The 70,397-nt window shown below is 51.0% G+C and overlaps 3 protein-coding genes and 1 non-coding gene across 5 annotated transcripts; 1 reads left to right on the forward strand and 3 right to left on the reverse strand.

The window, feature by feature from the left end:
* The first annotated feature begins 3,774 nt into the window (after positions 1-3,774).
* TRNAK-CUU (transfer RNA lysine (anticodon CUU)) lies at positions 3,775-3,851 on the forward strand. The gene has a single exon. It is a non-coding gene; the product is annotated as a tRNA-Lys (tRNA).
* Positions 3,852-15,016: 11,165 nt separating this feature from the next.
* CNGA2 (cyclic nucleotide gated channel subunit alpha 2) lies at positions 15,017-20,782 on the reverse strand. The gene is given in 8 exon segments (XM_060138383.1): positions 15,017-15,561; positions 15,564-15,968; positions 15,971-16,411; positions 16,710-16,810; positions 18,591-18,698; positions 19,692-19,862; positions 20,400-20,471; positions 20,673-20,782. Coding segments are annotated over 8 exon segments (1,953 nt in total).
* Positions 20,783-31,063: 10,281 nt separating this feature from the next.
* Positions 31,064-53,284, reverse strand: FATE1 (fetal and adult testis expressed 1). The gene is made up of 3 exons (XM_060138660.1): positions 53,221-53,284; positions 32,143-32,221; positions 31,064-31,369 (listed from the first exon to the last, which is right to left on the reverse strand). The coding sequence occupies exons 2-3, from the start codon at positions 32,203-32,205 to the stop codon at positions 31,064-31,066; spliced, it is 369 nt and encodes a 122-aa protein (XP_059994643.1). The 5' UTR covers positions 32,206-32,221; positions 53,221-53,284.
* Positions 47,877-57,468, reverse strand: PRRG3 (proline rich and Gla domain 3). 2 transcript variants are annotated; one of them, XM_060138384.1, is made up of 4 exons: positions 57,381-57,468; positions 55,060-55,097; positions 53,804-53,964; positions 47,877-53,408 (listed from the first exon to the last, which is right to left on the reverse strand). In XM_060138384.1, exons 2-4 carry the CDS (start codon positions 55,064-55,066, stop codon positions 52,881-52,883), a joined length of 696 nt encoding a protein of 231 aa, XP_059994367.1. In that variant the 5' UTR covers positions 55,067-55,097; positions 57,381-57,468; the 3' UTR covers positions 47,877-52,880. The 2 variants fall into 2 exon arrangements, with proteins under 2 accessions (XP_059994367.1, XP_059994368.1); XM_060138385.1 differs by lacking the exon at positions 57,381-57,468 and adding an exon at positions 55,253-55,733.
* Between the last annotated feature and the right edge of the window lie 12,929 nt (positions 57,469-70,397).

Below are 70,397 nucleotides of genomic sequence, written 5' to 3' on the forward strand. Positions count from 1 at the left end.
TGACCTCTACCCTTTTTTTTTTAATTGGGATATAAAAGATTTACAATGTTGTGTTGGTTTCCATTGTAGAGCAAAGTGAATCAGTTATACATATACATATATCCCCTCTTTTTTAGATTCTTTTCCCATATAGGCCATTACAGAGTATTGAGTAGAGTTCCCTGTGCTATGTAGTAGGTACTTGTTAGTTATCTATTTTATATATAGTAGTATATATATAGTAGTATATATAGTATATCTATATATATATAGTAGTATATATATAGTATATATATAGTAGTATATATAGTATAGTATATATATATATAGTATATAGTATAGTGTATATATATATAGTATATATATATATAGTATATATATACTATATATATATATACTATATATATATAGTATATATATATAGTAGTAGCATATATATAGTAGTATATATATAGTAGTATATATAGTATATCTATTTTTAGATATAGTATATCTATTTTTATATCTATTTTATATATAGTAGTATATATATATATATATATATATATATATATATATATAGTAGTATCTGCTAATCCCAAACTCCTAATTTATCCCTCCCCCTCTGACTCCCCACCCTGGTAACCATAAATTTATTTTCTACATCTATAACTCTATTTCAGTTTTGTCGATAAGTTCATCTGTAGCCTTTTATTAGATTCCACATATAAGTGATATCATATGATATTTGTCTTTCTCTGTCTGACTTATTTCACTCACTATGAGAATCTCTAGGTCCACCCATGTTGCTGTAGATGGCATTACTTTGTTCTTTTTAAACCTACCCTTATAGAGAGCAAACCAACAGGGCTTAGTAGCGTTAAGTACACGTGTACTCTGTGATCCACTGAGCCCGTATCTGGGGGCCTATCTCAATGCAGGTACTGTCGGGACATGTCCAAGGAGGGCCACTGGGGCACGGCATGGAACTGGGGACAGGCCATTTTTCCATCCCCAGGAGAATGGACAGTCCAAATAGAACTCTAAGCAGCAGTTTGAAGTAACCAGATGTATGTGCAACATGGACTGATCTCAAAATTATAGTACTGATTTTTTTCAAGTAAGAAACAGAACAAGATTTATAGCACAATAATATTTACTCAAATTAAGAACACATACACAAAAAAACACTATATTTTACAAGAACACATACATATTCAGAGACTTATCTCAAATGCATTAGAGTGGGTGCCCATGGAAGGGGGGAAAGGAGGTGAGGATCTGGAATAAAGGAGAAAAAACATAAAAGGAGAACGGGGCCTTGCATACCCCGTAGGTGATGCTAGTAGCCAGCCCTGAAATGAGATGTGGATTTAATTCAACTCTCTGTACCTCAATTCCACAAATAAGTCTTAATAATAAGGTTTTTTTGTTTTGTTTTGTTTGCGGTACGCGGGCCTCTCACTGCTGTGGCCTCTCTCTCTGCGGAGCACAGGCTCCGGACGCGCAGGCTCAGCGGCCATGGCTCACGGGCCCAGCCGCTCCGCCGCATGTGGGATCTTCTCGGACCGGGGCACAAACCCGTGTCCCCTGCATCGGCAGGCGGACTCACAACCACTGCACCACCAGGGAAGCCCAAGGTTTTTTTTTTTAAGGGAAAAGAAGGGAGAGGAGAATTAGAGTTGGATGCTTCATGAATATGAAGTTTACTTTTGGGGTGATCAGAATGCTCTAGAACTAGACAGGGGTAGAGGTTGTATAACATCGTGAATGTACTAAATGCTAATGAGTTGTACACTTTAAAATGGTTAAAATTGTGAATTTCATGTTATGTGAATTTTACAACAATACAAACAAAAAGAGAGGGGAAAAAGGTAAGAGAAGAAAGAAAGAGGAGCCAGCCATTCAGGGCTCCTTAGAATGCAGTCCACTCCCCTCACCTCTCCTCACCACAACCCTGTCTCCAGTCTACTGGCCCTCGAAGCCAGGTGCCCCACTGCAGCGCAAGGACCTCTCGGGCCTGGGCCTGGGCCTATGCAAAATTGGCATAGACGGCAGTGCCCTGGACTGGGGGCTTGAGGCCTGGCTTCCAGTCCCAGTTCAGCCCATACCTCCTTGGGTAGTTAGTCCTGGCCCTGTTTACCTTGCAAGCCATTGAGAAGATCTGGCAGGCTGATGTACAGGAAAGATCTCAGCACCCGACGGAGAGCCGCGCTGCTGTGAAGGATTATAGGGGATATTCACGACCAAGCCAAATTGCTCACAAGGCAATTTTCTCTCCCTTATTCCTTCCTGACATGGCAGTCAATTTCCATTTCAGTGACTTGGGACTCTGAGGATGCAGTATCACAATTCTTACCCTCTTCACCAGGGCATGTGATGCAGGGGGGTGGCCAGGGGCCAAAGCTCAGAGCCCATCCCTCAGACACAGGATGGCTCCTCCAACAAAGGTTGCTGCGTCCCAGAGCCCCAGGCCTATAGCGTGTGTGTGCAGGTTCAGGTCCATGCACCAGGCTGCATGCTTAGGGCCTCCATCCTGACCCTGCATGGAGATGACCTCAAAGGGGCTGGCTCTGGTAGAGTGGGACACTTCTAGGCTGTGGGACAAGCTGGTGAGAGGCATTAGGACATTTCCTTTCTTTAGACGGGCTGCTGGCAGCTCTATATTTGTTTGGAGGCCCCTGCAGTTCCCTCATTGGTACCTCTGGGTCTCAGGGTGCTTAAGAAGGCAGCCCTCCTCCAAGGTCTTGGTGTTCAAGTCCAGCACCTTTGGTTAAGGAAGGTCAAGGCTGGAGCTGGTAATGCTAACATTCTAATGCATGTTTCCCTTTATTAGAAAATTCCTGTCCTGCTTCTCTGCCTGGAAAACTCCTAATCATCCTTCAATACCTTCCCTAATGCTCCCAGACAAGGTTAGTCACTGCCTCCCTGGGCTTCACAGCAAATACTCATTGAGCCCCTGCTGGGTGCCAAGCACAGTGCCAGGACTTGGGAATAAAGGGATCAAGACGGATGTGGTCTCATACTCACAGAGCTGGCAGTCTAGTTAGGAGAGAGAGAGACTGAACAAAGGAAGAAATAAAGGAGGACAATATAAGCAAGTAGTGCTGGCCAGAAAATTAAGATGGGATGATGTAACAGAGTGGCCGAGCAGCCACTTCAGAACAGGTGGCCAAACATGGTGACATTTAAGCTGAGTACTGAATGTCAAGAAGGAGCCAGTAGAGATTGGGGGACAGAGGATGCAGACAACAGGAACAGCAAGTGATTAACCAAACATTATGAGCCTCTACCATCATGAAACAATGATAAAACACACAATGCCTTGGGCAAAGTGCCCAACTGCTCAGCTTGTAGTGGGGATGAAAGGAAAACTATGAGCAAAAGGCAATCACCTCCCTTGAGCGCTTTGGGGGTTTGCCCCCTCCAGTTTGCCTTTTTACCCATCAACCTGCTTCTGCTGGACAAGAGCTCAGAGTACACCAAGCTTAGCATCAATATTTTGTATTATGAAAACATTTCCTCTCTCTTTGATTACTTTGTCATAGTACCTGGACAAACATTTGAAAATTAGTAGGCATATTACAATGAGGATAATAGTCAAAATGTATCTCTGAACGTATTGGTTCTTAATGGTTAAAGCAGATGTATAATGTATGTTTAATAGGCCACAAACAGGCTGTTTTGGTTAGCCTAAAGTTCAAATTAAATCATGTATAAGCCAGAATGATTTCCCCATATTTCAATATGTGAACATTTCTTCCATCATTTTCCCCTTTTAATTGCAAACCTTTTCATAGAAAGCATTGATAATCAGTATATTTTTCTAGCTCAGTTGGTAGAGCATGAGACTCTTAATCTCAGGGTCATGGGTTCAAGCCCCACATTGGACGCCAAAAACTGTAACCAAAACTGGGGTCTAGCTGCTCGCCGCTCAAAAGCCATTAAAGAGGCAAGGTTGGTGGAAAGGAAAGTTTGCTTTATTTTGGACGCTGGCAAATGAGGGTGGGAATGAAGGTAAGGTTGGACGTCTGTCCAAAGGCCGACACCCCCTCTGACAATCAGTGGGCAAGAGCTTTTATAGGCAGAGGGAGGGGGCTACATGCAGATACAGCACAGTCAGCTCTGCAGTCATCTTGAAATTGGTCACCGATGGTCTGACCAGCATCATCTTGATTGCTTTAGGTACAGTTAATCTTCAGTTCCAGGGTAGGTTTGTTTCCATTTCTTGATGCTAGTTGTAGGAACTGTGGCAGCTCATGTCATGGCTATAGTCTGGTCATCATGCAGTTAACTTCTTCCACCTGGCGAGGGTTTCAGTATCTGTAAGACAGCTCACAGGCTGTGGCTCAGAATACGACCTATAGCCCTTGAGAAGGAACTAAAGTCCTTGACTATGCTTAATGACTATATTATTATGTTGTCTCCTTTGACTATTTCCTTTGTTTCTGCATTTTCTCACTTCTCTGATTAAACTTATTCTTTGGCTAAAGGTTTTCCACAGACAAAAGGCAGGCGGAGGACCTGGGGGGCAAGAATCACAGGGGTAAGAGTAAGGAGGGGAGAGCAGCCTTGCAGGAGGCCAGGAAGAGGGGCAAGGGAGGCAAAGGGGGAAAGAGGAAGGGAAGGAGAAAGAAGGAGCAGAGGAAAGGCAGAGAAAGGGTCAGAAAGTGCAAAGACAGCAAGAGAGCTATTGAGGCAGAAAGACGGGGGGGGGGGCAGGAGGAAGAGGGTGAGTGATGGGGAAAAAGAGAGGGAACTGGCAGAAGAAGGAAGGAGGGAGACAGGAGAGAGGAGAGCTAAGAAAGAAAGATCCAGGTAAAGGAAGCCAAAGGGGGTAAAAGGCAGCGGAGGACCACTTCAGGTGGCACCTGGGACCTGCGTGTGAGGGATGACGGGCCAAGCCTGTGAAGACCCATTTCAAAGAGGACATGACCGTGGCCGGCTGGCCAGGCTCCCAGGAGACAATGCGGCATTTCCCCAAGAGTAAAGCCAGCACGCCGGCAGGCATGCTGCCAAGATTCTCTCCACTGCATGAGTGACACTTGTGCCACCCTTCGGAGTGAGCCCTGCCACCCCGCAGAGCTGTACACTAAGCACTGGGTATTGGGTGCTGCCTGCCGTAAGCCACCAGGATAGGGGCCCTGAAGTCTCCCTGCCCCTCCCCCTCTCTCCCTCTCTCCTTCCTTCCTTCCTCCCTCCCTCCCTTTATCCTTCCTCCCTCCCTCCTTCCTCCCTTCTTTCTTTCTCCACTCAGGACTGGTCACAGCCTTACCTCCCCTGCAAGTCCCTCTACACCCCAGTGAGACCCACAGTGGAAGCCAGGCAGAACCCAGGTGTGTGAGGCAACACCTCACAGCTGGCCGCTCCCTATACAGCCCTCGCTCCTCTCCAAGTTGTGGCTTTGCAGGGCCACTAGTCCAAAGGACTAGGTCTCCCCAAATGTAAGGGGGGACATGACACAGATCTAGTTACGGTCACTGGCTATGAAAACTATCCTCTTAAAATGACAGGCAAATACGAACTAGCGGATGAGATTTTCATGCCATTCAGAAATGATTCAATACACGGCAACATTTGAAAATATAAAACAAAAAGTTTAAAAAAAAGAAGAAAGAAAATAGGAAAAAAACAAGTTCCAGCCAGATCCAACTCAGAATCTTCAAATGTCACCAATCAGCGCTTACTCCATCTGGCTGTGATGTTATCTCTGCATTTGGGTAAGCAACCCACCAGAAACCCGGGTTTGGGGGCCGCTGTCACTGGAGGATGAACTCAGGGGTAGCTTCCAGGTCGCTTGCCCTCGGCAACCAGCACGCTGACCTGCCCACACCACGGGGATCTCCTGAGAGGAGTGTCGAAGCTGTCCTGCAGTGGGCACAATTAACTCTCAGCACGTTTGGATACCACGGTCATAGCCTCACCTGCCTTGTCTCTGGGCCAAGGAAAACTGTTTTCTGTTCCACAGGGTCAGAACTGAAAAGGAAGAGCAGGACGGTGCATGTGAAAGGAGCTAGGTTCCCGGGACTCTTTTCAGGCGTATTTCCTCTTTTCCAGACTCTGTTTGCCACACATCCCCCGCCCCCGGCCCACATCTGCACAGAACTGGTTTATTTCCTGAAACCACTGCTGTGCTATGTATACACTGGACACATACTTGTTTCCTAAAGGGCTGTCCTTTTATTTCCTAGGTTTAGTAGGAAACACAGACAAAGCCAAGCACGTTTAAAAATAGAGAAATACACTGGTTTCCTCATTCTTACAACAAATATTTATTGGCATCTGCTCTGCACCGAGCACTGAACGGGGAGGAGATGGAGCCACAAGAGGTGACTCGATTCAGCAGGGCTGGGGGATCTCTGGAGCCCCCCAAATCAGGGTAGCTTTAGGAAAGGTCAATTTCAACTGGAAAACTGGGGAACTGGTCCCAGCCCTTGCAAAAGAGGGCCCAAGGAGGGGAAAGGACAAGGGCCATGGCTTCAGGGTCCAGTGTGAGGAGGCAATGTTCCCAGGCCACTGTGGTGCACCCCAAATACTTCCACTGTCTGGAGACAGGGCTCCAACTTGGCCTCTCTTTCTAAGCACATTGCATATCCAAGTGCTCCGCGATGAATCGACCGGCAGAGGTGACTCACAGGCAGACAGCCAGCGTGGTCACGGAGCCCTGTCTGCATTCCCAATTTGCCTGCTCGGGTTGTCACTTTGATAGTGTTATTTACCAAGCCAGATGCCCCGAATGCCTGTCCCCAGCCCCTACTCGAGCCCTCCAGCCATTGTCTCTGTGCGCCTGTCACATCTTGTCACTGCCTCCCTGAATTCAACAGGTCTGGGCAGCCTGTCTACAGACTTGCCTGCTCACTTTTTCGGCCTCAGGAGCCAGAAAGGCGGCTCTGTAGCGTGGCACTGTGCCGCTGGCAGATGTGCTCAGGGACCTGGGCAGTGAGAGGAGGGGGCGAGGGGCGAGGCTCCGCTGGGGGGATGGGGATGGAGAGACCTAGGGCAGGTGTCCAAGAGCTTCCTCCTGTCATGCCCTGTGCCCACGGCTGCGCTTCTCTCCGCGCCCAAACCTCTTCTCGCCCGGAGACCTTGGGGTGCCCCCGCTCCCTGGAGTCCAGGTGGAGCAAAAGCGTTCCCGCGATGTGGAGGGTTGGCAAGGGCTTGGAAAGCGCCGCGGCCCGCTCCACTGGCGGCGCGAGAGCGCCCCCGCTCTGCTTTGTGGCCGGAGGCGGAACAGCAGCTGGGCGAGCGGTCTTGAGCCCAAAGCAGCCTGGCCAGCGGGCACCTCTAAGATGCTGGCCCAAGCAGAGGCTGCTGTTCACCCGACCCCGGCCGCCTGCCCACCCCACTCCGCTGGGCCTCCAAGACCTGGGCCCCAAAGGCTGTCCCCTTCAGCACTGGACGGACCAGCTGTACCCTGGTGGGGCTGGGGCAGTTCCCACCTCCCCAGAAGTAGAGTGCCCCAAAAAGCCAGAACAGAAGGGTCTCCAGAGACCTTACCTGTCATACAGATAGGAAAACAGAGGCTGCAAATTCAAGGCAGGGCTTTGTTCGTGGGCAACGCTAAGAACTTCTGATTATTACCGTGTCACCACTGCTCCCATCCAACACTAGTCCCAAAGCCCCTCTAACCCAGCTTGACCTCTTAAACCAACAAAGAGAGTCGGGCTATGCCCTTGGGACTCAGACCCTCAAGAGTACTACAGATCCCAGGGATACCCACTCCTCCAGCTGGCTTCTGATTCTTCCACTCCGGGAAGAAGTTGGAAGGACTTGGATGTGGCACAAGCCCAGGTTACAAAACTGAGTTGGCATTTAAATGACCTAACAACAAATTGCCCAATTTAATTTGCTTACTCAATTCAATAAAAGAGAAAAAAGAAAACCCATCTAATTAAATACATTGATCCATAGAAACTGGCAACTCTGAAGTTCTGGCTGGATGTTAGCGATTGGACAAACTTGAGTGATGCAAGGGTGTAAGTGGAAATAAGACAAATCAATTCTCCTCCCAACCCCAGAAGGGCTGCAAGGGGCCCTGAGAAAATCGTTCCTTACAATAAGTGGGAAACCAAGCCCAAAAGGGGAAGAAACTTGTCCAAGTTCCACCAGGGAGGCAAAGTTAATTCTAGGGTCTGCGGAGCCCAAGAGAGCACTGGGTTCATGCTCCACTCCAACCACAGACTGGGACCCTTGGCCTTACTCTTCAGTATCCTTCCCCTATTGGCACCTTGAACCTGGACCTGGCATGCCACCTTGCTTGTCCAGACAGCTCTTCTGCATCCTTCAAGACCTTAGGCAACTATCAGTTTCTCCAGGACAAATCTGTCCATGGAGGACAAAACTGCAGCTTGCTCAGACCCCCCTTAGAGCACTGCCCAGTTTGAGTAATGTGAGTACAGCTAGGCGGAAGTTTCTGGAAACGAGCAGAGCCTCTCCAAGCCTGGAGGATCCAAGAAAGGATGATTTGATTGGAAATAACAATAATGTCTTCTTCCTCAACTTCCTCACTGTGCTGTACTGCAGGTCTCCAAAGGTAGAAATTTCCAAGTCCCCAGCAAGCTCCTGGGCTCCCAGGCCAGTGCCCATATCAGGACCTCCACATGACCCTAGTCCCAGCCACAGCACTGAGCCCCTTTGGACCTGTGCTTAGCAAACCTTTTAGCTCTAAATGCACCTTCATCACCGTTCTGATTGGGGTTAGCTGTAGCAGGCTTGGTGTCGGGCCCTAACTCAGGACTGGCTTGTCCTTCTAGGGAAATGTCTGCCTTGGAAAGAAGCAAAATCACTTAGTCCTTGGCAGCTGTGTCTCTGCCGGGCGGAGGTGACCTGCAGCTGAACTCACAGCCAGTATGGCAAGCCGTTCCTCCCACTGGGACCAGATAGCACCCCATGCCTGCCTACGAGCACTCCCTGTTCAGCTGTGGAGCTCTGCCTTCAGCGGGGCCCTATGGGGCCAAGTCCCCACCCACACCCCCGGGCCCAAGTAGCCTCAGCTATGGGGAGGGCATTATGAATTCCACACAGACCTCTCCCCAAGGAGCAAGGAGGAGAAAAGACACAAATACAGATAAGCAATGGGGACAGGGGCATTACAACTGCTTGTAAGGGATCAGAGAAAGCTTTGGGGGGAAGTGGCATTAGGACTGACTTTGAAGGATGAGAAGGATGTTGCAGCAGAAATTTGAGGGAGGAAGTGGGTGTAAGCTGAATTCCCTCTGGGGCAGCTTCAGGTGGGTTATGAGTCCTATGTGGCCGCAGCATGCCCAGGGAGAGAAAGGCTGAGGATATGTGATCTAATCCATGAGAGAGAGAGAGAGAGAGAGAGAGAGAGAGAGAGAGAGAGAGAGAGAGAGAGGAGGGAGCCAGCCCCGCAGAGAGTTCCAGGCATTCAGCATGTAAATAGCACTGTGATGGCTAATGGCTGCTAGAGGTACTGGCGACAGGAGGGGGACCAGCAATAATGTCTGCCTCGGGGTGTGGACAGTCAAATGGGTTTTGAAACAGACAGTAAACAGGGAAACAAATATACGGAATGATGAGAGAGTGATGAATGCCCTGAAGAAAATCAAACAGGGTGATCAAACGGAACGTGACAGAGCAAGTGGGAGCTGTTTTCAATGTGGATCTCAGCAAGGGCCCCTTCAGAGCCCTGAAGACAAGGTCCCAGCCACAGCAAGGTCCAAAGGCAGAGGAATCAAGGCAGAGGAAAAGCAAGGGGCACAAAAACAGAAAGAAGCTGGGCATGAGTGTGCAAGGAATTAAAAGGAGACTGGAGGGCCTGGGGTAGAGCGAAGCGGGGGGAGAGAGGAGTCGGCAAGGCCACAACACACGGGAACTGGAGACCATGTCTTGAGTTTGGATTTTATTATAAGAATACTAGAAAACCACTGGCAGGTTTTAAGCAGAGGAGTGATGTGATAGGATTTTCATTTTTTAAAAACCTCGATGGCAGGGAGGCAAGGTGGAAACAAGGATACCAGTCTGGAGATGACTGCAGCCATCCAGGAGAGAGCTGGTGGCAGCCTGGACCAGGGTGAGGCCAGTGGAGGCGGGAGAAGTGCATGGATTCTGATTTTATTTTGAAAATTAAGTAGAGAGTGTTTCCTGGATGGTTGGATATGGTGGATGAAGCAAAGAGAGGAGTCCAGGATAACTCCAAGAGTTTGGCCTGAGCGACTGGAAAGGTGTACGTGCCATGGCTGACACGGGGAAGGTGGGAGGGAGCCGGTGTTCATGGTGAAACGCCATGGTGGTGTCAGTTAGGTATTTGGGTATTTCGCCATCATCCGTGCTCTACCTTCATGGGCCATTGGAATAGTTATTTACAGAATTCTTTTCTTTAAATCAACCTTAAATCGGCTCTCATTTTTCTTTAGCTCCATGCTGAGGAATAATAACCATAACATCAAGTGTTTTGTGGGTTAGTAGCATTTTTTCTGAATACAGATTAAAATAATAACCACCAGGTCCCCTTGCAGTTCAACCCTGACATTTCCTCCATACCCAGCCAAGTCTGGGCATCTAGCATACACAGACTTGAACTGAGCCATTTGGCTTTGACACGCAGGAACATCTGAGGGCATTTGAAGGGATCACAGCAGGGTATTCGGGAGAGAGACGTGGTCCCACAGCTCAGTGAGGCTCTGTAAGTAGCCACCGAACTGCCTCCATGGGCCCTTCTCAGCCCTCTGCTTGGGGATGGGGGGTTCACAGAGCAGAGCCCACCATCCTTTCCTTAGGTCCAAGCGCCCTCTGGTGGCCGGGTTCTGGTGCACCGGTGCACTGGGGGCTTCCCAGCTCCTGTTTCGGGAAGAGGGGGACCCTCTGCCTTGGCCTCTCCCTGGAGAAAGGGGCAAGAGGTCAGACTAGCTTTAGGCTCCAGACTGAGGGACTCAGGCGGGGCCAAGGTGGGGCCGGCAGTCTGCAAGCCAGGCAGGAGCCACCGAGGGTCAGACCGAAAGGGGAGGGAAAGTGGTGGGTGGGAGAAAGGGCTCTTGTTTCCTATAGAAGTTCACCAATGCAGAGAAATGCAACTTGATGACCATATACAAATAGGGCAATTTACCTTCGGTGGGTATTTTCAGAGGAAAAGAAAAAATATTCCAACGTAACCATTTTTAGATTAAGAGCAGGGAACATTAGACTGTGCTGAATAAATACTATGACCGGTAATGGAAAATGTACTTCTTATATTACAGCCAGTTACAGGAGAGAAGCGGGGTTGGCGGCCAGTGACAAGAGGGAGAGAGTCATGCTCTTGCCGAGAGAGCAACTGAGGAGGTGGCTGGACAGGCTGACGGGGGGTGCAGAGATAAGCACTGTCTGCTTAGGATGGCACCCATATGCTCACTCAGGCGTCCACGCTGCATCCACACAGGGGTTAACATTGGTGCACGCACACAAGCATTCACACACTCACAGATATTCCTGCTGTTACTCCTTCATCCTCTTCTCAGTGAACAAACTGTGCTTAGATGAGAAGAGACCAATTGCCAAACAGAGACTGGCAGGCCAGTGTGCAAGGGAGTCTCGCATAGAAGGCTGTGGTGGGGCTGAGAGAAGGAAGAACTGAGTCTTAGAGGAAGAAAAGGCAGAAAAGAGTGATCCATGCAGAGGGAACAGCATGAGGAAAATCCTAGAAGCCTAAGAGAACACAGGCATTCGAGGCACCACAAAAAATTAGCAGTGACTGAACTCGAGGATGTCTGGGGAAAGGGAAGCCAAGGAGAGAGTGGGAGCTGAGAACCCTAAAGTCTGCGTCTCAAACCGGTGGGCTCCCCATGTGACCCAGGTGTGTCACCTGCTTTGCCCTGGGGAAAACCAGATCCAAGGTACAATGTTCACCTGACTGATGTGGACTAAAAGTCATGGACCCGTTGGTGCTGGACTGAGGGTGAAACAGGCTCCAGGGAGAAATGCTGCAGGTTTCTTGCTGAAACCAAGGCAACATTCTTCAATGCAGTCATCCCTCTGCCTCTGGGCCCAGTGCCATCCTAGGGCTACAAAACTACCATCTACTTGCGGTTCTAGCCCATGGTGGAAACTGACGTCCTTAGCGCAGCCTTAGCCATGAGAGTCTGGGCAAGCAGCTGGCTGGTCTCCAAGGCTTCTACCTCTTAGTGGCTTAGCCTCTCTGGAAGTGAAGGAGATTAAAGCCTTTTCTTCCAGTCCCATACCAAAAGGGAGGGCATACACAGAACACTGGCCTATCACGAATGCTGCCTCCCTACCTCTGCCACTCTCAGGGATCAGGGCCTAGGCATGGGTAATGTTCCAGATCTCTCCAAGTAAGTCTTCCCCTAATTGAGATTTATTACTACAAGCTAGGGAAGAGGCCAAGAAATTACATTAAATTTAAAAAGAAGTCTGGCTAGAAGAATGAATCCCAATAAAAATAAATGGTGACACCAAAACTCAGGCAACAAAAGAAAAAAATAAATAAACTGGACTACAACAAAATTAGAATTTTCTGTGCATCAAAGGACACGATCAGCAGACTGAAAATGCAACCTATGGAATGGGGAGAATTTGCAAATAATGTGTCTGTTTTGGGTTAATTTCCAGAATATATAAAGAACTCCTACTACTCAACAACTACAAAAAACAAATAATCCAATTGAAAATTGAGCAAAGAACTAAATAGACATTTCTCTAAAGAAGACAAACAAATGGCCAACAAGCATACAAAGAGATGCTCAACATCAATAATCATCAGGGAAATGAATCTCAAAACTGCAAAGAGATATCACCTCACACCCATTAAGATGACTACTGTCAAAAAAATGCAGTAAACAACAAGTGTTGGTGAGAGTGTGAAGAAATGGAACCCTTGTACACTGTTAGTGGGAATGTAAAATGGTGTAGTCACCGTGGAAAACAGTATGGCGTTTCCTCAAAAAGTCAAAAATAGAATTGCTATATGCTGCAGCAATTCCACTTCTAGGTATATACTCAAAAAAAGTGACAAAAGGAACTTGAACAGACATTTGTACGCTCATGTGCATAGCAGCATTATTCATAGTAGCCAAATGATGGAAATAACCCAAGTGTCCATTGTCAAATGAGTAGATGAACAAAATGTGGTCTATCCATACAATGGAATATTATTCAGCCTTAAAAATGAAGAAAATTCTGACATGTTTTACAACACGATGAACTTTGAGGACATTATGCTAAGTGAAATCAGACAGTCACAAAAGGACCAATACTGTATGATTCCACTTATATAACATATCTAGAGACAAAAGGTAGGATGGTGATTGCCAGGGCTGGAGGGAGGGAGACTGAGGAGTTGTTACTTAATGGGGACAGAATTTCAGTTTCACAGTTTGAAGAGTTCTGCAGATTGGCTGCACAACAATGTAAATGTACTTAACACTACCAAACCGTGCATTTTAAAAATATTTAAGATAGTAAATTTTATGTGTACTGAACCACAATTAGTAGAGAGATAGAGACAGAGAGAACTGGTATGCACAAAGGCATCGGAGTCTGCACCTGCCCACTAATTAGCACTTGTCCTTGGGGTTCCTGATCATCTGGTGGTACCCACTCAAGTATCTGAGCCTTCAGGAGAGCCTCCCCAAATCCACAGACATAGCCGGTGTTTCTGTAAAGACATGGCTTCTGGCAAATGGAAACATAGGAGTTTTGGTGTGTTCACTTATTGCCCCAGTGAATAAACATTCTCCAAATTCCTCCTCTGTGCCAGGCATGTCTCCAAGGCTACAGACAGAGCAGTGAAGGAGACTGCCTTGGCCCTGCCCTCAAAGAGCCCACAGTCTGGAAACTGGATCCATCAAAATGGACCACCCAGTGTGATAAAGAGCCAGGACAGAGACGCCTAGAGAGGGGGCGATTGACGGCCTAGTGTGGGAGCCCGTTCAGTCAAGGGAGCCTTCTCCAACAAGTTGTTACCTGAGCTGAGTCCAGAAGGACCAGTAGGGCTTAGGCAGGCAGCAGAAGACAGCAGAGGGGATTCCAGGCGGAGTGAGTCCTGAGTAAGGGAAAAAGAGAAATATGGGGAAAAGAGAGGGCTTGAGGTAAGAAGGGAGAGAACATTAGCAGCGTGGAGCAATAACCACAAATAGTTCAAAGGAATTTATTAACTCGTAAGTGTTTCTACTGCAGATGTTAACTTGAAGAGTCTTCCACCCACCACCAGCCTCAGGGCCTCTTCAGAAATGCTCTGCATAAAGGTGATGGCCAGAGCTCCTGCCCACCACCTTCTCCAGCATTGCCTGCTGGCCCACTGCTAGTTCCTCACTCCCTGCTCTGGAATGGACTCGAGACCAGGAGCATCATCATCCCCCTGGTCTAGAGAAGACCTCAGGGGTCGCAGTCCTGGTTGGCAGATAGGCAGACGGATCGACAGAGCAGAACTTGGAGTGAGCACCTCCTACCTGCCCCCCTCCATACTTTTGTCTGCCTTGGAAGACAGACACTGAGACCAGTGCTAAGCGTCTGCCGCCAGTGCTTGAACTACATACTCATGCAGGGAAATGGAGATATTCAGAAGACATATTAGAAAAGAACCAAGTGAACTGTATATAAAATAGATAACCAACAATAACCTGCTGTACAGCACAAGGAACTCTACTCAATACTCTGTAATGGCCTATATGGGAAAAGAATCTAAAAAAGAGTGGATATATGTATATGCATAACTGACACCTGAAACTAACACAACATTGCAAATCAACTATATTCCAGTAAAAATTTAAAAAGAAATTTTTTAAAAAGGAGAAGAACAAAGTGGGAGGTGACTAGGTACAAAGGAGCCCAGAGAGATGCTGCTCTCCTCTTCCTTCCTTAAACTTGGACAGGCTGAAGCTTCTGGAAGCCGAGCCAAACACGGTCTGCACTCTGCACAAGATGGGCTGTTAGTTGGACTTGGAGAAGGGCTTCTGGATGATTGAGTCAAAAACGTGCTGACAGAGAGGCTTCTGGGAGAAATCAAGGGGACATGGGGGTAATGCATATATATGTGGGGACCTACACAACTCTTCTAGCCCCCGGGGTCAAGGCCAAGGCTGCAGAGGCAGCTGGGACCAAGGCATTATGGCTTCTCAGCAGCAGCTGGCTTGGGGCTATTCATTCCATCTGACAGGTAGTCATCCTCATTATTCTGCTTCATCTTGGTTTCCAAAACCATGATGTGCTGCCTGAGCTTCTGCTGGGCCCCTGGGTACTCAGCCAGCAGGCAGGGAAAGCGAGTGTACAAGGTCTCCATGTTGGTTTCCAGCTGTTCTAGCTTCTTCTGCCCATCCGCCTCGATGCTGGCTGCCACCTCATTCTCATCCAGCAATCCCTCCTTCATCAAGATCTCCCGGCCTCTCTCCTCCAAGACCCTCTTGGCATCAGGGTACTCCGTCACAGCTTCCATAAGATCATCCTTGGACAAGCAGAAGAGATCTGAGTAGCCAAGACTTCGGATATTGGCTGTGCGTCGATTGCCCGTTTTGCTGCCTTTAATGTTAAGAATACTGATCTCTCCAAAGCAACTCCCAGCCAAGAGCAGGGCATACTGAGTGACACCATCATCAGCCACCACTGCCAATATTCCTTCCTTGATTATGTACATCTCCTTCCCAATACCCCCTTGTAATCCCCAGGACTGAAGACCTGAGGATGGAGCTTTAATACCAGCTCCACCAGCAGGCCAGCCTCACAATCCTGAAAGATGCACACTTTCTTGAGTGTGGACAGGTGGACGTTGATGGCTATCTCAGCCCTCAGCTTGGATGGCAGCTTCTTGAGAACTTCCCGCTCATCCACACTCTTCTTATTGGTCCAGAGGTAGTCAAACCACCTAATGACCTTGGCTTCCATCTCCTTGCTGACCTTTTGGAACTGCATATAGTGTTTGACGGCATCGATCTTGGCCTGGAACTCAGCCCGGGTGGCGTTCATGTTGGAGATCATGGAGCCCACGTTACCCACGATGGTGGCAAAGATGAGGACACCAATTGGGAAATCAAAGATGACAAATAGGTACTCCTCATCTTTTACGGGGGTGGTGTCACCCCAATGGTGGTGAGGGTCAGTGTAGACCAGTAAAGGCAATAGATGCATTCCCTAGACAGGTAGCCATACTCAGGGTCAATGATGTTGGAGTAAACCCAGGTGTCGACCCCAAAACCAATGGACTTGGAGATGGCATAGTAGATGCAGGCATTCCAGCAGATGATGACCAAGATGTAGAGGACCAGGTTGCTGATGTGGAAGATGTTGTGGTGGCTGGTGCGTGTCTCAGTGCGGTCAAAGAACTCAAACATCCGGGCAAAGTGTAGCAGGCGGTTGAAGCGCAGCTCAGGTCTGTGGATGCCCACAGCAAAATAGATCAGGTCTGTAGGGATGATGGAAGCCACATCCAGCTTGAACTGCAGGGTGTGGATGTAGTTGTCCCGCAACATCTTGGTATCTTTGACCAGCAGCCCCTGCTCCAGGAAACCTGATGGAGACACAGCCAACATATCACCTCTGCCTTCAGGCCTGTCCCTCCTGGTAGACTAGTATTCAGCAAGGAACAAAGTGATCACTCAACTCTCTTTCCCAAGGAGGGGTATAGGAAACTCAGAGCATGGCTGGCCGTAAGTACCCTAAGACATCACCCCCAAATCACCACCAACCTGTGTCCCAGACAAACATTTGAGGCTAACACCATGCCAAGAGGGCTTCCTGAGAATGTGGATCCAAGCCTTGGTCTCATGGGCCATGGTCCTGCCTGCACATCCCAGTTATCCACTTACCTGTGCGCAATCGGATGAAGAGGTCTGCGATGTAGACCACATCTGAGAAGTAGTCCAGCACCAGCCATACTATGCAGTAATCTTTCTGTAGGTCACAGGCTCTTCAGGAAGACAGGGCTGGGCTTCACCATAAAGCTAGCCAAGGCCCCCTGAAGTCCCCAAACTGTTTGCACACTGTGAGCAGGGCTTGGGATGGCCACCAGAGGCACTGATGAATCACAGTCAGTCTGCTGCCAAGAAGACATTCACAAGCAAGTACTACTCCAACCCTTATTATTATGTAGACATCACTACTGACGATTACTTGTCTGTCTTGCCCGCTGGACTATGAGCTCCAAGAAGACAGAGACCACCACCTCTTCGTCATTACTGCATGCCCCATATCTTAGCCCAGAGCACATCTTAGCCCAGGATTCAAGTGCTCAACAAGAGTGAGTTGACTGAAAAACGAGTTGTTGGAAGAATGCACACAATACACAGCTGAATAGCTTCCATGCTCGGCTCTTCGACACACACCTATTGAGAACCCAACGCAGAGTACTGGCCAACCCAGATGAGAGAGAGAGCAGTAGCTGGGCTTAGACTCGAAGCAGTGGGAATGAAGAGAGGTTGGAGATGGCAGGAGAGTTTTAGGAGGAATTGACGAGACTTGGTGACTGGATGGGTAGGGGCCTCGGGAGAGGGCAGAAGAAGGGACAGAACCCTGGATGATGACTCAGTGAGCATACAAGTCAAGGGAGGAGCACTGAGCTCTGATTACTTGGTTACACTTAGAATAAAACCCAGCCCCCTCCCCTGGCACACAAAGCCTGTCTGATGCTTCACCTGCAGTCCTCCAGCCACACTAGGCCATCCTGAAACAGGGGCTCGGCACCTTGTTGTTCCCTCCTCCCAGAATGTTCCCTCCACCAACCTGAAGCATCTAAATAGCCGACTTCCTCTCGTCACTCAGGTCTCAGCCAAGGTACCACTTCCTCAGAGAAGTCCACCCTGAATGTCCTTTCTCTAGTAGCTCCCTGCCTCTGGTCCTTGGACTCATCTCGGGCATTGGTTTGTTCATGTTCACTGTCAGTGTCCCCCACTAGCCTGAGAGCTCCAGGAGTGCAGAGACCACGTGTGTCTTTTTCACCACATTGTCCCCAGCCCTGAGCACTAGGCCTAGCACCCAGTAGGTGCTCAGTCAAATCCTTGCTGAATGAATGACTGAGGTAGGGGATGGGGGGGCAACACTGTCAGGAAAAGCTACATGTGGAGAATGACTTCAGAACTGAGACTGCAAGAAGAATCTCCATAGGTTGAAAATGGGGAAAGGGAATTTTCTCTTGAGGAAACAGCATGTCCTGATCCAAGAATAGTGAGTGCTGGGGCTGGGGTATGTCCAGAAGGTGGAGCTAGAGAGAAAGGCCAGGTCCAGAGGGCCTTGAAGGCCACGCTGAGCGCTTGAACTTCATCCTGTGGGCAATGAGGGACCATTAAGAGGTTTGTGAGGAAGGCCTGACATCATCAAATCCCAGTTTCTATCAATCATGCTAGTTGCAAGTGTGGAAGATGCATTAGAGAGGGCAAGAGTGTCTGTAAGGAATGGCTGCAGGGCTTTTGTACTTGTCCCAGGGAGAGAGGGGGCCGGCCTCACCTAGGACAGTATCGGTTTGGATGAGGAAGTAAGAAGAGATTACAGACACCAGGAAAAGGATAGACATGAAGCTTTTGGCAGCATATTAAATCGGGTTGGGGTTGAAGGAGCTGGGGGTTAATAGGGAAGAGGGAGGGGCCACTGGTAAGCAGGGAATCCAGAAAGAGGGCTGGGTTGGGGTGAGCTCTGTGTCCACAACTGGGACTGGGTTGCTTTGGCCACACCCTCCCAGACCACCCCCTGCTCACCTGGCCACCAGAAGGCACCAGCTGTAGAGGACAGGCATGGCGATGACAAATAGCTAGTGGTAGTACCAGTCCCCAGCTGGGTCCAAGACAAATAGTTCACATTTCTTCCTGAGGAGACAGAGGCCAGGCTTGGGAACTGGCTCCCCAGTGTGGCCCCAGCCCAGCTTCCAGTAGCCAAGGGACCCTGAAAAAGCAACACCTAAGGGTATATGTGGTGTGAGGGACGGGTTGTCTTAGGGCCTCATTTTTCAGGAAGCCACAACCTGGCACTGTGCATCTGAGTAGAGCTTGGAGGGCGAAGAGACCCCACATGGGCCCACTGGCTCTTCTGTCCTCTGGACGTCTCTTGCCCAGAGGGCGCATGAGGGGTAGTGCTTTCACTGAGGCAGGCTTCAGGCCCTGGGAAGGGACGTCCACAGCATGGTAATGAGGGCTCAGGGCCGGTTCCCACATCCCTCCGGGGAAGAGAGAGGAACTCCAAGCAAGGAAGCGTCACGTGCTTCCTGCCCCCGCCCCCGCCCCCACTCCCTGTTTAGTCCCCGGCCTCCAGCTCCCAAATCACTTTCCCAGATGCTGTGTCCTGCCTTGGCAAGAGCTCTTTTCCCCTACTGGCCAGACATCCACAGTCGCCTACTCATTCCTCAAAGAACAGACCCTCCAGCTCCGCCTTCTCTGGCCTCTCCGCTTGTTCTGTCTCGCTCAGTCGTTTCTGGGCCTTCTCCCACCAGGCAGCCCCCCAGCATGGCCTCTTCAGAGACCCACCCCTGTGCTCACATGGGCACCGGTACTGGCATCCCCTCCACAGCATTCCCTATATGCACCCTCCTCTGTAGTTACTGACCGCTAGAACCCAGGCTGGGGCTGGCGCACCATTGGCTGAGCCCTCTCCCTGCCCACATTCAGGTAAGCAGCAAGAGGACAGCCGGCAAGAGGCAGCTAAGGTGAGAAAAGCCAGCAGGGGCTCCTGTGGCAGGTGGGCCACTGGCTGGTAGAGAGGGCATAGGCCCTGGTCAGCCCCTGGCTGTGCTATGAGAAACCCCAGCACACCCTCCAACCGCATGCTTGGGAGCCCTTCCAGTCCCACAGGCCAGACAGCTATACTTGCTGCCCTTGCCCTCGCTGTCCTTGTCGCCTTTGCCATCTCCTTGCTGTGTCGTCATGGTCTGGAGCTCAGGCCCACAGAAACGCTCAAGGAACGAGTCAGGTCTGGGCTCCTCCTCGTGGAAATTCTTGTTGGCCCACTCTCTGATGACCCCCACGAGGCAGGCAATCCTAGAGAGGAGAGAAGAGAACCGCACTGTGGAGGGAGGACCTGCGCCGAGGACAGGGGGATGGTGCTCGGGTGTGACTCCCAACACAGCAGCCTGAGGGGTAAGGGGCTAATCTGGGAAGACTTCCTGTAGGAGGTGCCGTCTCTGTCGATTGTGAAGAACAAACAGGGGGTCTCTGGGGCAAGATGGAGATGATGCTAAGGGAGGACAGATCAGGAGGAAGGTTGGCTCAAGCTTCCTGAGTTCCCCATGGGGCCTACAACTCTGGGCTGGAGACCTGGGAGCCCTCTACCTATACCCTTCCGCTGGGAAGCATCTCTCCTCCCAACAGTGCCACAGGCAAGTCTGAAGAGAAACCTGCACTGCCACTCCGAGCCTGCTCACAGGAACCTCCTCCCGAGAAAAAGTTGAGCTAGGACAGCGTTGACAGTACTTCCCAGAGGTCTTGATAGAGAGGCCCTGTGGGACGGAGAGGACCCCATGATCTGACAGGCCCCATGGGACGGAGGGGTTGCAGCAGGGCAGTGGTGAAACCCACCTGCAGAAGCCACCCCTCCTCTGCAGCCTCTGTAGTTGTGAGGAGGTGTCATCGTCGGCTGCAGACTGTGGCCTGCAGAGGAAGGAGCAGGGGTGACCAAGGGCTTGTTTGTTTCTTTGTTTTTTGTCTCCTATTAGCACTCTCCCCTCCCGTCGTCCTTTTAGAGGCTGTCCTTGAGCCAAAGATTATTTACTCTGTGACAATGAGGCACAGTTGGGAGAAAGTCGCAGCCTCAGGGCCACCTCTGCAATGATCCAGCCTCAGCAGACTCACCTGTTGCTGGTCCTGTGGTCATCTTCGCCATTGACCTTGATGGCAGGAGGTGCATGATGGCTGTGGTTATTGGCTAGGGAGCTCTTCACTCCATTGGCTTTTTCTGTCATCTTCCATGCACAACCAGGACCCTCACCTGCCAGGGAGAGGCCCAAGAGAGAGGTCACAGAACACCCTGGTACCCATATAAGGCGGGAGGGCCTCAGGTGAGCACTGAGAACAGAGCCAGGGCCCACTTGGCAAACCCCAGCTCCCCTGGGTATTGCTGTGGCAGTGCAGGGCAAGGGTATCTGCATCGCCAGCGTGGCAGGCTCCAGGCACCCAGGAGATGCTGCTCTTCCCACCCCCATAGGCAATTTCAAAGGCAAACAGTGCTAAACTGCGTGATGTGTTTTTTCTTTTACCTCAGTGAACTTCTTGACATATGAACTAACAGAGGGAAACCAAACCAAACGAGAAACTGTTTAAGCCATCTCCTGTTGTCCGGCACAGGCTGAAGCTGCTGAGCGCCTCCAAACTAGCCACTGACCCCAAATTCTTGCCCCCACCCCCAGCTCTCTGCTTCTCCTCAGGTGGGAGTCCTATCTCTCACTGACTTTTTCACCAGGGGCAGTGACTCTGCAGGTCCTTCTTTTCTGCTCTGATCACATTCTCTCCGGCACCTCCAAGCTGAGGAGCAAACGGTAGCCCGGTGGATGGGGCAAGGAGTGCGGAAGAGAGAAGGGAGAGCTCCCATGGGCTCTGTAGGCAGTGGTCCAAACCAGGACTCTCTCCTTTGGGCTATGGGGAGCCTTGTAAGGGCTGAACAGGAGCATGACAAGGATGGCATTATATTCTAGAAAGATCCTTCTGACTGCTAGGTGGAGACTGGATTAGAGGGGAGCAAGAGGGGAGAAGTCTGGAGAAGATGGTGCCAGTGAAGGCCGAGACAAGGGGGAAGGGATTGGGCGTGTGGAGTGAGGGAGAACAAGTGGGTGAGGCCACGCAGGAAGGATCCTGGAGAACCCCAACATTTACGAATTGAGCAGAGGAGGAGTTATCCACAAAATGGACTGAGAAGAAGCATCCTGAGAGGGAAAAATCCAGAAGAGAGACAGGAGATGGTGTTCCACCGTGTGTTTTGCATGGGGTCAGGGAGGACGGGATGGCTCTTCCCTGCTGAGGCATGCCCCACCAGATTTGGTCAGAAATGATGAGCACACCCCGCGGATTACCTACTGCTGGAGCTCATCATCCCAACCCCCTCCCCAAGCTTGTTCCAGCTTCTGAAGTCATCACCATGGCGATGGCAGGCAAGTCGCGCTCTGCCTGAGTGGTAATAACAAGCAGCCTCAGAGCCACTCACCTGTTGCTCTCTGTGGGACTGTGGCACCAGGATGCTAGCGAGGGAACCCGAGGGAGAGGAACCTGGATCGCTGAGTCCCTGCTTGGACCCTAGAGGTGGCTGACCATGGAGACAGAAAGTTCCAGGCAATGCAAACAAAGCTGGGGCCTCTTGCACTGATCAGGTTTCGGTGCTGGCCTCCTGGAAGCCTGAAGAGGAAGAGGGGCTGGAACTCAGGCCCAGAGTGGAACACATTAGAGCACTGTCCAGGGGATGAACGGCAGGGGCGGAAGAGGGGCAGTGAAGGTCAAGTTCACTGCAGGGATGGAGGGGACACTGGTGTGGGAGGGTGGACCCGGACTACAGAGTGAGCTGTGCTGACAGCAATAGGGCAGAGGAGTCTAAGGCCACCCAGGGAGGCTGCAAACACCAGGCCGAGGACTTGGGACAGCCTCTTGCAGATAGAGAGCCAGCATTGGCCCCGCCTGCCACCACTTGGACCCCTCCCCTCCTTACTGATCATCCCCAATAGCAGTGGCACTGAGCCCACAAGAGGGACAGCTCTCCCATGATCCCTGCTCCTTCTCTGCCAGGAAGAGGCTCTTCCCTCTGTCTGGCTGCCCTGCATGCTCTGCCACCCACGTGCCCCTTCACGAGAAATGCCCCCTCAGACCTCTCACCAGGGAACAAGGGCAGGCAGCTATCCCCAGCCCGCAGGCAGCTAGGCCACTGCTTCCCATCTGCGCGTTTGCTCTGGAAACATCATCCAGTCCCAGACCTCGCTTACCATTATGTCCCCACGCAGGCGTCTCTTCCAAGCTGCCCACCCATATCTCCAGCTGCCTGCTGGACACCTTCTTCTTTGAGGTGCCTCAAACCCAACCTACCTAAAACTGACCTTGACATTTTTCACCTACAAATCAGCTTCTCCTCCAATTTCCCAACTCAGAAAGGGGCCTGTCCTCTACGCAGTCACCCAAGCCAAAACCCTTCAGTCATCTGCTCCAAGCAGTCTCTGTTCTCAGTCCCCCCTACAAAGTGTCAAAAATCTTTCCATTCACTGCCCTCTGTCCCCAAGGCCCCGGCCTGGTCTCGAGCTTTCAGAGTCGCTCTCCAGGCCTGCTGCAGCAAACTCTGACCAGCCCAGCACTCACTGGGGTCTGGACTGGAGGGGAGACATGGACACCACCTGGGTTGCTGGCAGTTAAAGCTCTGAGAGGGGATGAGCGTCACCCCTCACCCCACCACAGCATGAGAGCAAGGCTGAGGGGAGAGTCCTGAGGAGACTGCGGAGGACAGGCCCCCAGAGACGGAGTCTCAGGGAGGGAGGAGCCTGCAGGGTCACATCAGGAGAGCAGGGCTGCCGGCAGAGGCTTACCCTTCCTCCCACTGAGATGAGAGCTGGAGTGGCCCTGCTCGAACGCTAGGGGCCTCGCTGGTGACCTCATCAGGAGCAGCCTCAAGGAGTGCTGGTAGAGAGGACTGTTTGTAGGGTTTCAGACTCCTTTTACACAAAGGAGATAGTAAAGCAAGTGGAAGGGATTTTGAGGAGGGATGGTGAAAATATCTGTGCTTGTGACCAACCCCGGTTAGGGCTGCAGCTCATGAAAGATGGATAGAACGGGTGGGTCCAGGTACCAGAGTAGATGAGAGGTGACTTATGAAGAATGCAGAGGGGAGGGGTCCCTGATGAACAGGCCAGGAGGGGAAGGAGGTGATAGGCAGACATGTTAGATGGGGGTAGGGGAACAGTGAGAGACAGGGCAAGAAGCTCACTCATGCCCATCCCCAGCATTCTCAGCAAAATGGGAGGGGGTTTCATCTTCAGAGGCATCAGGCAGTGGTAGATGCGGACCTTGCAGGAGGCCAGAAAGTTTGCAATAGCCGCTGCAGGAAGGCACTGGAGAAACGAAGCAAGTGTGAGGGCAGGGCTAGGCTGCATGAGGAAGACAGCAGATGTGTAGTTGGCCAAGAGAAGAGAGATGATAGGAGGGAAGCTTACAAACCAAAGGTCAGGCACCTTAATTCTGTAAAAAGCCCAACATCAATCGTAGTGCACTTCTGGGCCTCCCTTCTCGTCGTCCACTAGTTGATCAGCCAGCCCAAGAGTTTTCTAGAAACACCAGCCTGGTCCAGGGAGTCTCTTGGACCCTGGTTAGAAGCATTCTGATGACGATTCTTTCAGAGATGTTAAGGCCAGGAAGAGAAGGAGCAAGCTGGAACTACAACCAAGGCTCGAAGCCAGGGCTACTACCTTCCGGTCTGTGGCTCGTTCAAATCTCACCGCTGCCCAGTGCTTTTAGTCATTCGTCTATTCCATGCGTATGGTCAAGGCACCTGGTGTGCACCAGGTCTCCGCAAGGTGCTGAGCTGAGAAAGGTGAGTCTGGCAGAGTCTCTGACCTCAGTGTTGCTCCCAAAATAAAAGAGAAAACCAGGAACACAGGTCATCCTCAGAGTCAATTCTCTGTCCACATCTATTGTGTTTCTCAGCAGAATTTTTTTTTTTTTTTTTTTTTTTTTTTTTTTGCGGTACGCGGGCCTCTCACTGCTGTGGCCTCTCCCATCGCAGAGCACAGGCTCCAGACGCGCAGGCTCAGCCGCCATGGCTCACGGGCCCAGCCGCTCCGCGGCACGCGGGATCTTCCCGGACCGGGGCACGAACCCGTGTCCCCTGCATCGGAAGGCGGACCCTCAACCACTGCGCCACCAGGGAAGTTCTCTCAGCAGCATTTGACACAAGTTAGGCGCTCTCTCCTTCTTGAAATAATGGGTTCCATGTTCTTGGTTCTGCTCCTGCCTCAGTGGCCACTTCTTATTAGTGTCCTCTGAAGAAACCTCCTCCTCTTTCCTAATTCTAAACTTTGGAGTGTCCTGAACTCAGTGACTGAGTAGATTCCTTATCTTTTCTCTCTTTGTCACTTCTTCATCCAGGCTTCTGGCTTTAAACACACCTGTATACTGATACTGTATACTGTATACTGTATACTTGCAAATTATAACAACTTCCCAGCCTCTCTCCTGAACTCCAGTTTGTCTCCCTGACGTTACCACTTGGATGTTGAATCTCAGGCTGAATATGTCAAAAACCGAGTACTTGATCTTCCCCTCAAAACCTTATCCTCCAGTACTCGTCAGCAGCTCAACAAAGGCAATCCTGTTCTCCCAGTTAGTCAAGTCAGAAGCCAACAAGGACCTACTATATAGCACAGGGAACTCTACTCAATATTCTGCGATAACCTGCATGGGAAAAGAATCTGAAAAAGAGTGGATATATGTATATGTATAACTGATTCACTTTGCTGTACACCCGAAACTAACACAACATTGTACATCAACGATAATCCAATAAAATTAAAAAAAAACTTAGAGTCATCCTTAACTCCTCCCTTTCATACTGCCACACATTGCAAATCATGTGCTAGTAGCAATTCTGGCCATTGCAGTAGAGAAAGTTCTGGGCAGCAGGCAGAGAACCGTGCCAAGGGGAGGGTTGTGCACGTCATGGGTGGCAGGGAGGTGGGCAGGCAGGCAGACACAGACAAGGAGAGCCAAGCGGAAGCTAGAATGGGGAGTGGGGATGTAGGGGGCAACTTCTCGTTCATTGAGCAGTTACCACTGCTGCTAACACTTGACCTAAGTTCACTCATTTAATAATCACAAAAATCTGGCAAGCCTGATGCTATTACTAGCCCCATGCTACACATTCACACCTAAGCAGTCTGGCTCCACACTCGACCACAGGGCCAGCCTGGAAGGTGAACAGAGCCAGGGACTTGGGCATGAGTACCAAGAGGAGAAGTAGGTCAGCACTGCACCAGGCACAGCAGGCTCTCAGGGCTGACTTTGAGTGTGGAGCCGAAGCTGCAGTGACGCCTTGTGCCCCAGGCCTGGAGGGACAGTTGGAAGGGGCTCTGCAGGTGGAGTGAGGGCCTGGCACTCACTGGGCAGGCGTGGCTTCTTGAGGCCAGTTCGTCTGTGGCTATCAGCCACCTTGAGGTCAGGCTCGAGGCTAGCACCTCCATGAAAAAGATGCTTGACCACTGTCTTTTGAATGAATGAAATCTCCAGTGGGACGTACGGGAAACGGGACTCTGCCCAAGAGGTCTGGCAGACCAGCGCGCTTCGTCACTCCTTTGACAAGGGGCTGGAGCCTCTAGTGTGACACCATTAAATCAGAAACTCTCCAAGGTTGGGCTGCTTTTGCCACCAGAGGCTGTATTTGTTTACAGATAAAGATGGGACTGGGGCAGTGTATCTGACATCAGCCACAGTCGGCCCACACCCCAGGGGAGGCTCCTCCTAGGACAGACGACACCCTAGAGACAGCAGCCCATCCCCCCAGCCCCTGCTGTCCTCACTGAGAAGCCACTCCTGGACTCAACATGTCCCAAACTGACATGACCCTGTGACCCCAGCCCCAGCTCCTATCTCCCCAGTGCCTTACCTTGAGAAAGGCGCATCTCTCCCCACCTGCGCTCAATCCAGAAACCTAGGTAGGAGTAATCCTTGACACCCCCTCCCCATTCTCAAATCCTGTTGGTTGTACTGCTGAAATCTCTCCGGTACTTTCTTCTCTGTCTATGCTGACTGCTGCTGCCCTAGGCCTGGCCCCAGCCCGTCCTCTCCTCTTCCACACCACCAGGGTGAGTTCAGTCAGTCCACACCTGGATCTATCTGTCACTCCTGCTTCTAAAACCTGTGGACAGATGCCCTCACCCTAGAAATAAACTTCATCATGACAGGGACTTGTATGTTTCGCTTTCTCATTAATCCCCAGAGCCTAGCCCCACGGCAAGCACATATATATTTTAGATGTGTGAATGAATGAATGAATTCCCTAAACTTGCTCTGCACATTCCAAAATCCACACCTTGTTTCGTGTTCACTTTTTCATTCTTCATTTGTATCATAGACTTATCGTGTCTTCACAATGATTTATTTGCTTATTTTCTGTCCCCCACAAGATGATTACATCTATGTGAGCAGGGACCGGGAGCGCCTAGTTCCCTGCTGTGTCCCAGGACTAAAGATAGTGTCAGGTACTCGTTGAATGGATTGAAAGTTCATCTATATAATAAATTTCAAACTCTGTATTTGGGCATTCAAACCCCTTCCGGATCTGAGCAGACCTATATTTTCAGCTTCATCTCCAGTGAGAGCATCTCATGTTGGAGCCTGGTGGGGGGTGGACACGGCTAGTCCTGGCAGTTCTGAGGCCGCCATGGCACCCAAGCGCCCACCAGGTACACACCTTGTCAGTCACAGTTGGGACTCAACTCCAAGCACATGTGCCCAGTCCAAGCACCCAGTGACCCTCCCTCTGGAGAAGGCAGCCCGCACCCTGGAAGCCTCCCTTTGACAAGTGGTACTGAGGGCCACAGTCTGACACGGATGGAACTACTACTTGCTGGTCTGGGCTCAAGCTGAGATGTGTGGCAAGCTCAGCTGGACAGCCAAAATGGGAAGCCTATCCCTGCCCCAGGCCTGCTGGCTGGCTCCGGAATCTTCCCTCAGCCAGAAGCTCTAATGGCTTCGCTGCAGATGCATGTGTCAAAATGGCAAAAAGTAAATAAAATAAAATTCAAAAAATAAAAAAATAAAATATGGCAAAGGTGCTGGCCCCCAAAGCCTGAGAGGCGTGCAACAGGCTCTCTCCTTTGAGGCTGTCCTGAGGAGGTCAGGCTGCAGCTCGAAGGGCTGAAAGCAGAGGCTACAATCCCAGCAGGGTTTATGGCAGAAGCACCATATATAACCCCACTCCTACATCCGTTACTCCTCATATGCAGGGATCCAAGGAGCTCCAAGTGGCACGGTCCTCGTGCTCTGAGGCTCGGATGCCCAGAAATGTCCTGGACCAGGCAGGCAGTGGGGGCGGATGCAGGTGGTGAGGCCCACAGACTCCTCCCTCTCTCCCAGCCACCCCTCCTGGCCAGGCAGGCTCTTGGCCCCTCCGTTGTCCCCTAGGAGGGTGGCAGGAAAAGTCTTGGAGCAAAGGCTCAGCTGCCTTGAGGCAAGCCGAGCATCACACTCAGTGCCTCCGTGCTCCTAAAGTCCCCAAGATTGCATTCGTGTACTTTGACAAGGGACAAAGTCTCCCCACACAGCCACTTTCGCTCAGCTCCCTGGCAAACCAGGCACACGAAGGCCCATGTCAAGCCCAGCTCTAGGACCTACACACGTTCACGGGCTCTAACCCTGACCCTGTGGAGGCCACCGGCCCTTCCTCACCAGTCAGATGGCTTCAGAGGCAAGATGTCTTGGCCACAGTCAGCATCTGTTGGTCCGTCCGAGAAGCTTCCAATCAGAGACGAGCCCGTGGGGACTCATCAGCACCTGCGGCCAGCAGAGACCTCCCAATGCTCCTGTCCCCAGGCCAGTGGGGTCCCCGAACCCCCAAGCAGCTCACAGCCTCTCAGCTCTCAGTCAAAGACCTGCCCACCCTGCCCGAGGCCAGCCGTGGCCCAGAGGAGGTCATGCCCACAGCTGAGGCAGAGTGGAGAGGCAAGTCCCAGAGCGGTACTTGCCCACTGGAGAAGTTGTACTGCCCGCTGGCTGGACGCCTGACCTTCTCACTGTGGGCCCGGCACAGCCCAGGCTGCCAGCAGGTGAGGGTTGGATGCCAGTCTGCCTGGTGTGGAAGCTGCTTGTCTGCCCAGACCCAAGAGCCAGCCCCCCCCAAGCTCCCCAGGAGGCCTCCCTTACACAGAGCACATATTGCTCAGGGCTTTGTGTCTGGGGACCCAGAGTCACCTGCTCACCGCCCCCATTCACCTGCCTCCGGCCTCGTTCACAGTCCCAGCCTACCTCCCTGGCCAGAGGGCAAACTACGGGGGAAACCTGGGAGAGACAAGAGGTACCTGAGGTGGGGCAGGGTTGGGGGGAATCCATTCCTTCCCCTCCAGGGTTCCCTGGACTTGGTCTCCAAGAGGGGCCAGGGTTGGGGAAGGGAAAGGGGGCAAGACCCAGACCTCCCTGCAGGAGGCAATTAGGCCAGGATTGCTTGCTGGGACCCTGGGCAGAGGCCATCCCGCCAGCCGTGGAGCCCTGTGGAGGGGCCAGCAAGGAACAGCTCGGGCTCCGCCCTCTGGAGGCGTCTGGGCATGGAGCGGGCAGGCAGGGCTAGGAGCAGCGAGCAGTCACAGCACAGGGGTGGAGGGGCAGCCAGGGCCCAGGCCAGGGCTCCACCTTTGCTCACGGCCCGGGAGGCGGCGTTTCTCCAGCGGCCTCCACACTGTTTGTCTGCACCTCAGCTAAAGCGCTCCCAAGGGTGAACCTTTGTTTCACAACATATTTTCAAGCAGATTTTTCTGCAAACATGTCTGTGCTCGTTCACACACACGCACTCCCACGTCCCAGAGGGTAGACCTTGCCCAGCCCCTCAGAAGCCGTCCCTTCCTCTGAACACCCCTGCATGGCCGGGTTGGAGCAGGAGAAAGGAGCAGCCTCAGGAGAGGCACCTGAGGGCGGGGGGATGGACGGGTGGCCTGCAAAGAGGCAGCCCGGCCTTTCTCCAGGTCCTCAGGGGATTCCTGGGGCTCCAGGGCCCATTTGGCGGGGTCCTCCCTGGGCCTCTTGGCTCTCCTGACTAGAAGCGCTTGTGTCCGGGCACTGCCTTCTCCCCACTCTGCAGGGGTCTTCCTCTGGCACCCCAGTACCCTCTCTTCTCTGGGACCAGAGAGGGAATCTTCCAACTGTTTCTTCACCAAATGTTCTTGCTTCTGCTCTCAGCAGAGCCCGAGCTCCAGCAGCCATGTGCACTGGACGGCACAGAGCTGACAGGAGACCCACACCCTGCTCTCAGAAGTACCACAGGCCCCGGAGGCTCAGGAACTCCCTCATTGTGTGGAGCCCACTGAGGGCCAGAGAGGGGCGGGGCAGGGGCGGGGCAGGGGCAGATCAGGCTCAAGGACTCAAGTCTCTCTCCCTCTCACCATCCCTCCTCACTTGTGCTCTCTTTCTCTGTCTCTCTGTCTCTCTCTCTCTCTCTCTGTCTCTCTCTCTCTGTCTCTCTCTCTCTCTCTCTCTCACACACACACACACACAGGGTCATGTTTATTTTATATCTAGTAACCAACACTCTCTCTCACCTTTATAGATGGAGAAGCCTTGACAGACACTTGGGGCCTTGGGTAAGGTCCGTTTAGCCGCTAAAGCCAATGACAATGTAATGATCTAGGTCCTTGCCCCTGAGAAATGTGTGTTTATCCTTTGGTCCCAGGGAAAGAGAAGCAGCTCTTCTGAAGGCCTCCTGCAGCCCAGTACATTCGCCCTGAGGCCAGGCCCCAAGCAGTGACACTCCTGCCCTCTTAGGTCAAGTCCCACTGCCCTACCCAGCAATCTGTCCTGTATGAGGTGAATGTTAAAGGGCTGTGGACACAGGGGAGAAGGGTTCAAAGGCCCTCTGTGTGGCCTCCCATCCAGCCTCCAGAGCCGAGTCGGGGCTGGTCCCCGACCAGTCTGTAGGAGGCAGGCTGAGCCCTAGACCCTAGATGGGTTCAGGAGACCCCATCCTAGACCCAACCCTGTCTCAGTCTTGCTAGATGACCCCGGGGCCATGTTTCCCCTCTCTGGGACTCAATTTCCTCCCGAACAAATGGAAAAGTTTCTGTTCCTGTTCAGGAGATTCCTCTGATTGAGTTCCTGTAACACCCGGCCAGGACGAGCTACTGCTGCAGAACCGCGTCCCCATAAGCTGGTCTGGCGACGGGGAGGGAGGAAGGGGCTGGGAAGAGGGAACCAAGGTCATTGTCTAGAGGGGCTGTCCCCACATGAGTCCCGGATGCAAGGAGCTCAGCCACCAGTGTTTGCTGCTATCACTGAACTTTTATTGAGAACATTCTCTGCGCAGAGTCCTGTGCACAACATGGAAGAAAACGGAGAAGACACAGCCCAGCCCCTGCCGAGGATGGAACAGAAGGGACGCTGAGGGCCCGGAGGCAAGGTCTAGCTCTAAGATGGTCACCATGGAGCCCTGACAGGCAAGCAGGAATTACCTGCCACTGGTGTTACTGTGGGGACAGGAAGCCACCCTCCTCGCCCTCCAAAGGGGCTGCGTGTCAGCCCATTCAGACCTTTGGGATTCCACACTTCCTCCACCTTCCAGCAGCTAGGGCTTCTCTCAGGCAGAGTTGGGAAATGGCTGCTGAGAGCTGGAAGGAGGATGGGCAGGGGTGGCCGAGGGAGAGAAGAGAAGAAGGGGAGGGGGGAAGGGCTCCAGTTGCACGGCGGGTCGGCACGAAGCACCACTGGTGCATCCACAGCCAGAGGTTGGCGTTGCAGGTAGGCAACAGCATGGCGAAGAACACGGCTTCCCTGTGGCGCCAGGCGGCACCCTGGTCCTCCACGGCGCGCAGACCGGTGATCACGGGCAGCTGCAGAGAGACCGCAGCCAGCTGGTGAGCAAGTCTCTTCTGGGGAGGCCCACAGCACGCCAGCGGGGGGAAAAGTAGGACGTTAGCACACGGAGGGCCTCTGCTGCCCTTTGGGAGGCCAAAGTGTCTCTGGGCAAGAAGAAAGCAGAGCATCTGAGACCAGGGGCTTGGGGTGGGCCCAGAGGGACCCGGAGGCGGGGCTGCCTGTGTTTTCAGGCCCGGCCGCCTCGCCCCGACCTTGGTGTCCTTCCCGTTGTCCGGAAGAAGCCAGCCCGTCCCAGCTGTGCCGGGGGGAGCCGGGAAAGGTGTGGGGAGAGCAGCCCCAGAGGGAGGGCCCCAGGATGGGGTGACACGCGGGGGCCAGAGAGGGCCTCCAGGGAAGATGTCCCTCCATGCCCACACCCATGCCTGCTGGGGTCTCTTCCTGAGGAGACCTGGACTTGGCGTGAATGCAGACGACCCCTCGCTCAGACCTCTTGGCCTGCTCTCTCTGCATAGACTTCTCCTATCCTCTGCCATCCCCTCTACCTCCTCCTTTTCTCCTCCCCTTCTCCCTTCCCGCATCTCAGGGAGAGAGACAGGGTTGAGGCCGGGCATCAAAATCGGACACGAGCCAAGACGGCTGCGAGGAAGGGGAGGCGAGCCCGACTTCACCTCCAGTGCTAGACGGTAAGATGATTGGAGAGGCTGCGCATCCTCCAGGTGGGTGGCCCCAGCCACCCCAAGACACCATGATTCTGCCTCCACCCTCCAAGTGGATCCTGGACACTCGCCTGTCTTCTCATGACCTCCATCTCCAGTCCATTTAGTTCTTCCAGGCCAATCTCAGCGACCATATCTGCCTCCGGGTTGCTGGGAAGGAAGAAAAGACAGAGACTCAGAGCTTCTAGTGGTCCCAGGCCGGGCCTGCCAGGATGCACAGGAGGGCCATGAAGGCAGGTGGGTAAGGTGGCGGCAGTGTCCAGCTTCTCTGGACAGTGAGCCTGTCGGCTTGCAGTCCTTCCTTTCCCGGGTAGCTGTCCTCTGCCAGCACTGTGACATGCAGACATCGGTTGAGTCTGAGCAAGCACTGAAGGGGAGAGGAAAACCTCACTTTCAGAGCCAAGGGAATTGAGGCCTAGCGAGGTGACCACAGTTCCCAGGGGCACACAGGAAGCGCCGGAGCTCAGGAGAGAACCCTGGCTACTGGGAAACCAGGGTGATCCCAGTCATCCCCTCAGCCTTCGTTTTGATCCATCTGCTAATGACTCCTGGGACTGGGGGGGGGGGTCTCTGGCCCAGAGCTCTGGGGTCAGAGGGGTCTCATGCCTTGAAGAGCCAGTGTGGGCCAGAGGAGCAGAATATGCCAGACCTGCCTGGGTTCAAATCTCAGCTCTAGGATTCCAGTGCAGGAGGAACTATTTCACCAGCTGCTTGTTTAACACACACTTACCACATGCCAGGGACCATCCTCTAAGCACTTGCCAATACCAAGTCATTAAATCGTCATCATGAGCCTTCGAAAGGGGTATCACTATCACTTCATTTTGAAAGAGGAAAACTGAGACGCAAAGGGCAAATACCTTGTGCTCTCAACCACGACACTATCCTTCCACCTAAGACTCCATTAAAGTGACAGCAAAGACAGGAAAATAGTATAAACCCGTAAGAAACAAGATAACGGGAGAGGCAATGAAGAATGAAAGCGCTCAACAAGATTGTGGAATTCAGAAAGTGCCGATAAAGAAACCCAGCAAAGCAGGCCTCTGCTTGGCTCGTGGCTCTTGGAAGCAAATGGGGAGCAGCTGAGCAGGGAGCTCCCTTCCAGGCAGCCCTCCGAGAGGACCCAGACCTGGAGTCTGCAGGGCCGCTAGGGTGGAGGAGGACTGAGGTGGAAAACAGGGGCACTAACTGAAGGTCTGGACATGGAACAGTCACCCACTGCTCTCATCCCATCTGGTAGGCAGCCGGGCACTTACCCTCAAGCCCAAACCTGAACTAAATGAGTGGGAAAGCGGAGGTGATGGTGCCTCAAAGTAGGACCCTCTGAATCGCAGTGCTTAAGGATACCTGGCAGGACCGCCAAAGCAGAACCTGCCATCTGACAGGCCTCACCCAGACTCAGCGTTCTGGGCTGCCTCTTCTATTTGCCTCATTCTTAGAAGGAAATAGACAACTAAGGCTTACCTGTCACCTGAGAAAGACCTGCAGCCCTCCTCTATTCCTTAGAAAATGTTAAAGTGCAAGGTGGAACATCTTCTGTCTAAAGGATTCCAAAGGATTTTCATAAGAACTTTGCCACCATGCTCCATTTGTTGTGATAGGACATTTCTTTTTCTCAAAAGTGCACACAGATTTTTTTGTGTGTGTGATTTTTTTTGTGTGTGTGAACAGTAGTACTTCAGAGCCATAGTATTTTATTTTCTTCTTCCCCCTCCTCTTCTTCTCCTCCTTCTCCTTCTCCTTCTCCTTCTCCTTCTCCTTCTCCTTCTCCTTCTTCTTCTTCCTAAGATACCTCAAAAATAGCATTAAAAGGACAGTGTATGTTAACAAGACTCCAGGACTATAATGGGGAATTAGATAGAGAGTTTTTTCCTAGAACAATTTCCACACTATCCCCTTGATTTTCCTATATCTTGGGATCAGAAGGAGAAAAAGCTTTTTGAGAGAGTTGAAGGCAAAATAAGGATCAGTGACTGGGGTGTGCTTGTTCGTTTGTTTGAGATAACATATTTTAACACATCAATATCATAAGAATTAATTTAACAACATCTGTAAGCTCAATGATAACCTATGATCACCCATCAGATGACAGGTCTAACTGTCCAAAAAGGATTGCCTTTTTACTCTTTTGCTTTTAATGTTAGAAACCCTCTATTTAGAATTATATACACTGTAAAACATCGGATTTTTATTTACATTTGATGGAGATTAGGAAAATCTATGAACTGCAGCAAGTCCCAGCTTCCCTCTGTTAATTATTTCCAAAACTGTTATTTTTATCTTCATGCACTTTTTAAGGCACATTACATTTTTTCCCCCAATGAACAGAACAGTATTATGAATTTTTGGTTCTTTCAGGTTGTGGTTCTCTCAGAGGCAGTAAGAGTTCCATTAACTTTTTTACTCAAAAATAAATAATGAGTAAATAAGTAGAATTGAGAAATTTAACTCTAAATGTCTAAATTTAATTTCCAAATGCAATATAAGGACTCTAGTTTTTAAAGGTGTACTCCCCTGGTCCTAAGAGGTAACGTTAATTAATCCAGAAGTTAATTAAATCCCCCTATAGCACCTCCGCCTCCCACGTCAGTGTCAGGGCATGAACCTGACCTGCTGGAGCATCTTGATTTGAGTTCAGCCTTAGGACACATGAATCCAGTTCAATAGTTCTGGCTTATTTTCATTCCCAGGAGGTCTGTGACCTGGGAGCTCTCTTTCTCTTTATTCATTGGGGATGGAATAATATCAGCATTTATTGTAACATTCCCTAGAACAGTCAGGTCTCGCTCCTCTCAGGTGGGGTTGCCTTTCCCCAGTAACCTTTGCAACAGTAAAACAACCATGTTTCTGCAACTTGCCCTCATCCAAGGTGAATGTAGTTAACAGAATCAGCCACAGAACTACCAGACTCAAGTAGTTTCCTAGAACAGTCAGGTCTCCCTCCTCCCCAAGATGGCTGCCTTTCCACAGTATTTTATGCAACAACGTGGCCACCATTTTCTCTAGAACATTCCTTCAGATGGTGAGTGTAGCTTAAAAGATTCATTACAGAACAATGGAAGTCAGGTGATTTTCTAGAACATCAGTTCTCCCTCCTTTCCAACCCAGTTGCCTTTGCCCGGTAACCTTTCCAACAGTATAGCCACCATGTTTCTACAACTTTCCCTCACCCAAATCAAACGTAGCTGAAAGGATTGGCTACAGAAGGACGGAACTCAGGGACTCATGTGATTCTCTAGAACAGTCAGGTCTTCCTCTTCTCCAAAATGGCTGCCTTTTCCCAGTATCCTTTGCAACAGTATAGCCACCATTTTTTCTAGAACATTCCCTCACTCAAATTGAATGTAGCTTAAAGGATTGGCCACAATATACTCAGATTCAATTGACTGGATTTCCTAATAACCAGGGAGCATATGAATTTCACTTGCCTTACCCTTGTCCCAGCCCTAAGATATAAATATAGATATATTTATATGTATATCTATATTTACATATTTGTATATAGTTATATATAATTATTTTTATATATTTTATGTAGAAATACATAATTATCTATAGAAATAGATATAAAATATATATAGAGAGAAAATATACATATATAGATGTACATATATAAACATAAATATATTTATTCATTTATTAATAAAAGAAAGTGTCATTTCACACACCCTGGACTTTTGTACAGTAAAGTATATATGTACTCCTGAAGCTATGTGTGCTTCAGGCATTCTGGGCTCTAGGTTGAACTGCCAGCCAAATAAGTAATGGCCCTGACCTCTTGCTGGACCTTGCTGTCCTCGTTTGCCTGCCTAGTACACAGGAGCTTCATCCTTCCCCCAAAGTCAACATCTGGCCCTGCTCGACCTACTACCTTCAGACTAGAGCTGGTACTCCCAAACCCAACCCAGCCACCAAGTTTCAAGGGCCCCATACAGTACCACTTTCTTGGACCAGGTTGCAGGCATATTCCAAACTGCAGCAGAGCCAGCAGCCTTTAGATCCAATTTCTGTTGCTTCTGAGAAACACCCAGGGACTGGGAACCCTGCCCCTTCATTTCTAGGGTGAAGAACAGAGGACCCAGGAACAACCATAGAGGCTATACCAAGGCTTCATGGGCACAGAACACACCAGAAAAAGGATAGGATCTCCCAACTTCTTAGGAATCACTCAACACCCATTCACTGATGTCTACCAGCTCATCCCAGGTCTCAGTTTCTTCGTCTATTCAAAATGTAGCAAGTATTTACTGAGTGTCAATATCTGGGCTAGGTTATTAAAAAGCCAGCAATGGCCAAGAGACAAGATGGCAGCAATCAAGAAACTGACCATCTGTGTGTGGAGAGAGAATGGGGGAGGGGCAGAAAATAGTCCACCAGTGTAGATGCAGATCAAGACGTACATGCTCCCAAAATGATAAAAACAGGATAACAGAAGGAAGGGATTACTTCTAGAAAAGTCAGAAACAATATTGAGGCAGAGACCTGAAAAAGAGTCCAGCCATGGAAAGTCTGGGGAAAGAGCATTCCAGGCAGAGGGAATACATTGCACAAAGCCTGTGAAGAAGAAACACTCTTGGGGTGTTATAAGGACAGGCATAAAGGCACAGTGGAGTGGGTCAGCAGGAAGTATATTGAGGAGATGACCTTGTTTGGATCTTGTAGATCATCGCAAGGAGTTTGGATTTTACTCTAAAGGGCAGAAGAAGGCTTTGCAGGGTTAGGAGAGAGAGTTGAGTTGATTGATCTCATAAATTGAGCTTTCTGAATGTTTTGCAATAGACACACTGGTGGCTTGGATGTGGGGCGGGGGGATGTTGGTCACAACCTCCTCCCTCACAGGTTACAAAATGCTCACATCATCAATCCCTTTTCCCCCAACTCGCCTGTCACTCAAACCACAAATATATGTGTAGGCACACCAAGGCACAGACACACACATGTATCACACATACATGCAAACACACATGCATGCATATATGAGTGTCTGCCTAGCCACACCCACACGTTTTCCAACACACATGCACAGGTGCAGACACCCAAGGAAAGGGACATTACAGGGGATCCTCACCTGCTGGGATCACGTGCTCTTAGCTATGCCCTTGGCTTGCAGGAACCAGCTCTTCAGCCATGGACATTTCTATGTCTTCTTTGATGTTAGGGGGTCCTCCTGCCATCATAACCAGTTGTCCACTTGTAAGCTGTGGCCAAGAATGCACAGGGAGCAAGGCACAGAGGAGACACTTGGCAAATCAGCTCTTTGAGGGGTAGGCACTCAAGGAAGATACACCTGGACATGGGGGTGGAGCCAGACTCCCTCTATGGGCTTAAGCCTTGGACCCAGCACCTTCTGTTCCTGCTGTATCTTGCTGGCTGGGTTCGAGGCCTTCTCCCCTGCTACTCTGTAAGCAACTTAGGAGAAGTGACAAGACTCGGAACCTTTGCCTGTGAGAACTGCCCTGGCTCTCGGGTCATCTGATTTGACCCCACTGGGGGGCAAGTAGGCTCCACCCGGCATCATTTCTAGATAGAGGCAGACTAGCACAGGACTCCAGAGTCAGTCAGTGGCCAAAGCAGGGTTAGATCCCATCATGGCTTCTGCAAGGCCAGCTCTGGCTAATAATCCAGGCCACAGCACCCTTAAGAAAACTCCTTCTGCAGAGCATCCCCTGCCTTCCCCAATCCAGAGTTCCCAGACAGGGGACATGGCTTTTCGATGCCCTGGGTCAGCTTGGACAAGAGCCATGAGAACCAAAGGAGGGACGGGCAGGAGAAGAAGGACCTGCCTACGGCCAGCGAAGCCCCAAGTGTCCCCAGCCCTGCCCCCCCGGTCTAAGTTCAAATTCTCCCTCAGTTTCCCTACTGATGAAACCTCTGTGAGGGTCAGGCTTATGTGTCCACTTGGCTAGCCTAAGGCCCCCAGTTATTCCATGTTGTTATCAAGGTGTTGTTATCAAGGCATTTTGTAGCTGTTGTTAATATCTACAATTGGTGGACTTTAAGTAAAGGACATTATGAATCCTTGATAATGTGGGTAGGCCTCTTCCAATCAGTTGAAGGCATTAAGAGCAAAGACCGAGGTTTCCCAGAGAAGAAATTCTGCTCAAGACTGCAGCATCAACCCCTCCCCAAGATTCCAACCTGCTGAACTGCCCTGCAAATTTGGCCTTGCTAGCCCCACAGTGGCATGAGCCAATTTCTTAAAATAAATTTTGCTGTACACACACACATATATATGCACATTTATGTACATACACATACATCCTATTGGTTCCATTTCTCTGGAGAACCCCGACTCATACAAGCACCAAAGGTGAACCCTCAGCTCTTGGGAACAGCCCCAGAGCCCCTGGGGAAGAGGAGGTTATTTGCAAAAGAAAGCAAGCACAGCTGGGACCAGGTGGGAGGGAGAGGAGGAAAGGGGGGAGGGGAAGAGGAAGGGAGGAAGGAAAGGGGCAAAGGAGAGGAAGGGGAGGGGCCGGGCTCGCTTAGAGAGGGTGGCAAGATGTGGGCTGCCCGACCCCCTCCCTGGCCCCACCTGTCCAGCTCTGGGAACAAGCTGTCCGGAGCAGAGCTGACAAAGGCCCTGCCTGCATTCCTGAGGACCCTGGGAGAAGCCCTGTCCAGCTCCAGGAGAGCAGCTGCAATGAAATCCGAGCTTTCTGGAGGGCCACCTCAGGAGCAGAGAAGTGTGCTCTGTGGGACTCGGGAGCCTGGGAAGCAGGAGCCGCACGTCTCTGGCAGGCCAGGGTTGCCAGATTGAACAGATAAAAATCTAGGATGCCAACTGAATTTCAATTTCAAATAAACAACAAATAATTTTTTAGTGTAAGTATGCAGTATTTGGGACTCACATACACTAAAAATTTATCCATGGTTTATCCGACATTCACATTTAACTGGGTACCCTGTATTTTAGCTGGCAACCCTATGCCCTGCCCATCCTCCACATGAGTTCAAGACTTGACCTTGGGCAAGTCTTTGGACCTCAGTCTCCCCATTGGACGATGGATGGAACTTACTGTCCCTTCCCTACAGGGTGGCTGATTGTGAGAGCAGTCAAGTCAGCTGGATAGGTATGGGCATGACCTTGCACTATTGACCTCAGATCAGATTCCCCTCTGACTACCAACTGGCCTTGACCAGTGTGGGGCTTCCTGGGCCCTGGGTCACCGGGTCCAGGTGTATGCAGAAGAACTGACCCCTGATGGCAAAGGACCCCACCACCTAAAGCCAAGCAGAGAGGGTGGGGAGACTTCCTTCCCAATCCCTAGGGCCCCCAGTGCCACCCAGAAACCCTGGTATTTCACCACCTTAGCCTGTCTGCCTCTCTTGAATTGGGTACCAAGGATGGCTGGGCTGTGGGAGACTAAATTTGCTGTGTGACTTTGAACTTGTCCCTTACCATGTCTCTCTAGCATGCTGAACTTTTCTCTCCAACAGCATAATTTCCTTCTGAAATTGCCCCAAACCCTTACTCCAAACACTCCCCAAATCCCCCACTGTCTGGTGTGACAACCTCAGGGGCCCGAAGAGCTAGAGAAGCGTGGGTACAGAGTGATCTTGCAAGTCTTGTGGGGGCCAGGAGGATGGTCCATGGCCAAGTGTGAGTGGAGGGCTGAACAGACCTAAACCCCAGTGGAAGGATCCCAGAGAAGAGAGCCAGGGAGCCCGAGGGTCTTCCCACATGGAGGTTAGACAGATGACTCTGGGAGTGGGGAGGAGGGGTGCAGAGAACATCTGGCTTAGATGTGTGTGTGTATATGTTTGCAGTGTTTTACATAAATGAGATCATACATCTGAGGTACGTGCTGTTCTGAAACTTACTTTTTGAAGTGAACAATGTGCCTTGGGGATCTCCCTTGTCAGAACAAATCTACCTCACGTCATTTGAACACAGTGCGGTATTTTGCTGCACGGCTGCACCCCTGTTTATTCACATGCTCGTGGACATCTGGGGGGTGTCTAGAGCCTTTTGCTTTTATAAACAATGTAGTGGGGAACATTCCTGGACATGCCTCTTTGCACATGTGTCTACATGTTTTTGTGGAGGTGGTGCCTAGAGGTGGAATTGTGGGGTTCTAGAGCACGTGTGCTGACAATTTTGACCAATATTGACAATGTCCCCTCTGAAGAGGCTGCACCAAGGGGGCCGTCACCAAGGGGAAGAAAGTGCTGGTTTCTTCACAGACTTGTCAATAGAGATATTATGAAACTTTCTAAAAGGCATCATTGCGATGGGTGAAACATGATCTCTATCTCATTGTTGTTTTAATTTATATTGCTTTAATTATGAATAAACCTGAGCATTTTTTCATATGTTTATTGATCTTCTGTATTTCTTTCCTCTGAACTGTCTGCTGGAGGGCTTCAATCTTTATTAAAATAGGAGCTGTTTTATTAACAGAAAGGGATGGGGGCGAAAGCTCTCCCTCCCTTCAAGCTAAGCGTCTCCAAAGAAAACATATCATCTTTTTTCCCTGAAGGTGATGGTGAGCTTAGAGCCTTCACTGGGGACCAAACAAACCCAGATAATTGCATGCAAGTTTGTGTTGAAATCTACAGGGCATCCAGCCCCCTCCTCCCCACAGAGCAAGTGTTCACCTCGGGCTGTTGCCTGCCTGTCTGCCTGTCTGCCCTCGTCTGTCTTGTGTCTGTCTGTCTGTCTGCCTGCCTGACCACTTGCCTCCACCAATACCTTCCAACCACTGGCCTCTCCCAGCTGTTCAGATAGCCACGCACTCCTCAGACTCCTGACCGGCTTGAGGTCTCATAGCCATGTCTGCTACCTGCTCCCACTTCCCTTGCAAGCAGAAGAGGGAGGTAGAGGGAACCCAGGCCCGGGGTCAGTACACCTGGGAGTGTCTCCTACCTCTGACACTGGGGCATCTTAAGCAAATTGCTTCCTCTGCTCTGAGGCTCTTTCCCATCTCACATGGAAGATTGGGCTAAAATCTTGTTTCCAATTGTTTCATGGTTTCAGGGAAGTGTGTTAGGGCTATTCCAGCCTCTCTTCACCCAGTGCAGTGCTGTTTTTTTTATCACTTTCTTATGTTGGGGTGCTATGGGAGAGGCCTTTCAAAGCTAGTGGGTGCGATGGTCTGCTGCCCCCCAGCTCTGTTCACAGCACAGTCTCAGGCAGCTAGTCTCAAGCCCCAGTAAGTGAGCCTGATTTTGGCTGCAAACCCAGATCTTCCGAGCATCTGGGAGCTTCCTCTCTACTTGCTAATGAAACTTAGGAACCTGTAAACAATTCTGCTTCCTGCTTCTGGAAGCAGCTGGTACTGAGGTCATCCCTGGAGCCCCAGGGCCCTCCCCAAGACAGAGGGGAAAGGGAAGGGGGACTCACAGAGCCTGGCAGCTGTCCTTCCATTCCTTAAAAAGACAGGAAGGACAGAAAGCAAACGTCAGGGACTATAGCTGGCCCAGGGAAAGAGGGCCACCTCATGAGCAGAGAGAAGGAAATAAGTGGCAGGGCCACCTGGGGAGCCCTTAGAACCCACCCCTCCTGGGGACAGGGCCATCAGCAGGAGGCTACAGGAAGCTCCTCGCTTTCCACATGTGGGCTTCTCTCATCCAGAGTGACCACCTTGAGTCAAGGCTGCTGGGTGCCAGGCACTGGGGCTAGGGACGAGGTCCCCGTCCTCGCGGAGCTCCTGCTCTCGAGGGCACATAGAAACAGATGGGCCAGAAGTCCATGGGTCTGTGGTGACAGTAGCACGGGGTTGTTTTGTGGTGGTCCTGCCCTTAATCCTGCCACCTTCTGCTTCCCTGGGAGTGTGGTGGGTGCTCCCTAGAGCTTTGCCTTCCCAGCGTACTCAGGTTGATAGAAAAGTCTTCCGTGCTTTGAGTGGAAATGCTGGTCACGCCCCCTGAACTCTGGTCCAGTCTGGGAGGGAGCAGCTCCAGCAGAAGTGAGTTAAAGACATTGACACAGCTCCAGATCTGGCTGACAAGCCTACCGGCAGAACCGTGCTGCTGAGATGCTCTGGGTCGCTTCAGATCAGCTACTAAAGTTTCCCCCTGTGAAGAGCAGCTGCCCGGACAAGGCAGGGGGAGCTGCAACCACCTAGTTTAGGGTGATTGTTCCTGGCTGATGGCCTGAGGGATAACTTTGGACTGCCCCACAGGTGGGGCAAGAGCAGGACCAAGAGCGAAGCATGATGACAGGAAACCTGCCCTCTGTCCCCAGACCCCACCCCACCTCGGTGTAGCAGCTGCTGCCCCCGCTGTTCCTTCTTCCTTCCTGTCTCTCCGTTGGCCCATGACTCCCTTCCACACAAAGCTGGCGGTAGATTCTGAAACCCGGAGGGCATAGGCACTTGCCTATTGGTCAGTTGTGCCTCTGGTGCAGGGAACCCTTGTCGTGGGTGGGGAAGGACCTCTCTCCTGATTCCCCAGGGATGGGGTTGGATAAGTTGAGCTTGCAGAGTCCTCGGCTTTGCCTGCCAGGTGATTCCTCATAGAGCACTGCATCTGCTTTCAATTGTCTCCATAACCAATGACTGAAATGTGACGTGTGTGTAAAATTCAAGAGAGTCGGGGGCCAAAGGAAAATGTCCAACAATAACGAAGAGGTGGAAAAAGTTGCTGTAAAGGTGCAGATGCTGAGCGGCTCAAAAACACACGCAGCCGCAGCGCCTCTGATCTGGGGGAAGACACAGAGAGGAGAGCCCTGCGTGAGTGAGAAACAGTCCCGGTAAACTAACGACAAGCTCTCCCATCCACGAAGCCGACCCTCTTCCCAGTATCCCCCATTTTACAGATCGACCATTTGGAGCCCATGGAGAGCCGGGATGTGAGCCAGTTCACTTAGCCAGTTCAGTGGCGGGGCTTAGATGCAAACCCATGTCTTCAGACTGGCCACCCAGGGTCTTTGTGGGAACAGGAGGAGGTCTGAGGGAGGAAATGGTTCAAGGGAGTTCCAGCAAACATCCTCTAGCCCCTGACCCACTCTGCCCTGCCCTTCACTCTTGGAAGATGGGGCCAGCAGTCTGGCTGCTCTCGGCCACCCCTCCCACCATGGCTTCTCATTTACTGGCTGTGTGGCCCTAGGCAATGTGACTTGCTGATCCCACCTGAAAACGATGGGGAAGGGGCCATGGAATGTGAGGCACTCAGCTCCTAGCAGAGTTCGAGCTTGAAGCTGGAGCTGTGGGATTTGCACACCGTTCTCAAGACCATCCTGCTTGTTCGTTTCAAAGGATGAACTGTCCACTGCTGGCAGAGCTGGTGGCCCTCGAGCTTGGGCCCCGGCTTCAGTTCTATCAGTGACCTATCTCTGCATCCTCCTGGGCCTTCGGCTACTCCCCTCACGAGGGTGACTCTCTTCAGCCCAGAAACATTGCCACATCTTTCTCAGCTCTAGGATAGCAGTTCCATGAGGGCAGAGACCTTGTGGGCTTCGCTCACCTCTCTCTGTCGCCCCTGCACTTAGTGCACTGCCTGACTCGTGGTAGGAACTCATCAACTGTTGAACAAAAATGACCTGAATGGTAAACTAACAAACAAACATAAAAAATCCCAACTGTCCTCCCATGGTGTTCGTCTCCCTCATGCCACTGTCCTCCCATGGGGTTTGGTCTCACTCATGCTAATGTCCTTTCTCAACTCCTGGAAAGTGTTGCCCCCACCACAGACTCTGTCTCCACTCTCTTACCTCCCAGATATTCCTCTCCTCATTCGAGTCTGGCTTACTACTCAACTGAAAGTGCCCCAGGCCAAGGTCACCAATGACCTCCTAGCATCTCGATCCAATGGACCCACCTCACTCATCTTACTTGATTTCCTGGATGCATTTCATATCATTGTCTCGTCTCTTCTGCTAGAAACCCTCTCCTCCCCCGCTTTCCAGCACTCTATACTCCAGTGGGTTCCCCCTGCCTGTCTGTCATCTCTCGTGGCCCATTGGGCCCATACCCAGACTTCATTTAGCATCTTTGTGGTAACACAAATGACTCTGCTATCTGATGCTTCACCCTAGTCCTCCCTCTTTAGTCCCCCTCAGACACGCTCCACACCACATACTCAACATCCTCCCCGCAGCCTACTCTTCCTCCAGGGGAAGTGAACCTATTCTACCTTCGTGGAGAATGGTCCCACCATCTAACCCACTGTCTGAGCCCCCAAAGCTGGGAGTCATGTGGGACTCTTCCCAATCCCCTCCCAACCCAGTCAGTGACTATGCATGGTTCTGTTCCTTCTGCGATGGTTAATCTTTTGTGTCAACTTGACTGGACTACAGGGTGCCCCGATATTTAGCTAAACATGATTTCTAGATGTGTCTGTGATGGTGCTCTGGGTGATATCAACATCTGAATTGGTGAACTGAGTAATGCACATGGCCTTCCCCAATGTAAGTGGGCATCATACAACCCATTAAGGGCTATGAATAGAACCAAAGGCAGAAGAAGGGGAAATTTGCTTCCTCTGCCCCTCTCTCTGACTACTTCAGCTGGTACATTGATCTTCCCCTGCCTTTGAACTGGAACTCACACCACTGGCTTTCCTGGGACTCCAGCTAGCAGAGGGCATATTGTGGGACTTCCCAGGCTCCATAATTGCAATTGCCTGAGGCGATTCCTTACAATACATCAATCTCTTTCTATATCTATCTCTATATCTATATAGAGATAGATATCTATAGAGATATATATTTATATCTCTATATCTATCAATATACCTCATATGGGTTCTGTGTCTGGAGAACCCTCATACAACCTCTTAAACATGTAATTCAGTGCTTGAAGAAACATCTTCTCCGTGGTTTACTTCTGTCCGTCTCCTCTCTCACCAACCTAGCCAATCCCATCACCATCTCTTGCCTGGATGACTGCCATAGCCTCCTACCTTATCTCTTTGATCGTGTTGAGCCCGTTCTCCATACAGCAGGCAGAGAGATTGTTGCCAATATAATAGGCGTGGTCATGGCCTCTTGCTCCCACTATCATTAAAGACTACAATACTGAGTGTGGCTTGGGGAGTCCTACATGGACTGACTTCCCTCTACCTTTTGCAGTCTCATCTGGCACAAGTCTTTCCCCTTCTGCTACCCTGGCTTCTCCTGTTGCCTTAAAAACATGATGGCCTTGCTGGCCTCCAGGTCTCTTCACATGTTCTCCCTCTGCCTGGTTTAATTGTCTTCTATTCTTTTTGCCTGACTGATTCCTACTCATCCTTCAAGCTTTAGGTTGGATATGGCTTCTTCAGGAAGGCTTTCTCTGGCAGCCCCCGGCTCCCACCTAGCAGAAAGTTCCACATGCTCTGTGGCTATGGCTTGCCTCATGCCTCCCCGACCAAGCTAGGCCCAGAGCTCCAAACAGGTAGGGCCCTTCCGGAGCCCCATGGCCTGGGTGGAAGTAGGGACACCCCCAGGTTGGGGGACACAGTGCTCTGCCAGCACCCCTCCCTCTATGCCCGGTCAGCCCCAGGACTCTGGGATGCTGGCATCAGCCAGCCCACCCACTGTGCTTCTGTGATTAAGTGTAACCAGCCTGATATGAACGTTACCCAGCCTCTATAGCCTCTATTTTTATAGCACATAAAGCCCGGTGAAACTGAATCCATTACACAGTTTGAGCTCTTCAGAGAAATTGTTGAAAGCCACTGTTACTGGAGCTGCTAGGCTTGTGATTCATGAAAACAACATGTTTTGTCTATTAAAAAAATTTGAGAGGGCACAAATATTTTGTCTATGCTTCAGGCTTTGGGTTCTCCCATCACTCTCCACAGAGAGACCCTGGGAAAACCATTCTGAAGCCCACTTCGCCTCTCCCAACCCCACCTGCCCTGTGGGGGCCTTCAGCAGCTGTCCCAGGCCCATCCATCTGTGGCAAGTAAGAATCTGCTCTGGGGCACGGTTTGAGAATGGCAAGGTGCCCCTGTCTTTGTCAGCATCTCAGAGAAGTCATGATGTCCACCCCCAAGCTTTTCCAGAGTGTGTATGATGTGCTCAGGGTTGGGAGAAGGGGCAACAAAGACTCCCCCTGCCATGAATAGAGTGGTATGGGCTGAACTGTGTCCCCCCTCCACAAGTTCATATGTTGAAATACTGACCTCCAGTACCTCAGAATGCGATTACATTGAGAGGTAGGGTCTTTAAAGAGGTAATTAAGGTTAATGAGGTCAATAGGGTGGTCCCTGATCCAATATGACTGGTATCCTTATAAGAAGAGGAGATTAAGATACAGACATGTACACGGGGAAGACCCCATGAAAACACAGGGAGAAGACGGCCATCTACAAGCCAAGGAGAGAGGCCTCAGGAGAAACCAACCCTGCTGACACCTTGATCTCAGACTTCCAGCCTCTAGAAATGGGAAACAATACACTTCTGTCATTTAAGCCATCCAGTCTGCAGGCCTTTGTGCTGAGTTCTGGGGAAGAAGTGGCGAGAAAAAAAAAGTTATACATGGTCTCTGCCCTTGCGGAATTAACAGTTGGGCAGGAAGCGGCGGGGGGTGTGCTGGGAGGATGAACAGTCAACAAGAAAACAAAGCAAAGTGATCTCCAAAGGAGACCAGCCATGCCATATGAGTGGCCTGCGCTGGGACAATCTGGACAGACTGGGGTTCACATGATGAGGCCGGCAATTCTTCCCTGGGAGGCCTTGGTCGAATGGCATGCCTTTCGGGCCTTGCTTCCCTCAGATGTCACGGGTTTATTGGGAGGATCATCTCAGTTAATGCATCTACAGGGCCTGGCGTACACTAAGTGCTCAATAAATTCTGGCTTTGATCATTTCCAAGCACAGCTCGTGGCTCCTCTCCACTGCCCTTCAGTCCCTTCATTCTGTGAGATCTCAAGCCAACTGCTGTAAGGGTGTGGCCATGGTACAGGATGGGGTCTGGGGGAAGGGTGAAAAGAGGGGTCCCACCTTCCCAAGACCTCATGTATTAGCTCCCTTGCATGGACTAGGCTGGGACCCTAAGCAGCTGCCTAGAGTGCTAGTTTCTAACAAAAAGAGCCTAAAGTTCAAAACCTATGTTCATAACATGATCCCATCTGTGTGCGCTGGAGTCTGCCTGAAGAGTCTTCATTTGACTTTCCAGCATCTCCAGAAGCTTGGCATCACTCAATAAGCCAGCTCGGGATAAGAATAGAACCTAAGGCCTCTGGCTGTCATTCTTGGCATTGAGCCTCCACGTTCAATCCTTGAAAGAGGCCCTGAATTTCACTGCCATTGTCTCATCACTGCCATGACTTTTCCTATTAAAGGGTGGATTACTTTCATTACTGGGGATGGGCACAACTTTCACCAACAACTTCCCATGGCCATACCTCACTCCACCGCAACAGCTGGGAGTGCTCGGGGCTAAGACCACACTTCCTCCAAGGGGAGGCTAAGGCATCATCGCCCTCTGGACAGTCTTGTACTCCTGCCATCCTCAGAATTCAGGAAGCTGAGCCAGGGCAAAACCTGAGTATTATGTCCCCCCTATGTAGGGCACAGAGAAATTTCTCCTTTCCACCCCTCCCCCAGCGCTGAAACCAAGCAGGACATCTTTTCTAGTAAAGGACACCTCTATTAGTAACCAGGGATCAGGTGACAGGGAACTTGTTAACATGATTTGTGACAGACCTTACTAACCTCATCCCAGCGGGATGGGTCAGCAGATCATCTTACACGTATGGGTCAAACTTTAGGAACCAGGACTTCTCTGCTTCCTGCTTCTAAACTGGTTTGGGCTGTTTCCTTATCTACAGCCTGACTTTCGGAAAAACAAGTTTGGCCCACAACCATCCATGCCCCATGGAAGTTTGAGAGTCAGCAGGGATCCAAGATGGGTGAGGACAGAACACAAATGAATACCATTTGCTCTTTATTATTATTCATTATCTTCTGGTACAGAAAGAGACAAACTTAACAGCTAAACCCAACAATTACAAAAAGAGAGAGAGAGAAAGAAATCAGAAGTACGTTTGTTTGTTGCCCCCAGGCTCCAGTGAAATCCTGACATATTACTGAATGTACAGATTTCCCAGCTGACATGGGTCAACACATGAATTACGAGCACAGTTTAAAGTGGTACCAAAATTAATCCATTTCACAGTAATCTTGTCTATAAGCTCAGTTGCACATATCAGGGTTTCCACTGTCACAAATTCACGACCACAGAGTGAAAGAGCAGGTGTGTTCAGGCCTGGGAAAGTGGCATCCGTAAGGGGAGACAGATTGGGAGGCATAAGCAGCTGTGGGATTTGTCCCAATCTTGAATATCTGTGTTAATACTTGGGCTGGGGGCGGGCGAAGGGCAGGCACTGGGCAACGGTCACATAGCTCAGTACAGTGGGACAACTGTTGAGGCACTGAGCCCGAGGGGGTGTGCTGCGCTGTTAGGATATCTTTGTCAGGAAAATTCTTGCTCCAGAGAGACTCACCGCCCACAGCCTGTGAAAGGAAAAGCTCGATATGTTTGAATATTTGGGGGCGAATGATGGGAGCGGCCGGTCTTATAGCGAAACATCTGCTTTACAGACTATTTAGCAAGATATACAGTTATATTACTTTAAATTGCAGTTTAGTTCACAAACTATTTTATTCATAGAGCAAATAAAGGAGGAGAATGAAAAGCCGCCATACCCAACATTCCCACAGTAGACAGAGAACCAGAGTTCATCCTGTACACGAAGAGCCCGACAAATGAGAACTGCCGAAGGCACGGTGAAGGGATCCGTACTATCTTGAGCCTTTTATTTGAAAAAGGTACTCGTTTTAAACTAGATCCCTCTTACACATATGACCCTGAAAACGACCTGAAGGGAAGAATATCTTGAATATTTCTACGGAGTGAGAATCGCAGATACCACAAATTATCTTAAGTTGTGATTTTCTCTAAGTTTTGAATTAGTGGGCTTCGAATTAATGGGCTTTTACCATAGTTGCAGGCAGTCTGATTCAAGTACTTTTAAATTAGCTAATTATACTGATTAGAATGAGTAGAGTTCAGTGGGGAGGATGTGCTTGTTTCTGAATCGGCGCAATCCTGAGATGGGGCTGCGTTCTTGTCAGCTCTCCATCTCAGCCTTGAACGTGAGGGCACACGCATGACACAAAGCACACACACGCACACTCCTAGAAACAGACAGTGTAGGTAAGAGTTTCTCTTAATAATCTCCCTCTCTCCCTCCCCCCACCCCGACAAAGGAACAATCTAGAGGCAGTGTTGTTTTCAGTTCTTCTTGTGGGATGCCATTTGGTTGTGAAAAGATCAACCCCCCAGCCAGAGAAGAACCATGTGGCTCTAACTCCTTAGCAAAAAGATGCTTTCCTGACCCGGATCCGTCATCTTCAAGCTACCAAAAACACAGAGTCCAACAAATTGGGCAGATTCCTATTTTCCGAAGCACCCTAAGGAACTCACACTAGTGGCAGTGGGATTCGCAAGTAGACGAGGAGGGCCCTGGCCTCCGGGTCAGACGGCGCAGTGTTCCGTGTCCGTCAGCCAGGGCACGTCACAGCTGTGCAGGGCTGCACACACTGGGCACCTGCGCACTCCACTTCCTGTTGTGCTTTTGTTTTGAAAACCCCCGGGTGATGGGGAGTAGCAGGGGAGGGACAAGATTGTGATGCTTGTTTGGAAAAGTCTTTAAAAGATTTTGGTTGAAAACATGTGACAGTCACATTCCAAGGAATTTGTCAAAGGCTTTTCTGTTTTCTTTTAAGTGAAAATTATCTAAATAACCAGCCCTGCCATTCCCAAAGTCAACAGTCACACATCTTTCCACCAAAAATAAAAATAAAAAACAAAAAGGCCCAGGAGTGCTCAGATTTCCTTCAGCTGCTGATACCCACAGAACAGAAGCCAAGGCTGGGGGCACTGCTCCAAAAGGGCGTGTGAGGGGGGGGGTCCCACAGTGGGGAGGCCCACAAGATAGAGCTGCTTCATCTTCATCCAAAACCTTTTGTGAAGGAGGGCAGAAGGCGGCAACTCTGGCGGGCTTGCTCCAACAGCTAATCTTGGCTTTCCTGACTCAGGGTCCTGTCCTCAGGCTGCCTAGCCCTGGGAGGTGACATTCCTCCCTTCAGACCGGAACCCTCCTGGTACAAATATAGCCACACGCCGGCTATTGTTTCAGATAAGCATGTGAGAAAAGGCAACGTTCACACGTGTATACACACACACACACACACACGCAAAGTCCAAAAACAATGAAAATGTGGCTACCGCAGATGAAGCGTTGTATCAAATCAACAACCATACAAAGACAGAGTTTGAAAAGATATGTACAGGGCATTCGTAAAAGCCAAATGTGCACCGCGAGGAGTTATGACCATGGTGTACTGTACAATCTTTTTTTCTATGATATACTGCGAAAAACGTCCCAGAGACCACGGTGGCAACCCCACGTGGAAGAACGCTGCAAAGCACCTGGACCGGAGAGCTCGGCGCCTGCAGGATGCAGGCCGCCCTCCAACGGGCCGGGCTCCTGCATCCCACCCGCTCCCACCTCCAGCCAGCTGCAAACAGCAAGCAGCTCAGCAGGGAGGGGCTCGACGGGGGCCAAAGGGAGCAGGCAGTCCCGGGCAACCTCCCTCTGGCTCTGGTGAGTGGGGCCCACGCCTGGCTCTCTCCCGTGCTCCCGGGTCACACGCAGGCACGGCCCCCGAGGAAAGGCTGGGATGGCAGGGACCGGCCCCGGAGCCTCAGGCTGCCCCGGGTCCTCCAGCATGGCTGAATAGGATGGACCCCAGCATCCCTCATGGACAAAGCAGGGGCTTTCTAGGCCCCAAATGCCTTCGTGAGAAAGGGCAGGAGTGCGGTGCTGGAGGCCCAGAGGGAGGAAAAGAGGAAGGAAGGAAAGGTGGAATGCCACCTGGTCAGCACCTCTGGCATCAGGGAGCTCTCGCGGAAGGGAAGCAGGGGTGCGGAACGGTCCAACTCGCAGGAGACTGACTCCCCAGGTTGAGACTCGACTTCAGAGTCCTACAAAGGCCTCCACTAGAACTGGTCCCTTATAACCTACATATTTCTAGAAGAACCTTCCTAAGGGCAAACTGCACTGGCTTCCCGGTGTCTCAAGCACTACACAGGCATTAGCTCAGTCAGCCTCCAGGAGGCCTGTGAGGTAGGGGTAAGGATGGAAAACCCCGGCCACAGGGTTGTGTTGTCCAAGCTGGTGGCCTCGCTGGGGTAAGAACACTAAGCCTCCTCGTTTGAAGCGTGTTCCTGGGTGAGTGCCCAGGACTGGAGGGGCCTCCAGAAGTCATCTGTGGCCTCTAGGCAGGGCCGCATTCAAAGAACGAGGCCTGAGGCCTGCCTTGGAGAGCGGTTTAGACAGAGAGAAGCTTGTCTTCTCAGTGGGTTTTAAACTGCTGTAGTTGCCAATAGACCCTGGCTGTGCACTCTTTGGGGCCCCACAAAAATTTGCTACATTTTTTAAAGCACCACAGAGGAAAAACGGTTTGGTGCTGAGGCCAGGAGGATGAAGATGGAAGGGTAGGGAGGCAGTGTTGACAGTGTCTCTTGCGCGGTCACTGACAGTTAAAGGGCGGGTCACCTCTGCCCCGCTGCGGCCCGAAGCCTCACTGAAATGGAGAGGTGGGCAGCTCCTGGGCCACAGAAAGGGGTTACTAACAGTGGACCAGCATCTGCTAATGACAGAGCAAATCATTGATGGGCCGTCAACCCCAGGTCACGAGCTTCCCCATCTCCCCCACAGAGAAATTTCTAAAAAGGGACACTTTTGGATCTTCTCCCCAGGTGGGCCCCATCATTAAGAAGAAATCAGCCATCTGAAATTCAAGTTCATCTCAACACACCCACTCACGAAAAGGGCAGTAGCCTAAAAGTTCACAGCCAGAGAGCACAGTGCCGAGGAAGCCCAGTTTGTGGGTTTAGTCATCCTACGGGCCAACCTCACAAGGAGAAAACTTCAGCTCTCTGCCCTAGCCTGGACCCCGCCCGTTCAAAGGCCATGGGCTCCACAGGCAGGGTCAGCAGCGTCCGTTTTCCCGAGGCTCTGATAGGGCTCGTGCCAATGGGTAGCGGCTTTAGCACAGCTGGTACACGTGCCTGGAGAGCCAGGGTCTAGGGGAGGCCAAGCACAGTAGGATCAGAGCTGCCCTCCAGATGGCAACGTCCCCAGTCTGAAGGAGGCAGCTCTGTCGGCCAGGCCCTGTCCTTCACGCACCCCGTCATCCTTCCAGGTGACTCCAGACACTCCCTTGAACCTGGTCGGGAGTGTGGGGTGAGTGTCGGGGGAGGGGAGTGTCACAGATGACCTGCGTGACTGATTTCCCTTGAACCCCTATGAGCGGCCCAGGTGATATCGTTTTGTTTTATTGTGTCTCGTTGCGTTATTACTCTTTTCGTTTCTGTTCTGTCCTTGTCCTTGCCAAACGTGAGCAAGGACAGAAAGCACAGGGCTAGTGAGGGAAAAGGGCGCTGAAGGGCTGGCTTCTCTCCCTCATCTCTGTGGCGAGGCTTCAGACAAACAGGTCTTTGGCCAGCTGCGTGGCCCCCGGGCCCGAGCCTGTGGACGTTCTGGCCACAATCAATTCAACAGGGTGATTCCTTTGGCATAAGAGAAGCCAGTCCCTGACAGGAGGACAGGATGGCAGGGGCGTGAGGGCTTCTGGAGGAGCTGGGCTCTCTGGCCTGCGGCTCTCCTCAGAGGTGATATATATGCTTATGATCCCTACCCCCTCCACCTGTCTTTGACAACCGACTTCCTACAAATCCACGGATAGGAAATTATTTGGCAACAAGGAGGCTAAGGCTGTTTTGTGGTGGCACAGTCTTAAAAAAGTTAAAAAGAAAACAGGAGGCCCCTGAACGAGACTTTCACACTGGACAGGACACGAGTCCTACTACTTGTCTGAGTCAGGGTTGGCGGCCACTATCTCCTCATACTTTGGGGGCGGGTCACTGTAAGAGACGCTCGCTTCCTCGCTGCTGCTCTCCTGGGGAGCAGTCACCTCCTCATAGGACGGGGGAGGGGTGGCACTGGACAGCCTGGAGAGGGACAGCTCGGGAAGGTAGAGGGTGCTCTCGAGGCGGACCGTGGTTCTACCCCCGCGACTAGGCCCCAGCACCATCTGCGGGGGGCTCCCTGCCTCCCGGTGCCCAGAGGCCTCCCCCTGGCTGTGCACGGTGCCCCGGTAGACCATGACCCGGGGCAGGCTGTGCCCCGCGCGACTCGCTAAGTACCGGTTCTGAGCATATGAGGGGTGATGACGGGTGGCCTTCTGCAGCTGACACCGCCAGATGATGAACAAGGCAATGACGATCAGCAACGCCACCCCCAGAAGGGGCACCACCACGTACATGGCATCTGAGCTCTGCGCAGGGTCTCGGACTGAATAGACTGCATTCGGGTACCCTTTCCAGAACTCCATCTGCAAACGAAGGAGGAAGGCGGCTGACACTTACACGTAAGCGCTCGGATCCCAGATGGAGCTCAGAGCCCTTCAGCAGGTCTGGGTTTACGTTCAGCGGGGTCTGCGGCTGCCCCCCCCCAGCCCTGTCTCACTAGCCTCTGAGAGCCATCAAAGAGGCTGTGGAATGCCCCGAGGACAAAGGACACCACTCACAAGTCAGGAGCCCCCCAGAGTCAGGCAGATGGGACTCTAAGGACAGGTGATCTGTTCTTCTGTGGTCCCAGTGGCCCTGGCCTGGACTCGGCTGGATTCCCTTCATTGCTTCCAATTCGTCTGAGATCCCCAGGGCCCACTCTGCTTAATCCTGAGGCTATATCTGTGCTCCCGGCACCCAGCCCCAGGGTGGTACATGCCGTTTTCTCCTTGTCCTCAAACACCTCCTTGACCTCCTCGTAGCTGCAGATCTCCTCCATGCACTCCCGCTCGATGGTCCCCTGGCGCAGCTCCTCCAGGAATTCATTGGCACGAGGGAACCGTTTCAGGACCGAATGGGCATTCTTGGCCTCCAGAAACACTGAGGAGAGAGTCACACTGAGGTCTGGAATGGGGAGGGGCCCAGAGGCTCCTGCCGACCAGATTCAGCCCAGGCACAGAGGCACCATTACGGAGGGAAGCAAGACAGAGCCAGCAGGCAGGACACCACCCCAGACACGTAAAAGGGATGGAAGGGCTGACTTTCTGTGACGCCACAGTGTATCTGCCTAGAATACCATGGACCCGACAAGACTCTGGAGGAGAATGGGGCCCTTCTGAGAGTGAAGTGCATGTTGCATGGGAACCATGGACATGACAGATTTTGAGTGTTTCGGTGAAAAAGTACCTAGTATCTTCTGCCTTGCCTCAAAAAGAGACAATCAGGGCCCTTATCATAAGAATGTATTCCCCTTTGAGGCTGACGCTGTAGCCAACACCAAAGAGCCCCAGAAGACGCTGCCAGGGTGGTGTCCCTCCACCTGAATGGACACCTGTGCCGTCAGGTGGCCTGGCATCGATAGTCTTGCCCCAGACAGTCTGGTACAAACCCAGGCTGCGGTAGATCGGAAGGCTGGATGCATGTGAACCGGAGAACGCCTCTGGGAAGCGGGGTAGCAGGGTCTAGATGGAGAATCTAGGCTTTTGGAGACTGGGCACAGATGCATCCATCAGAAATGTCATGGAGTGGGAACCGTACCTACTTATTCTCATGGGGAACCCCAGCTCCAGCTGAGCCGACTGGCACCCCCATGAGCCTGAGCTGAGACTTTAGAGGATGAAAGAAGAGGTGACATCTGCTCCTGGTACTCCCCTCGAGGTGGGACTTCCTAGTCCTCCTGTCAAGCAGCCCCTCTTGGTGCCCAGGCAGGCACCCCTCCCCAGGCTCCATGGCCTGCCATATTAGTTTCTCTCAGAGTGGCCTGGGGAGCTGCGCATCTCCAAGGGAGCACGTGCTCCAGAAGGGAGCCAAAGAGTTGAGAGGGTAAAGATGTGAGCCAGCCAACTGGACAGGGGCCACAGGAAAACCCCCAGGGAGAGGAAAGCTGGAAAGGACTTGATAGTTAGACTTGCCCCTTTCCCATGAGCCCCTAGGCATGGCTCTTCTCCCCGCCAGCCTGGGCCCGGAAAAACTCACCTGCCATGGCGCTCCCTCAGATCCAGTGTCTCACTTCCCTGGCAAAGGAGAAAAGCAGAGTCATGGTGAAATCACACCCCGAAACCTACAGGGCACCCTCCTGGTCCTGGGATGTGACTCCCACCCACACTGGCCGGGTCAAAGGGCAAAGCAGCGCCCCATGGAGCACATCATCCTCTGCGCAGCCACTTACAGCCCTGCCGCTCTCATCCTTTTCCAAGAACACACTCAGAGTCTAGACCTAAGGGTTGAGGGTTTCTTTTCAAAAAAGAAAAACTCCTACAGGCTGAGGTTCCACCTTCCTCACTCTCCTCGATGAATCTCTGCACTTTTGAGCTGGAAAAGACCTCAGAGACAAGGGGCAACAACAACCATCTCCAAAGTCATGGCCCAAGCCCAGATGACCCGCTGTGTTCGTCTTCCACAGACAGGGTGGCAAGGATCTCCTGAAACAGACTCATCTCTCTTCTCTTTGCATTAAACAACACGGCAGCAACGTACACTCCCACTCATGCACATATTCCAGAGCACTGGCCAAGCCGTCCACATCTGGGAGCAATCACCCCACTGCTCCCCTCCCAAGCAGAAGCTCTGGTTTTATGACTAACTGGATGTAAGACACAGGAACGGTGTAACCCTTTTTGCCTAGGCTACCAGGAAGTTCAGTATTAACATTAACCGTGAAGGACAGGCGCCCTGGAAGCCCAGCTGTTAAACACTTATGCGTTCTCCCCTGTGACACAGTATCCACTTTTCTACTTATGCTTTCAATCTTATGTATATTTAAACTATACCCTCTAATCCTTTTGGCAAACAGGTAGAATAGTAATCATAAATAAAATTAAAACTCAAGGAAAACTAGCAAACGTAACATCTGTCTATGGAAACACTGTGTTAAGGGAGCCTTTCTCTTTTGCACCCCACAACTATCCCACCCGAAACTATCAGCGTGGGAATTTGTCAACAGATGGGCCTGCCATTGTGAGAAAAGTTGACCCCAAGTGTTTGTTTATGAGAGAGAAGATGTAATATTATCTCAAAATCCTGCTTCAATTATGGATCTCTGAGGTTCCCCTAAGGCCAATGCCAGTCACGTGTCTAGGGGGTGGGTGTGGCATGCCTGACAGCAAGGTTTTTGATTGAAGAAAAATGGAGCTGTTGTGTCAGGGTTTGAAAAGAATGAGCAAAGGCTTTAATAATAAGTGATGACAGAAAAATACATGTGTCATTGCTTATCAATGAGAACTGCATTTAGATTTTTTCTGTGGAGAAATTACGTAACAGCTTCCCTATAGCTATGTCTTATCCCAAACACACCCGACTGTGGTGCATGCACACCCACACGTATCATAGGCCAGACTGTGTTATCCTGACACCTGCATAAGTCATTAGTTCATTTTTAAGCTTCAGACATGCCAGGAACTCCTCCAAACAGCTCCCAGGCATGGCCCACTCCATTAACAATTCTGTGGCCATCCTCACTACTGCTGCTGCCCTAAGGCCTCCTCCCCCTCCTTCCCCAAAATGTAGCGCCTGCTTCTTCCCCTATAAATACACCATCAATAGGCCGTTACTATGGCAACAGTGAGGAAGCGCGAGGGCTCCACGACAGAGAATACTGCTGCAGTCACGCATGTATATGTCCCTCCTGCCCCTGGTGGATACTGTAAGGCTGAGTGGAGGCCGGAGGAATTTTTAACCCACTCCCCACAGGAACACAGCTGAATCCTGACGGCCTGGAAAGGAAGGAAGGCAGGGACTGGCCACCACAAAGACCTTCCTTAACCCCCACCCCCACCCCCGCCAGGCTGCAGCTGACCCGTCCCACCACTCTAGGACATCACTCCCAAAGTCCCTCGCATGGGGACTGGCAGCCATCTGAGCATCTAGTGTCCCAAGACGTGGCCTCAGAAACGTTTCTCCAAATCCCAGCCCTTTTCATTTCCCTCACTCAGAACTGATCACTAGGAAAGGCTTCTGTGATCTCCAAATCTCATGACTCATCAACCCACCCGATGACACGGTACTCCCAAATTACGCTCCAACTCAAACTCTGGGCCCTCCTCGTCCCCCTTCCACTCATGCCAGCCCTGAAAGTGCCCGTGCTCGCCCACCGTCGCCCGCCACCAGTGCCCGCCACCAGAGCCCTGCCCAAGAACTCCTGCTTCTGGCCCAGTAACTGGGTCTGCTGGTGAACCCCCAGCGCCCTGGCCCGACCGGGCCTCCAGATCCTCCCCCAACAGGGCCCAGCGCCCAGCTCAGTGGCCCTGGACGCGGCACCGTGCCCTCGGGGCTGGGGCGCCCAACCCCAGCGGCCTCACCGTTCTCCGGGCCCAGGAGGCGGCAGCCCTGTTTGCGCACGCAGCCCGCCACCTCGCTGCTGCGCCTCTTCCAGCAGGGCCCCTGTCCCCGCCCACCTGCTCCCCGTCGGCCAAGCCCCCCGGCCCGGCCCAGCCGTCTCCTCCCACCCTCCCTCCCCGCCCCGCTGCCCTCCCACCGCCCCGGGCGCCCCGTGGCTCAGCCCGGCCAGGGCCGAAATGCGCCTGGAGCTCCCGCCCCTCGCAGCCGGACGCCCAGGCCCTACCCATACCTCGGTACCCCCCTGGCCCTGCTCTCCTCTGGGGGCTCCGCCGCTGCCCGCCCCCCACACCCCGCCGCGCCAGGTCTGGCCTCGCGCCCCGCGCCTTGCGCGCCACCCTCGAGCGCCACGACCACCGCGCCCCGGGCGCCAGGCCGCGATCGTCGCGCCGCACCGCGCGCCGGGCCGAGGAGAGTAGAAGGAGTAGGGGGCGACGAGAGCGGGCCGAGGGGGTAGGGAGGGCGGGCCGGCGAGCTGGGCCGGAGGGGCGGTGGCGCGCACCGAGCACCGCGCGCCCGCGCCCCACTCCGCCAGCGCCGCCCCTGCCCCCGCCCTTGCCGCCGGGGGGCGGGGCCTGGCCGGCGGGCCCGGGGCGATCCCGGGACCCTCGGCCGAAGGCGCGGGCCCCGTCGTGCCCCCGGGCGTGGGCCCTCGGAAGCCCGGCGCTGCAGCGGGCTCGGGCAGCCGCACCCAAAGCCAGCGCGCCAGGCGTCCCCGCGCAGCCCAACCCCCCAACTGTCCCCCACCCCGGCTCACCTGTCATTCCGGCGGGCCCGCCCCCGACTACCAGCCGAGAAAAGAGGGGCGGGGGCCCGCAGCCCGGGCCTTCCTCGTCAGCGTGCCAATGACTGGGTGACCTTGGCTTCGTCACTTACCTCCCCCCGACCCTGTCCCAGGACGGCAGTCTTTTCTCTGGTCAAATCTGGGACATGGGGAGCATCCTGCCGCCCTCGCGGGGCTGCAGCGAAGTAGTGGAAGAAATGGGCTTGGGAAACTCTTGACGCGTAGAAATGGGAGAGGATGGAATCTTCTGGGCCTGCAAGGGGAGCGCTGGGTGGGGGTGGGGCCCTCAGGAGGCCGCGATGTGGGAGGTTCAGCATGACAGGACAAGACGCTGGTAGCAGAAGGATGACACTAGTCGTGGGAGAACCGCGGGAAGAGGTGGACTGCTAAGAGAGGGCAGGACGGTTCCAGGGGAGCTCAGGGTCTCGGTCTGCCAAAGCCTCCCACGAGGGGCCCTGTGCGGCCTGCTGGGTTTTCGGGGCTCTTTTTGTTCTCTGCGCTTCTGGAGCCCAGCCCAGCATGGGAGTTGACAAGCCCACCCCCCTAATTTGGTGTTTTGGGGCAGAATGAGCCTGGAAGGCGTCACCCGAACTACCTCCACCCCCCATTCCAGGCAGAGAAATAGCAACTTGCCCACCACCCTTGGTTTGGTGAAAATAGGGAGGGAAAGCTTCCATCACCCCAGCAGCTTCCAGTTCAGCTCTGGGCTGGCAGAAAGCAGCCTTGGCCAGGGCCCAGCTCCCCATCTTCCTCCCCTTTCCCCACTCCCAGTGGTGCTTTCCTCTCCACCCCTGCCTCCTGTTCGCAGAGTCCTCCCCTGGCTTGCTTGCTCTTCCAAGGCGGCAGGAGCCTTCTTTGCCCAGCACAGACCATCTGAACCCTCCCCAATGAAGAAGGCAGCAGGGCCGGACCCCTGGCCTGTGGGGTGGGCTTCCACAGAAAAAATCAAGTTCACCTGGGATTGAGAATGGAGCTCCTTTGGGGCCCAAAGGGCTATGTATCTTTTCAAAGCACCCTCAGATCAGAGGGTGAGATCCTGGGCCCTGATTGGTGGGGGAAATGGTCTGAGGCTCTTCAGGAACTGACTTCCTGGGTCTCCTAGTCCACCACCCTGTCCCATCCTGATCTTAACATCCGCTGTGTTCACAGATGACTTTATGTAGCTTTCAGGGTGAGGTGAGGGTCCATGGCTTCCACCGCCTTCTGGCATCCCCAGCTAAGCTTCTGGCTCCAGCAAAGCCAGTCTAATTCTAGTTCCCTCTCTGCCCAGGATGCCTTTCCTCCCACTGTCAGCCTCTGTGCGTTTGTATTCATTCTTCCCAAATGACATCTCAGATGTCATCTCTACTCTTGAGGTCTTGTGGGATTCTCCACCCCCACCTGTGTTGACTGTTCTATTCTCAGCTCTCTGTCGGCAGAGACTATAAACGTGCGGGCTTCTGTGGATGCCAAGGGCAGGAAGGAACAATAGCAGTGCCTCTGCAGCACACTGCCTGCTTCAACTCTTGGCGGTACCCCAGATCAGCTCTCTGATACTCAGCAAGTGACTTAACCTGTCTGCATCTCAGTTTCCTCATCTGTCAAATAGGAGTGATGATAATAGTACCTGCCTCAAACGGCGAGGAAGAGCGCAAATGGGACAGTCACGTCAAGTGTTCCTGGTGCTTAAGTATGAGCGTGACGCATGCTGGGTTTTGCCTGCCTCCAGCTGCGTTGTGTTCATTTGGTTTCTCACTTGTGTTGCACACTTGCCTCTTCTATCTCGAGGCCGGGGACCTTGCCTCTTCGAGTGTCCCTAGCATCCAACAGAGAGCCTCGTCCACAGCAGGCTTAGTAGACGCTTGCAGAGCTGAGGCAGGAGAGGCTGGGCTTCTATGAGAAGCTGGAGTGGCGGTCAGCCTTCAACTTACCACCAAGATATTGTTCCCAACACCACCAGCAGCTCTGGCCCCTGAATCCTCCCTGTGGGGAGCCTGAGTCCTGGCTTCCTCCAGATTTTGGCTCCCTTAGAGGGTTTTCTGCCACCCCTCAAGATGGCTACAGGCACTCCCAAGGACTGGCTGGGGAAGGCTGCAACTCTTTGACTCCTCCCCTCCTGCTTTCTGCCGACATTGGCCAGTCTCTCCTGTCCTCACCCCTCAAGTGCACTGACTCCATCAAATTCCTCCACGTGGCCTCTCCCTTTGACTGAGAGAAGTACCCTCTTCCAGCCTCATTCAATCCTGGCGCCTCACTCTCTACCCTACCATCGTCCAGCCCAGGATTGAACCCTCCTATAAGCCCTGTTGACCCCCATCCTCTTATGTCCTCACTGACCTTCACCCCATTCCTGAGTCTGAACACTGGTCCTTACTCCAGAAGAGTCTTAATCCATCTCTGTACACTGGTCAACAAATCAAGCAAGTATTCTGGACTGAGTTGCATCCCCCCAAACTCATATGTTGAAGTTCTAATCCCCTCAGAATGTGTCCATATTTGGAGACAGGAACCTTACAGAGGTAATTAAGGTAAAGTGACGTCATTCGTGTGGATCCTACTCCAATCTGACTGGTGCCCTTATAAGAAGAGATGATTAGGACACAGACATACACAGAGGGAGAGCATGTGAGGACACAGGGAGAAGGCGGCCATCGACAAGCCAAGAAGTAAGGCCTCTGAATAAACCAACCCTGATGACACCTTGACCTCAGACTTCCGGCCTTCAGATCTGTGAGAAAATAAATGTCTCTTCTTTAAGCCACCCAGCCTGTGGGACTCTGTTGTGGCAGCCACACTAAGACATCAGGTATTTGTTCAGTGCTACTATGTGCCAGGTACTGTTCTAGGACCTGGGATTACAGAAGCCGACAAAACAAACAATTCCTACCCTCGTGGAGGTTAGACAAAAAAGCAAAGAAGTCAAAGATACAGGATGTTGGGTGATGATGAAAATGAAATACAGAAGGGTCTTGGCTCAAATGCCATCTTCTCTGTGGGGTCTTCCCTGCCCACTGCATGTAAACACTCTCCGCCCTGATGCCACGGCTTTTGCATGTCCTCGTGTCAACCAAGAGGCCAATGTGCTGAAGTGGGGCAAGTGAGAGAGGAAGATGGTAGGGGATGAAGCCAGAGAGGCCACGATGGGGGTGGTGAACGATCATGCAGGGCCTTAAAGCCTTTGTAATGACTTGGACTGTTCGAGTGAGGTGAACAGACAAGTACGGAAGCAGGGAGACTATTTAGGGACTATTGAAGTAATCCAGGTGAGAGACAGTGGTGACGCAGTGGAGGTGGTGAGAGGTAGGCCGATTCTGGGTCAATTCTGATGGTAGAGTCCCTAGAATTTGATGACAGATTGGTATTGGGCTATGACAGAAAGCCAGGAGTCAAGGACAGCTCTCAGGATTTTGGTCAGAGGAACAAGAAGGATGGAGGTACATGAACTGAATTAAGGAAGACAGCAGTGGAGTAGGTTGGACAGAGGACTCTGGAGTTCAAGGGCAAGGTCAGGGCTGGAGATATAATAGGAGAATAATTAGAGTCTAATCCGTATTCAGAGTCATGAGATTGGATGAGATCAACAAGCAAGTGATTGTAGAAAAAGAAAAGCAACTCAAGAACCAAACCCTGGGCAGGCCAACATTTAGAAGGGTCGTAGCTGAGAAGGAGCCAGCAAATGAGACCGGGAAAGAGTGATCAGTGGGGTAGGGGCAAACCAGAAGAACGTGAAGCCAACTGAAGAAGGTGTATCAAGAAGGAGAGAGTCATCAACTCCTCAAGTCCTATTGTCTGGACAAGTAAGAGGAGGACAAAGAATTGTACTTAGCAATATGGAGGTTATTGGTGATGTTTAAGAGCAATTTCCAGGGAGACATGGGGGCACAAAGGCAGATGAGAATGTTTTCAAGCCATAGTGGGAAAAGAGAAATGCCAGTGAGTAACGACTGGCCGTTCTCTTGAAGAGTTGTGCTGTAAAGGAGAGCAGAGAAGTGGGAGAGTGGTGGTTGTAGGGATACGTGGGGACAAGATGAAAGCGTTTTTTTTAATATGGGAGAGACTACACCACAGTAACGTGTGTGTGCTAACGAGCCAGTAAAGAGGGAAAAATTGATGATGCAGGAGAGAGATGCCCGGATGTGGGTAGGTGGGAGAGGTGATGGCGGAGCTCAGAGCAGCTCTCTTCTGATGGCTCCTATTCTCTCAGTGAGACAGGAAGCCAGGCTACCAGCTGGGAGTGAGGGTGGGAGAGGGGTGTCAGCAGTTTGAGGAGAGAAGGCTTGAAATGGTCTTCTGGGAGATGGAGAGGCTGGATGTTCTGTGGAAATATAACATGATTGCTGGGCTGTGCTAAGGGCTCACTTGAGGTTTAACGGCCATTAATTTAAAGTGAAATTACTCAGCATGTCTGCATGGTTTTCTCCAGCCACGTTCAACATCGCGGATGCAGACCCAGAGTAGGTGGAAAGTTGGATTTTAGCAGGGATGAGTTTTGCTAGCTGAGTACAAAGAAATGGCAGTGGGACATAGGAGTTTCATGTGGACTCTAGAGAGAAATGATGATGATTGATCGTGGATTTGGGGCTGTGTAATTAGGGAAGGTAAAGATAGAGTCAAGGTCTGGTGAAAGACAGTGAAAAAAAACAAAAAAACAGTGGGACTGGTTGAAGGGTCCTGTGGGTGGTTGGAGTTGGAGGATTGTTGGAGTTCTTGTAGTACTAAAAGGAATGAGCTGACTTTCGGAAAGCAGGATGTAATGGTGATTACGCAGGGGTGATGGTGACAGATAAGGCAAGGTATTAGGATATGACCAGAGGAGTAAGTGGCTGTGGTACGTAGGGAGAAGGGCAAAAGCATTGGTGGAGAATCGGTCAATGGACTGAGAGACCAAGGAGTGGAATCATCTACGTGGATGTTGAAGTCACTGAGAAGGCACATATTTAAGCAGCTCTTGGACCAGAGCTTTTGGAGCCTTACCTCCTCCCCGACCCCTCACTCCACTCCTTGGACTCTTTGTGAACCTGAGGGGCACCTCATTGTGAGCTTCACTTCTTCCCAGAGCCTCATGCCTCCTTCAAACTCACTTGTCCTGGAGGTCACCTCTCCTGAACCTACACGCTAGCGAGAGCCACACCCCATGTGCTAATCCGTCATCCCTTCCCTGAGCCTTGCCCCTGAGCATTTACTGAGTACCTGTTATGTTCCAGGCACTCTGCCTTTTGCTGGTGACATAAAGGTGAATCAAATGGACCAAGTTTCTGCCCTGCTTCCTTTCTTGTTGGAGGAGAGAGACAATAAATTAGCAAACATGGAGAAGACCTAACAAGGCAGTTGGTAGAGGTGCAAAGCTGGGAAGGGGGACAGGAACACTGACTGTTACCTCATACTGATTCTAAGCCCAGCCTGGTGGGGTTCTCACCCCAGGCCAGTTCATGGTGGCAATAGAGAGCTTCAATCACTCCCCCAGAGTCTCCCCACTCCAACCCCAGCACTGACCTTCACCTTCTTCCTGGCCTTGACCTCAGAACAGCCCCCAATGACATCCCTCATCTATTCCCCAACCGTCAGCTGGTTCATGATCTGCTCCTGAGCTCCACTCCAATACTACCCATCCTCCCACTCAGACTGGACTCCATCTGCTGTCCCTCCCTTCCTCCTCTCCCAGCTCCTACTCTAGCTCCTATTCTAGACCACTTACATCCCCTTCAGTACCCCTGCCTGCCCCTCACTTCATCTTGCATCTTCTCACAACCCCATCCTTGATCACACAACACATCTCTAAGCTTCCTGCATCCCCATGTCTTCCACCATTTCTGGCTAGGAGCACAAGCTCTGGAGTCAGACCATCTAGGTTCAAAGTCAGCCTTTCTATTTGCTAACTGGGTGCCTTGGGCAAGTGAAGTTACCTCTCCAGGCCTCAGGTTTCTCGTATGAAAAATGGGAATAATAATAGATCTCAGTTTCAAAAATCCGTGTGAAGACTGAACGAGACAAGGCGAGCCAAGACTTTAGCACAGCACCTGGTTCAAGGGGTCTCAGTCAACGTTAAGTACAAAATTACACTAGTCTTGGGCAAATGGTCAGGCACAGTGGATGCTTCTGGGTTGATTTCTTTCATCCAGCCTGGAAATCTGCTACCTTTACCAGCACTACCCTCACCCTGGGCTTTGGAACGGTCCCAGCAAGTCCTGATGCTCTTCTGACAAACTCTGGCAGGGGAAGTGGGACAAGAAGAGAGGCTGTTGACCTTGAGTTTGCAGGTCTAGGGGGATCAGAGCAGCTGGTGTTGCACTGCCTCTGAGAACTCCCCACCATGTGGCCCAGAGTGTTCCTTGGGGAGCCAGGGTCTGCGGGTCCTGGGGGCTTGAGGACAGCTGAGGAGCTTCCTGAGATTAGAGGTCGGTCCTTCTGTAAAGAGGAAGAAAATATCCCTCAGTGGCTGAAAGGTCCCTGGCACTCCTGCCCTGGTAGTGGAATTTCCTCCCTTTCACTGACCAATCATTTTCCCTTTGGCCATCTGCCCTGACTAGGGGTAGAAGAACCCCAGACCAGTATTTCTCAAAGACTATGATGCACAAGAATCCTCTGGGATGCTTTTTAATCATGGTAATTCTCATGGCTTGCTCTGTATCCCATACAGAAACAATAGGCCTGATGCGGACCCCGAGGTCTGCGTGCTTACCCCATATCCAGCGTGCTGGTGGCTCTGTGATGTGCATGTGGGGCCCGGGTGAGCCACACTTTCAGAAACACTGCTCTGATCTTGACTTTCTGATCGGCAAGTGCCCTCCCCCTTTCTCACACACATACACCCCAGCAGAGGACTCCCAGAGGATGGACTGTAACATGAGCCAGCACATGAGGTCCTCAGAAAGCCAGCAAAAGCATCTCAAGACCTGGGACAGGGCTCCTGAGGGGTCTGAGCAGGGTTACCTGGGCTAGCCAGGTTGTCTAGGGCTGAGGAACCAAAGCCAGGGCTGGGTGGCCATTATATAGCTCATCATACCCACACGCTCCTTTTGTCCCGACATACACACACACACACACACACACACACACACACACACACACACACAGCCTAAATCAGGAAAAGATGCTTAAGCAGATAAGCTCCCAAGGCCCTCAGCCCCCGTGCACTTCACTTTCCCTGCTGCCCTCTCCTGGACACTGTGGGCATGGTGACTGCAATCATGGTTCCCAGCAAGCACACTCCTTTCCTCTCTGGATACCATGATCACACAAGTTGCGACGACCATGCTTGAGGGGTCCAAATACATTCCTTGTCCCTGACTCTGATGATTGGGGCTGGGGAGCCAGAATCATGTTTTCAGAAGGGATTGAGCCTCCTAGAGCCACTGACTTGATAGGAATGTTCACCAGGAATCAGAGGTGCCACGAGCCACCAGCCTCTTGTCTTCAGTAGACACTTTAGGGAAGAGGACGCTGATGAAGGATCCTAGAGGTCGAATGACAACTGTGGTGGTCAGACCACACGCTGCTCAAGCCACTGTGGCCTCTTTGCTATTCTAGGAGCACCAGGAGCCTGTTCCTGCCTCAGGATGTTTGCACCTCTTGTTCACTCTGCCTGGAATTCTCTGTTCAAAGTTTACGGAAAACGTTTATTGGGCACTCACTATGCACAGGTATGTTCTGGAGGCCGAGGGCACAGCAGTGACCCAAGTCAACTAAAGGCCTCACCTTCACGGACGTTACAGCGAGGGAAGACAGCGCATTAGTAAATAAGCACAATATAGACCATATTCCATCAAATCTAAGATGACACCAATTGCACGAACTAGCAATTAAGCCATGCCGCCTATTAGGACACGATACAATGCTTTCTTAGCACACACAATTTTTATTTTGTACTTACTGAAAGAGCTATTTTAGACGTCATCAGACATTTATTTTTATCATAGATCTCTCCGGTGTTTACAGAAAAAGGAAAATATAAGTAGAATTAATTAAAGTAAACTTGCTTCTGAGGCCAGCTCTCCTGAATCACCTTTTGACTGAGACTTGCTGACGGCACTGTTTTCCCACACACCATTGTCCTCTGAGTCATCAGGAATATTGGGGAGGTGGCCTTTCTTTAAATAATGTTTTGTTTTAAAAAAAAAAATGCCTGTAAGCCCTAAAACAGGCTTTATGATTTCCAGAGGCTAGTCCATGTTGGACTGCTGCTCAGGGAATGTAGTTCATCTAGCTGGTCACATTTGATTAACTACCTCGGCACCGCCTCTCCACCAGGTCCCCATGGCCATTGGTTCCTGGAAATGAAAGGAGTCTCTCATCCACTTTCCTGGTTGTGGTGAGAGATAGGACCTTCCACCATGCCCCTCCCCACCTCAGGGCGCAGTTTCAAGCTACACGACCGCTTGGCTTCAGTATGGAATTGTCTCCTCCAAACACAGCGCTCCATGTCTTGTGCTGCTGGTCACCTGATCCTTGTGGAACTAAGGCCACGAGGAGGTGACAGGAGCTCAGTGTGGAGCAGTGGGAGAAGATAAGTTCAGGTGAGGCCGCCTTTCCCCACTCTGGGCTCCTTCCCAACCCCTGGCTTCTTGCCTCTCTCATCTCATTTCCTACCATCTAGCCCAGGAAATGTACATATTTTTCTTAGTTCTGATTATAAAAATAATATGCTCCCATTGCGGCAATTTTAGAAAGAACCACTCACAGACAAAGCCATTATTAAACTTTGTATATGTCGCCGTCCTGTTTTTCACTCTATAAATCCAAATTTACATCATTTGGTGTATGCAATGTAAAGATTTTTGTTAATTTACTTTGGTTTTTATCTGATTATACAAGTCAGAGTATGCACATTATAAAAACGTTAAGGCAAACATACGTGTATAAAATAGAAAGTTAAAAATCACCTATAATCCCACCGCCTGGTGAGAATCATTTTAGTATTTGGGATTTATCCCTCTGTGTGCTTTCTTCCACTGCTTTTTCCCCTTGACAAGATCTCATGACTTTGTGGGCATCCCTTGCATTGACAAAGCGTATGACTGAACCAAAGCTTCCCGATTTCCCACTTCTTTCTGATTCCAATTCCCATTGCTCTCTTTGCATTGGAAACAACGCTGTTGTGGCCTCACTGGTACACTCATCCTTGGCATTTGACCATGTTCTCCTTTTGCTTTCATGCTTGCAAAGGCCTTCTCCACCCTCAACATTTTTTTTCCAAAAATGACTCATGCCACCATTTTTACGTTTTCATTACTTAACATGTCAATTTTTAATCTGTCCAGAATTGAATTTGGTTTAATACTTAAGCTAGGGATTAGCTGTATTTTTTCTAATTGTTTAATCTGTTTGTAAAACATCGTCATTTCTCCATCCGGGTTGGAGAGAAAGGGTGGCTTAGGGGACTTGAGCCCCTATAATAGCTATGTTAATTAACCTCCCCTCCCCAGCATATATTTGATATAGACAGTTAATATTCCCTCAGCCTTCAAGATTCACCCCCCACTACTGACCAGAGAGCCACCCTGAAGATTCATCTCTAAAGCAAGTCTGAAGCCACAGCTACGCCACACTGATTGAGGTGTCAGTCCTGCCATGCCCTTCTTATATATCCTTGGCTCCGTTTCTGGTCTAGTCCATCTCCTCCTATGTCAGCCACACACTGTTAAGACCAGTGTAGCTCTAACACACCTGTTAATATAGGCTGGGGCAAGTACCCTCTTACCCTCTGCTCCCAATCATATCTACTTCTCTCCCCCCATAATTTCATTATTGCTTATTTACTCTTCTATCAAAACTCTGGAATAGTTTCATAAAGTTACGAAAGAAAAATAATAGCATTGATATCATGGTTGTAACTGCATTAAATTTATGCATTAAATTTGGAGAAAACTGATAACTTTACAATATAAATCTTTTCAATCAAGCTCATGGTATTTCTCTTTGTTTTCCTAAATCTTATGTCACGTTCCTCAGTAAGGTTTTCAAGTTTTGTTCTTATATGCCCTACATATGTTTTAATATTTTATGTAGAGTGTGTGTATAAATATATAACATATATGTTAACATATGTTATATCTATTCTATTGTATATATTATACATTTTACATAACATATAATATATTAGCATATATTATATAATATGTAATGTATATATATTTGTTGCACTAGTGAATGGAATCTTTTTTCTGGCTAGTTATTACTGGTTTATGAGAAAGGTGCTGATTTTTGTAAAATTCTCTTGTATCCATCTGTCTGACTAAAAACGTTTCTTAATCAGGTGTAGTTTTCCAAGTAGGTGATCATAGAATTTGAAAATGATGATAAATATATCTCTTTCTTTCCAATATGCCTCCCATTTGTTTCTTGTTCTGATCCCACTGCAATGTCCTGAGCTTGGCCTTCATGGCAACCCCTCTGGGGATTCACTATGCATACCAATGTTTCATTTACCATTGGTTCAGATACATTTAATATATCATGTTGAGGAAGAATCCTTTTAGTCCTAGTTCACTAGTATTTGTTATTTTAATCCGAAATAGAAGTTGAATTTTATTAAATAACTTTTGTCGATTTGCCATATTTTTAAATGAATACAATTTCATTGCACGGAGGTTTCAAAATGTACCTAACCATTCCTCAGGGAATTGGAGGCCTAGGTTTTTTCTAGTTTTCATTATTGTAAATGATGCTGCAAATGAATATCTTTCTTTAAAAATATAGATATGCATCTTTTCTTTTTTTTACATGAGGAGGAAGAAAAGTGAGTGACCTAGATTGTCAAGCATCGCCTATGGATCTGGTATTAGGAATGGTGTGTCAAGTCTGTTGATCTCTCTGATTCATCCATGCTCGAATTAGTTGGGGGACACTCCTAGCAGTTAAGTTTTGGTGAATTTTCGAATGAGTAGGAGGTAGCTAACACAGAACGAGGAGTCTATTTTTTTAGACTGCTATTCGTTTTTCAGCTTAATTTAGCTCAATAAATAACCACTGAGTGCTTCTTGTGAATAAGGGAAGGTGTGGATTAAAGGCAGATTCTACCCAGCCTCTGCTTTTAAGGGTCTCTTGGTCATTGCGTCCTCATGTAAATGAGAATATGCATCTGTTTCTTAAAAGTAGAATTATGGGGAGTTCCCTGGTGGCCTAGAGGTTAGGATTCTGGGCTTTCACTGCCGTGGTCCGGGTTCAGTCCCTGCTTGGGGAACTGAGATCCCACAAGCCGCGAGGCATGGCCAAAAAAAAAAAAAAAAGTAGAATTATGGGTCCCTAGCAGTAAAATTATTGGTTAAAAATATAAACTTTTACAGGGTCTGATCCTGAAGAGCTGAGTTGCTATACAACAAGGTTGGTCCAAATCCCAGTGTGTAAAAGTATTCATTTCACCTTGCTTTTGCCAGCAAAAAAAAAAATATGGTAGTTTAATTTTCTTTGCAAAGTTTATTAAAATATTTCATAGTCATGGGCTTCCCTGGTGGCGCAGTGGTTGAGAGTCTGCCTGCCAATGCAGGGGACACGAGTTCGAGCCCTGGTCTGGGAAGATCCCACATGCCGCGGAGCAACTAGGCCCGTGAGCCACAACTACTGAGCCTGCGTGTCTGGAGCCTGTGCTCTGCAACAAGAGAGGCCGCGACAGTGAGAGGCCTGCGCACCGCGATGAAGAGTGGCCCCCACTTGCCGCAACTAGAGAAAGCCCTTGCACAGAAACGAAGACCCAACACAGCCAAAATAAATAAATAAATAAATTTTAAAAAATTTTCATAGTTTTATTTTACATTTCTATCATGCTCAATTTTTCACACTTTCTTTCACCATTCTCCTTTTCTTTACCGTGAATTATCTGTATGTTCTCATTTTTTGGCTGCAATCTTCCTTTTTTTCTCCTGATGAACATAAGCCCTTTGTACGTATTTCCACTCTCGCTTGCCTTTTATTGTTGCATATCTTCTTGTTGTCCCTTTGTGATTCTATTTCTTTTAAACATAGAAAACCTCATCCATCCAGGGATCAGAAAGATATTTCATACATTTTTTTCTTAGGTTTTTTTTTTTATGGCTTTATAGTTGCAGGAAAAAAATAAATTTCCCAGGCCTTTGCTGTGGAGGTTTCTTCTCCCTGTAATGTCCACCAGCCCCCCTTTTCCAACCGGTGACACTCATTTGGAGCTGAGATCCAGTAGAGGCCTGCACCTGGACTCCCCTTCTAGCTAGAAAGGGTCTTGTCATCGTTTTTACCTCCACTCAAC

The sequence above is a fragment of the Lagenorhynchus albirostris genome, chromosome X (genome assembly GCF_949774975.1).
Source record: "Lagenorhynchus albirostris chromosome X, mLagAlb1.1, whole genome shotgun sequence".
Taxonomy (NCBI): Eukaryota; Metazoa; Chordata; class Mammalia; order Artiodactyla; family Delphinidae; genus Lagenorhynchus; species Lagenorhynchus albirostris.

Coding starts and splice junctions, on each gene's coding strand:
- PRRG3 (XM_060138384.1), bottom strand. Junction 53,409..53,803: donor TTGAGGACAAGGAGAAAACG/GCATGTACCACC, acceptor CTTCGTTTGCAG/ATGGAGTTCTGGAAAGGGTA.
- FATE1 (XM_060138660.1), bottom strand. CDS start 32,205: ATGGTCGCTGAGATTGGCCTGGAAGAACTAAATGGACTGGAGATGGAG. Junction 31,370..32,142: donor TGGAGGTCATGAGAAGACAG/GCGAGTGTCCAG, acceptor GTCTCTCTGCAG/CTGCCCGTGATCACCGGTCT.